Source organism: Strix uralensis, chromosome 3, assembly GCF_047716275.1.
Source record: "Strix uralensis isolate ZFMK-TIS-50842 chromosome 3, bStrUra1, whole genome shotgun sequence".
Lineage (NCBI taxonomy): Eukaryota > Metazoa > Chordata > Aves > Strigiformes > Strigidae > Strix > Strix uralensis.
In genome coordinates this window covers 55,011,438-55,083,526 of record NC_133974.1, presented here as the reverse complement: position 1 = coordinate 55,083,526, position 72,089 = coordinate 55,011,438, and the positions used below count along the sequence as shown (strand labels likewise).

Sequence of the window (72,089 nt, the reverse complement as noted above, 5' to 3'; positions counted from 1 at the left end):
CAGGCAATCATTTGCTCCAGCTCAGATATAACCAGAACGGAATTTCTGATGATGGCTTTATTTTTCCTTTTGTTTTCTCTTTTTAAAACTGCAAGTACAGTACTTACTTCAGAAGGCTGTTAGGGTTCAACTAGTGTCAACAAGGCGATTTGAGAATTTCAAATAAAGTTATAAAAAGTTACAGAAAAAACATTAATGTCAAATAGCTGTGAGTCAGACCAGCAAGAGCCTGCTCGTGCAGAAGCACAATAACCAGCCCTAAGGATTCAGGAGAAATATTGACATATGGTTTGAGAGAGCAACATCAAAGTGTCGGGGCTTTACATGGCCCAGCTGGGACATGGCGAGTCAGAAATTAAAGCCATTTTAGTCATCATAACTGTTATCAAATGCAATAATAATTCATAATCTCAGAAACCTTGCCATTATATGTTTTTTAGCCTGGCTCTTCAGGAAATTCAGGCTCACACAATCACACCTTTGATCAATAACTGTACTTATACAGATCTTTCTTTCCTCCCTTAACTCTGAGATATCTTGGCCAATATCAGGCAGGATTAGACATCTTTGAGGAAATTAAATGTTTCATGAAAAGAGCGAGCCAGGTAAAGGAGAGAAACCCTATACATATATGATGAAGAGGCTTCACAATTCACCAAACATGAGAAATTATCATGACCCTACTAAACTTACAGAACTAATCAGAGAAGCAGCAGGTTGTAAGCAATTCTCAAGAGTTTCACTCAAGATATGATGAGAGTCAGAAGTACACATGTTATTTGGCACCAGGTATTTCACACTGCAGCAATGAGTTACAAATGTTCCAGCTGCAGAAAAAAATTCTGTTGGGTATGCAGGAAAGCATACTCCACTTCATTATTTCTCCTTTTCATTTTAATACCAGAAAAATATCACCATGTTGGGTGTGAGATCTGAAAGAGATTCCATAGTGGCACCTACAGAATAAGACTCTTTCTTCCTAGACCATATTTTTGGTGTTCTGCCTGGCCATGTATTAAATCACTCTTCTGCTCCACTTTACAGATATGTGATAAGTCACTTTTCTGCTCTGCTTTACAAACTCACTGGTCTTTGCTGAAGAAGACCCACTGGGGATAGTACCTTCTCTCCACCTCTGAGGAGAGTGACTGATGTAGGTGTACTAGTATGTCTGTAGCAGTCTTCTCATGCAGGCCTCTTCATTCATGCATACCTGCAGGGCTACGATCTTATTGGCATCATTGAGATGTGGAGGGATGGCTCCTATGACTGGTGTGATGGAATAGAAAGATACAGGCTCTTTAAAAAGGACAGGCAGGGGTGACAAGGAGGAGGGTCACCCTCTATGTCACTGACCAGCTGGAGTGCATGGGGCTCTGCCTGGGGATGGATGAGGAGCCAACCAAGAGCTTATGGGTCAGGATTAAAGGGAGAGCAGAGACAGGACACATTATAGTGGGGGTCTGCTACAGGCCACCCAACCAGGAAGACGGAGCAGATGAGAGCCTCTATGGACAGATAGGAGCAGCCTCATGTTCACAAGCCCTGATCCTCATGGGGGACTTCAACCACCCCAATATCTGTTGGAGGGACACTGCAGTGCATAACACAGCAGTGCATAAGCAATCCATGAGGTTCCTGGAATGCATAGATGATAACTTCCTTCTCCAATTGATAGAAGAACCAATGACGAGAGGTGCTATACTGGACCTTGCTTCTCACCAATAAGGAGGGTCTAGTGGGGAGTGTGAAGTTCAAGGGCAGCCTTGGCTGCAGTGACCATGAAATGGAGTTCAATATCCTTAAAGGTGGCCAGGAGGACATGCAGCAAGCTCGTTACCCTGGACTTCAGGAGAGCAGACTTTGGCCTCTTCAGGGATCTGCTTGGCAGAATAGCATAGGATAAAACCCTAGAGGGAAGAGGGGTCCAAGAAACGTGGTTAATATTCAAGGGTCACCTCCTCCAAGCTCAGGAGTGATGCATCACGACAAAGAGGAAGTCAGGTAAGACCACCACATCTGTGTGGATGAACAAGTAGCTTCTGGACAAGCTCCAACACAAAAAGGAAACCTACAGAGGGTGGAAGTAAGGACAGGTAGCCTGGGAGGAATACAGAGAAATTTTCCAGGTAGACAGGGATCAGGTTAGGAAGGCCAAAGCCCTAATAGAATTAAATCTGGCCAGGGATGTCAAGGGCAACAAGAAAAGTTTTTACAGGTGTGTTGGTAAATAAAAGGAAGACTAGGGAAAATGTGGGCCCTCTCCAGAAGGAAATGGGACTCTTGGTTACCCAGGATATGGTTGAGAAGACTGAGGTACTCATTGACTGAAGGACTTTTTTGCCTCAGTCTTCACTAGCAAAGTTTTCTGCCACACCACCCAAGACGCAAACGGTAAAGGTGGGGATTGGGAGAATGAGGAACCACCCACTTTAGGGAGAGACCATCTAAGGAACCTGAAGGCACACAAGTCCATGGGACCTGATGAGGTGCATCCGTAGGTCCTGAGAGAACTAGTGGATGAAGTGGCTAAGCCACTATCTATCATATTTCAGAAGTCATGGCAGTCCGGCAAAGTTCCTGCTGACTGGAAAAGGGGAAACATAACCCTATTTTTAAAAGGGAAATAAAGAAGATCCAGGGAACTACAGGCCAGTCAGTCTCACCTCTGTGTCTGGCAAGATCATGGAGCAGATCCTCCTGGAAAATGTGCTAGGGCACATGTAAAATAACGAGGTGACTGATGACAGCTAACAGGGCTTCACTAAGGACAAATTGTGCCTGACGAATCTGGTCACCTACAATAGGGCCACAGCACTGGTGGACAAGGGAAGAGCAACTCACATCATCTACCTGGACTTGTGCAAAACATATGACAGTGTCCTACACAACCTCCTTGTCTCTAAATTGGAGACACATGGATTTGACAGATGGACCACTTGGTGGATAAGGAATTGGCTGGATGGTCACACTCAAAGAGTTGTGGTCAACGACTCAATGTCCAAGTGAAGAGTGGTGATGAGTGGCGTTCCTCAAGATTAGTGTTAGGACCAATGCTGTTTAACATCTTTGTTGGAGATGTGGACAGTGGGATTGAGTGCACCCTCAGCAAGTTTGCCAACTACACCAAGCTGTGTGGTACGTTCTACATGCTGGAGGGAAGGGAGATTCCACCCAGAGGGACCTTGACAGGCTGGAGAGGTGGGCCTGTGCCAACATCATGAAGTTCAACAAGGCCAAGATCCTGCCCATGGGTCAGGGCAATCCCAAGCACAAATACAGGCTGGGCAATGAGTGGCTTGACAATAGCTCTGCAGAGTAGGACTTGGGAGTATTACAGAATCACAGAATCATCTAGGTTGGAAAAGACCTTGAAGATCACCTAGCCCAACCACTAACCTAACATTGACAGTTCTCAACTACAGCATATCCCTAAGCGCTATGTCGACCTGACTCTTAAACACCTCCAGGGATAGGGACTCCACCACTGCCCTGGGCAGCCCATTCCAATGCCTAACAACCCGTTCTGTAAAGAAATGCTTCCTAATATCCAGTCTAAACCTTCCCTGGCACAACTTGAGGCCATTCCCTCTTGTCTTATCGCTTCTTACTTGGTTAAAGAGACTCATCCCCAGCTCTCTGCAACCTCCTTTCAGGTAGCTGTAGAGGGCGATGAGGTCTCCCTTCAGCCTCCTCTTCTCCAGACTAAACAACCCCAGTTCCCTCAGACGCTCCTCGTACGACATGTGCTCCAGACCCTTCACCAGCTTCGTGGCCCTTCTTTGGACACGCTCGAGTAATTCAATGTCCTTTTTGTAGTGAGGGGCCCAAAACTGAACACAGGAATTGAGGTGCGGCCTCACCAGTGCCAAGTACAGGGGTAAGATCACTACCCTGTCCCTGATGGCCATGTTATTTCTGATGCAAGCCAGGATGCCATTGGCCTTCTTGGCCACCTGAACACACTGCTGGCTCATGTTCAGCTGGCTGTCAATCAACACCCCCAGGTCTCTCTCTGACTGGCAGCTCTCCAACCACTCCTCCCCAAGCCTGTAGCGCTGCTGGGGGTTGTTGTGGCCCAAGTGCAGAACCCGGCATTTGCCTTATTGAAACTCATACAGTTGGCCTTAGCCCATCGCTCCAGCCTGTCGGGATCTCTCTGCAGAGCCTCCCTACCCTCGAGCAGATCAAAACTCCCACCCAACTTGGTGTCATCTGCAAACTTACTGAGGGTGCACTCGATCCCCTCATCCAGATCAATAAAGATGTTAAACAAGAGTGGCCCCAAAACCAAGCCCTGGGGGACACCACTCGTGACCGGCCGCCAATTGGATTTAACTCCATTCACCACAACTCTTTGGGCATGGCCATCAACCAGTTTTTTACCCTGCAAAGCGTGTGCCCATCCAAGCCACGAGGAGCCAGTTTTGCCAGGAGAATGCTGTGGGAAACGGTGTCAAAGGCCTTACTGAAGTCAAGGTAAACTACATCCACAGCCTTTCCCTCATTCAATAAGCAGGTCATCCTGTCGCAGAAGGAGATCAGGTTTGTCAAGCAGGACCTGCCTTTCATAAACCCATGCTGACTGGGCCTGATCATCTGGTTGTCTCACATGTGCTGTATCATGGTACTCAGGATGAGCTGCTCCATCAGCTTCCTGGGCACTGAAGTCAAGCTACAGGCCTGTAATTTTCCAGATCATCCTTCCGACCCTTCTTATAGATGGGTGTCACACTGGCCAGTTTCCAATCTGTCGGGACCTCCCTGGTCAGCCACAACTGCTGGTAAATGATGGAAAGTGGCTTGGTGAGCACCCCAGCCAGTTCCTTGAGCACCCTCGGGTGCATCCCATCAGGTCCCATAGACATGTGTATGTCTATATGATGCAGTAAATCACTGACTATCTCCTCCTGGATTGCGGGGGGGGGTGTCGTTCTCCCAGTCTCTGTCTTCTGGCTGAGGAGGCTGGATTCCCTCAGTACAACTAGTCTTGATATTAAAGACTGAGGCAAAGAAGGCATTAAGCACCTCAGCCTTTTTCTCGTCGCTTGTTACCATGTTTCCTCCTGTGTCTAGCAGGGGATGGAGGCTCTCCCTGGTCTTTCTTTTGCTTTTGACATACTTATAGAAACATTTCTTGTTGTCCTTGATTGCTGAAGCCAGATTAATTTCTAGCTGGGCTTTAGACCTCCTGATTTCTGCCCTGCACAGCCTCACAGCCTCTTTGTCATCATTGTGAGTTGCTAGTCTCTTCTTCCAAAAGCTTTAAACTCTCCTTTTCTCCCTATTAGTGGATGGAAAACTGAATATGAGCTAGCAATGTGTGCTCGCAGCACAGAAAGTCGGCTGTATCCTGGGCTGCATCAAGAGAATTGTGGCCAGCAGGTCAAGGGTGGTGACTCTCCCCCTCTACTCTGTTCTTGTGAGACCCCACCTGTAATCCTGTGTCCAGCTGTGGGACCACCAATATAAGAAGGACATGGACCTGCTCAAGCGGGTCCAGATGAGGCCACAAAGATGATCAGGGGGCTGAAGCACCTCCCTTATGAGGACAGGTTGAGAGAGCTGGGGTTCAGCCTGGAGAAGAGAAGGCTCCAGAGCTACTTTATAGTGGCCTTCCACTACTTAAAGGGGGCCTACAGAAAAGATGGGGAGGGAATCTTGGTCAGAGAGTGTAGTGATAGGATGAGGGTTAACAGTTTTAAACTGGAAGTGGATAGATTTAGATTAGATATAAGGAAGACATTCTTTACTGTGAGGGTGGTGAGGCACTGGAACAGGTTGCCCAGAGAAGCTGTGGCTGCCCCCTTCCTGGAAGTGTTCAAGACCAGGTTGGATGGGGCTTTGAGCAATGTGATGTAGTAGAAGGTGTATTTGCCCATGGCAGGGGGGTTGGAACTAGATGATCTTTAAGGTCCCTTCCAACCCAAACCTTTCTATGATTCTATGATTCTATTATTTCATCAGGCTTGATTGACTTCTGCAGACTAAATGAGTACCAGATAAATCAGAGCAGCAGCAACCTGTAATTTATCTGCAAGTTTTGAAGCAGCCAGTGGCATTGCTGGAAGTCAAGCCAATGCATGGAGAGAGCCAGCTGGACAGCTAGAGTTTTTCTTCCAGAAAACTTTCCTATGAATCTTTTCTTTCTGGGTTGGTTTTGTTGTGTTTTTTGTTTGTTTGGTTTGGTTTGGTTTGTTTCTTTTTGGGAGTGTGTTTGTGTGTTTCTGTTTTTGGATTTGTTTTTTTTTAAAGTAATTATTGTAACATTCTGCTGTATAAATGAAATATGAAAAGATACAAGCAATAGTACAGCTATCTTTAGGTGAGATTAGATCTCTAAGTATTAGTTTAGGAGACTGATGAGAGGGAAATGAACATTCTATCTTTAAATATTTTGTCTAGTTTCACTACTTTGCAGAATTTATTAATGAAAAGTAACAGCACGTATTTGCAAACAATTTTTTCTCTGTTTCATCAAACCATGATTTTTTGTTTCAGGAAACAATTGTAATGACTTTCCAAACAATTGAGACATATGTTATTAGATAGATGTCCAAAAAAGAAATTCCTCAGTAAATCTGCTTACCACTCTTCTCCTTTCAAACACAATGCTGAATCATATTTATACACCTTGATAGCACAAAGTGTTAACACAGGCTATTTTTATTAAGAAGTTGTGAAAAACTGTGTGGGATTTCTTTGGCAACATTGCTTAGTCCAAATGTGGATACCCTGATGGAAAGAGTGGTAACTCTATGGAAAATTGCAGGAACACTGACAAATGAAACTTGTCACACTGCCCAAGAATTAGCACTTGTTAACAGTGAAAGAACATGATGTCTATCACTGCATTCAACAACAAGGCTTACAAATGAATAGATTAATCATTGCTCATTTTAACGGATTATTAAGGGTTTAATGAAATTGTTGGAACAGTGGGATACCCAGACTAGCAAAGCCAATGATATTTCACACCCTGTATTGAAAGAACTATTATAAATGGTATTTAAAAGATTATTTTGGCTATAGACAATTATTGGCACAGTTGTTTTGGCATTTCTAATTGAAGATCACACCACGCAGCTTCTTGGTTTGGATGACTTTGTCTTAGGGCTATAGCTAGGAAGAGGGATGCCTCATGCTTTAGCATGCTGACTTATGGACATTAAATACATGAAATCTTTCTCAGTCAGGAACAAATGGTAAAAACACTGGCTCAGTGATCTGGAGTGAAATAAAGGCTCACACATTTTCAGCAGGACGCTGCAGCTGCCTGTGTTGCATCTGAGGGGGATCTAACCCCCCTGCTCAGGACCTCATCTCACTCTGGGCCCAAGGGAGAGCCCAGCACCACCATTTTCTTCCCCAACAGTTAATGTATTAAAGTGCAAGTTACCTTATGTTGGCTGTAGGTTAAGGATAGACTTAAGTTTGCAGCTTTAAAGAGGGATCCAACAAGAAGACAGGAATGTTTGAAATCCAGTCCCCTTCTAGTATTTTGGAGCTCTAAACAAAGACACTTTACCCCTTGGGATTTTGTGTTCAAAACCCACACCAAAAAAGAGATACAGTTTCTTTACTAAAACAAGCAGACCTGATTCTTGTTTTAAAATGTCCATGTAGAAGTGATGTCCCCTTTTATATAGCAGACACCTAGGAGATGAAAGTGCCCAAAGAGATTTAGTTCATATGCCCCACCCATTAGAAGCCAATCATGGTGCTAATTTTCATTGGGTGAGGTGCTCTTCTCCCTTCCTGTTGAATCTGGCAATAAAAACTTACAAGGAAGAGACAGGGAAAGAGAGAGAGTGAGCATTACTCTCACGTATTAGCGTGTTTGGTAATGTCTGGGAGTGGCAAAGGAAGGAAAAGATTCTGCTGCCATCTCATCCAGTGTTTTAAACAGAGGCAATGTAGTATAATGATAAAGCAGTGGTCTGTTGGTCTGAGAATGACCAAGAGATAGTCTGGGAGTAAGTCCATTTTTCAATAATATTTCAGGTTTCTGAATATGGATGAATATTGGATGTATATACAGTTGAATATCTTTTCCTTTCCCAATGCCATCTTTTTGTCCCTGGAGGGCATTTTTCAGTAGCTTCAGGAGGGGTTTCTAGACTGTTTCCTGATATCTTCATCACTGCACAAACTAATGTATGTTTTTCTTTCACTGCAGTGGATGAATTTACTCATCTGGAAAACATCCGTCTCTGTGTAAAATAACTCTTTTATCTGTTACACTGAATATCTTCCTCTGTACACCTGGTGGAGGAGCTTGAAAGAATCACTATGGGAAGGACAATTAATTTTAAATCTGCAAAACTACCTAAATTCAAGTCACCTGTATGTCTGACATTGTCCTGAAGGTAAATTTACTTTTTTCCATTAAGATTCTTGTTTTGTCTCATATGCATACAACCTGGTACATGTAAATAGTAAGATACTAAAATGATTAGTAAAATCCCAGTTTCATAAAAAATACAGCAGAAGGAGACAAAGAATAATTCAGACAAGATAAACTATGTTTAGGACAACAGCTGTCTATTTGCAGTGATCTTGCACAAAATGACAAGTGCTAACAGCAGTTCTTGCAAAAGGCAGATAAATACATTTAATGGTCTTTATTATGAAGTGTCATTTTCCTATGAACCTCCATCAAAATTACTCAGAAGCAGGTTCATGTGGAGATATTTCACTTTATACACACACTTCCCACTCTCACGCTAGACTAATAAGGTCTTAGAACACTTTAATGAAGCGTTTCTTTAACACAGAGGTAAAAGAAAAGGAAAAGAAAAGATGAATATTTCTGTACCTAAACAAGGACAATAATACTTGTCAGGTTAAGTTTGAGGACGATGGCTCTTAAACAACCAGTGGAACTAATTGTAGAGGAGTTCTGTGCTGAATTGCATTTATCAACTTGCTTGACACAGTTCTTTATTCCTTATAAGAATTATTCCCTATATAGGGATGCTTATATCACACCTGCTGTGTGGAATTTGTATTCAAAGATGAATGTATGCAGCTGTATGAGTGTTGGTGTGCTCACACAGAGGTCTATAAAGAAAACTGAAAGCAAATAGGTTCATTCAGTATTCAAGACTGAAAAAAAGTGGATAACCTATATAAAAGGAGTACAAAAATTATCATTAATGCTAAAAATATTGCAACAAATCTTATTTAGAATTATCCCCATTTTTGTTAAGAATTCAGGATGAGTACTGAAAGCCAGCAGAATGGTCTCATAAAATTACACAGCAAAAAAAGGAATTGAACAGATTTTCTTGCCCAATAGATACCTTTTGTGGACAGAATACTTGCATTTTATATACCTACATGGTGTCTGGCCATGTGTATACACCTCACTACAGAAGAAAAGTATTGTAGTGGTTAATGTTTATCAATACACAATTTTATACAAAATTTTACAAAACATGATATTTAGCATTCGTATACAAATTGCATTAACACTTTCCCACATGGTTTATTATTATTTAGAACATGTTGCAGTCAGACATAATAACTGTAGTGAAGAGACAGAGTCACTGACAGGTACAAGAAGAAAAATATTTTTGGCAGACTTTATCAAGCCTGTGTTACAGCTTCACAGCAGTGGATGAGATCATAATGTGCTAATGTCTGTACCAACTGATGATTTCCCATCTCACTTCCCTCCTCCTAGCACCTGACCTACTTTACATCACTTTACCCTGATGGGCTGTATAAAGCACCTGAAATCCTTCAAAGAGTGGAGATCTGGTAATGCTCCAGATAGAAATCCTTAGTTATTACTGTCCATCACTTATATGCTAGAAACATCCCAGTGGCCGTTCACAGGCATAAATTATCACTCTCTGTCAGGCAACAGTTTTAGTCCCAGAAGCACTGTACTGTTAAGGGAGTTCTTGCTGTCCTGTACTATTAGTTGCAGATGAGAGTTTGAGCAAAGACTTTAAGAAACTCTCTCCTCCTCTGTGGTTAGTATTCTCTGGGCTACTACTGCCCTCCAATAGAACTTAAGAGATATTATTATTGTACAGAGGAGAGCTATAGAATTCCTCACATAAACCAGCAGTATAAAAGACTTTTAAAAAAGAAATGTAGAAGTAAACCACATTGTTTTTAAAATGTCAGCTGTTCTGGCTAAAAGAATATGTACATAAACTTTGCCTCTTATTAGTACAAAATAAGTACCTCAAAATAGAAAACGTAAATTAATAGAAAAAAAAATTAAAAATGAGAAAAACTTTGGAAAATTATGTTTGCCTTTTAGGAAACTGAGTGGAGCAGATGATATAAATGTGTAATTATAAACAAATATCTTCACAAAAGTGTTGTGAAACAGTTAAAATATTACACACAATACACATTGAGAAAAAAAAGCAAATTAAAAAACAACCAAATGAATACTTATTAGCTGCATTATGTTCCCTCCACTCCTTTACCCACAGGCATTGTACCATTATTGCAGTTATCGTATATCACAAATTACAGACTAGCTCCAATATTTCCTACCATAGAATTACAGCCTAGGGGAGTGCCAGGTTTTCTGCCATCAGCATTCAGGACACTACCTTTGCGAGGATAAAAGAGAAACCAAAGCAGGCAATCAATGATGTGGAAAAAAATGCAGAGAATTATAGTATAAAATATGCTATAATTCCAAGCTATTATAAAATCCAAGCCTGTACTTACATATTATGTAGTTTCAGGTTCCTAAACGTACAGAGCCCACAGCAGAGAGGCACACTTAAGGGTCCACTTACAGGTGCACAGGGCAGGCATGCTTGAGCTCACTTTACACTCCAAAGCTGCATGACCAAGGAAGAAAACCATCAAGCTGGAGCTGATATACCCTGGTGGAAGTCTGCACTTCAGAGCCGTACCAACCCAGTCACATTCCTTTTTGCCTTGGGGTGAGTGGGGTGAAGTTATGAAGTGCTACCAACAGCTCTTGAAGGGCTCTTTGTCCTGGGGCCAGTGAGGAAGTGAAGTGGGTTTTCAAGAGACTGAAGTGAAACAGAGACTTAGTCTTTTGACTAAGGGGCCTTGGAAACCCAGGATAGCAGTTGGCCCTGGGTAAGACTGTTTTTTCAGTGCTGTTCTTAGGGCAAATTCTTCCCACATTTCTTTGAACGTACTAAATCTTGTGGAAGAGAGGTTAGACTTCCTAAAAATGTGTGGCTTTGGGCCAACAGCTGTGTAGAAAATAAAGTCCACAGTTCTATGGATCTCCAAACACATAAGTGGGTCCCAGTAGCAGAGAAGGGAAGGGAAGCTTTAGTTATTAAACAGAAATTATTTTGGTTTACCAGTAAAAAACCTGAGGAAGTGTGGAAAAAAAAGGGCTATTTTCCTCAAAGCCTTTATTTATCAAAATTTATTATTTCATCCAGTAGAGGTTATTCGAGAATGATGCAGAGATGGGGAGGTGGTACTAGAAACCTGTTCCAGAGCTAGGATTATCCTGTGGTTTTGCCTCTTTACCACTTAATATGTGGCAGATTTTATAAGAAATGTATATAGTACATTTTTATACTCCAAACCAATAAACAACCCTATATTTTTGTAGTGTGTTCAGTGTAAAACTTGTTGGAAGAGAGAGTGGATTTTTGACTTCCCTAGAACTGATGAGAATAATCTCTAATTTTTGCTACCACTGTCACAAGATACATTATTAAGAAATAGCTATTCTGGATAGTGGAATGAAAACAAGATATATTCCTTCTCTGAAGGTAATGGTTGCTATTAAACCTAAAACACCAGAGCAATGTGAAGGTCTAGGAAGATCATGTAATATGATCACTATATCTCTCCTAATGTCTAAGGAGTGATTTTCATGGGTTCAAACAAGCCCTGATTTTTTTCAATATCTGCCACATTACTGTTTTGGACAGCTGCATACCGTAATGAACAAGCCTCTGACTTGTAATTTATGAGTCCTTACTACCCGTGTGTGGGATTAAACTGCCTCAAGTTAAATACAGATGCCTATTTATAAGTGACTAAGTATTACATGGATCTATCTTGCCAGTCCACTCCTCCCCCATTCCCAAAGCTCACTTAATGTTTAAATCCATCTGTAGAATCAAGATGTAAAGTGTTATGTACTGCTTATGGTGAGGGCTTGGCTTCTAAAGTACAGCATGTTGGATATACAGAGGTACTGGTCACCTAGCTATTGATGAAAACTCTTCAAAAGGAATATGGTGATTTGAGTTTCTGCTGCTAAGTTTCACACTCTGCAAAGATGGTTTTAACATTAACAGACAACTGTATCTTTATGACATTTCTGCTGTTCAACAGTGGTTTGATTAATTTCTCAGGCTCCATATGGGGTGATTCATTTGCGCGACTTTGGCCTCTGTTTCCTCAAATTTCACAAAAAAAAAGACAAACTCATGTCTGATTAGGGTATAAAATGCAAATGAAAAAACTAAAATAGTAGTTTAATTCCCTACACACTCATTTGGAATTGGTAGGCTCAGATCCTTTTTTCACATGACACACAATTAACATTCATTAACAAAACACTAGAAATGCAGGAAGCACAAGTTTGGCTTCTGAAGCCAATGGAAGTTTTCCTATTAATTCTTAAGACACACAATTTTTGTTTCTACTCTAGTGAATTTTGAGTGGTTTCCTGAATATAGTGGCTCAATTCCATACTACACTACAGTGCGGGGTATTGGGCAAAGGCCCACTGGTATGGCCCCCTTTTTCCTACAAATCTGAATCAATCGACAGGAGGAAAGACTGAACTGTATTTGACTTAAAAATCATTATGTTTACCTCCAGGAGTACCTGAAGAGTACCTGGAATGATGACTATTCCAACTCATGTTCCCTGAGCTGAACTTCTCTTCATATTTCAATCTGTGATCAATAGCTTCTGTCCTATCTTTCAAGTCCTCCTTTCTGAAGGCAATTTTTGAGAATTCTTCTGGCATCTCCTTGCTGTACATCAAATTTGGTGAGGAATTTTCTCATCGAGAAGTAAAAGCTGAAGATGTTGGTGTTCCAAAATTATCTTTACGTCAAGTTGTAGGACACTCAAGCACAGTCATAAGCAAGGTGGAAAATCCTTCTGAAGCAGAGGAACAGGTTTTCTGAGATTCTTGATTCAAGTTCATGCTTACAGAGCTTCATAACCTTATGGAGAGCAAAAATCCAGACATGCATCAGCTATATACGTTTATACTAAACTTTGCTTTCTGTGGGGATGTAGTCCTGGCCTGGGAGTCTCAAAGGGAGCCTTCAACATTGAATTTTCATTGTTTGAATAGGAATAGTTCCAACTCCAGTTCTACAACCCTAACAGTTAAAGTAACAGGAAACTACTTGAACAGTGCAACCAGGCAACAGGCAGCCATGATGACTTTCTACTCTGGTAACAAGAGGAAGAATCAAGAAAGCAGGTCTTCTTCCTCTGGTGCCCATGCACTGCATAACAATGGTTGGAGTCCAAACCTAACTCCTCATTGTATGCTGCTTTTAACAGCTTAATGTTGAAAAATAAATTGGTCCATGACAGTTTCTTCTTTTTTTTGCATAAAAAGAAACAAAAACCCCCTTGGTCTCTGATTTTTTTTTTTTTTTTAAAAAGTCATTCTGTTTGGCTTTTGTCCTAATTTTTAACCATTTGAAACTTGGTAGGTAGCAAAATAGGGCTACTCTAAATGCCAAATGAATTTCTTATGTGTACCAAAAATCATGTCATGTCTGAAAGAGTCTAGTGTGCAAGTACAGACTATTTATGACATTCTGTTAGTTCTATGTAACAGTTTGGTAATAAACAGATATAGTAGCCATATTTACTTCAGTAAGTCAGCTGTTTTATCAACCAACTTTTAGAGAAAAACAAAAGGCAAACCAGAACCTTTAAATAAGAACAACAGTTTATTAGAAACAGAAAACATTTATTGTTACAAATAGGGTATCTAAAAGAAAATTAAGTACTGCTTTCTACAGCAATGCAGCACTCAGGTGTAATAAAATTGATGAGCCCATATAATAAAATTTATGGAACTAAGGTGAATTCAATTTATTTGAATATGCTCAGTTATGTTTTTGTTTATTCCCATAGCAGATGTTTAATTTACAAACCAGGCAATTACTACAGCTCTTCCAAACAAATAAGAACAGATTAGTCAAACGTTCACATCAGTTTTTATGTTTATCATTAGTTTTATGATGCATCATGAATATTCAGTGTTAAGAAAAAACTATCATTATGATACCTTGAAAACCTTAAAATGATGTTTTGCATCTCCAAATGGTGTTTCATCCTGTTTGCAAAATCTGCTAACGTGTGTTACTACGAGCTGGGCTTATATGTTAATGGAGATTGCTCAAATATCTTCCTGATGTTTCACACAGATTAGCTTTGTATTCACAATACTTCAGTATGGATGTGTCCAACTTTGTTATATTTTCCTTACATAAATAAAGGAATTTTGGTTTCCCTTTCAGCAAGAATTCCTGAGACTGAGTGGTTTTTTAACAAGACAAAGCAAACCTATCAAAAAGATACCACTTCCTTCCTCTCCCCAAGCAAATCACTACCTAGATATTTGTTTTGAAGTTTCATATAAAATCAGTGTCATTCATTTGGCCTTTGGCTTGCTTCGTGTTTCCTGGAATATATCCCATGTTAGAAGGAAAGCATTCTAACAGCAGAGATGGCATGTTGCATGCTACATACTCATTATAAATGCGTATTGGCTGATGGATAAGAAGCTATTACTCAGCAGTTTGGTGTTGTTTTATTTTTCTTACTGCTAAGCTGGCAGGAATATTATAAGAAAAAACATAGTGTCTGTCGGTCATATAAAGTGCATATATACTGGCACATGTGTGCATGAGCACAGACATGCCCTAGAAAGAAAAGGTATCCCCTGTCTCATTTTCTCTAAATGAATTACATTCTGCTGAGTTTTTATATTAGAAGAACAGAAAATAAGCCTGTTTCTTCTCCAAATTCCTATAATACATGATTCATTTCAACCATTTTGACAATGTGCCGTTTTCATTAATTGCCAAGCTAAGAGAAGGTCTTAGGGTTAGATCAATTTACCAAGATTAATTCTGTGGGAATATTCTCAGTAGGAATGTACTTTGCAGTACAAGGTGTTTGAAATGTTGTAAAGGAATTCAGTGGAAAACAAGCATCTATTGTTAAAGGTGACTGCTATTGTAAAAAATTAGTCTTTACCCACTTTGTTGACAACAACGCTCTTTGTTGACAACAACACTCGCTTGATAACAACAAAATAACATCTGTTTCCTCTTCATTAGTTGCAGTACAAATTCAATTAGAAACTTGAGCTTTAAAAAAAGTTTCAGAATAAACTTGTGTAGCGTTATATAGCCTTTGAATCTATAATATTACAGGATTCTTTGAATGTGAAAATGGTAATTTTTGGTCTTATCTCACAGGTTCTAAGTAGAATTTCTAAGACCTTTGACACTACAGAAGTACAAATAAAAGGGTGTTTTCTGCAACAGAAGCATTGGAACAGGCTGCCCAGGGAAGTGGTTGAGTAAACATCAGTGGAGGTATTTAAAAATTTCATAGATGTGGTGCTTAGGGACATGGTTTAGTGGTCGACTTGACAGGTTTATGGTTGGACTCAGTGATTTTAATGGTCTTCTCCAACCTAAATAATTCTATGATTCTATTCTGTAATATACCAAATACACCTTGAGCATAGCTGCATCACATAGGATTTGTACATTCTTCCTGAAGCAAATATAGTTGGTTGACGTGATTTTGTCACTTAGACCGAAACCTGAGGATTTCCAGGACAACAAGCTCCTGCCAATTCATACTGAAACCCTCCTCCTTCCTTCTCTGAAAGTTCCAATGAACATAATTTCTCAATTCCACATGGAATTTCACAGCAAGAAAGGCATTTTATTAATAATATATCATGATGTTGAGCTGCAGATCTGGAACATTAGGACCATATTATGCAAATAGCCATAACATCAAAAAGGAGGAACTGTGCTGATAAACAAGTGCACATAACTATTGGATTTTCTCTGGAGCAAAGCAAACCACTCTAATGAGAAACAGTTCATTGACAATTTAATTTTCAGTAAATAGTAGTGTGTGAGTACATTTACATCGCAGAACATGCTTTCTGAGAGTAAGTACATATCATACTACATGGAAAAAATGTATGTGTATGTACTGCCAGATGGGAACATGTTCAGGTTTACATAAGAATGCAGACAAAAATCACACCACAAATAATGTCAAGTCACAGTGTGAGACTGAACTGGGAGGGTTAAGCATTTATCAGCAACTTCGTTCCACAACTCACTGCTAATTATTCTAATACTACAACCACTCTCATAGTTTCAGTCTGTTTCCATGGTATCTGAGCCTCTGAACACTATAAAAATGATCAATTACTTAGAATGTCTTAATGAAGAAAATGCAAAGGTTGCAAAGCTAAGCACCCCAGTCAAGAAATTAACAGCCAAGGTTGCTTGCACAATCTTAACTTTTGCCCTTTATGAATATATATTATAGTCTTTACCTGAAGATTGTTCCTTAATGTATTTCACACTTTTCTCTAGGTTGTATATTTTAGTCTTCTTCAGTGATAATGTACTATCCATTGAACAAGCTATTTTTATTTTGTTATTTATGCAACCTAACTCTGACCGGAATGCATTATTTTAACATTTCAACAGTTGTTTCTGGAACAAATACCATTAGCAATGTAATTGTTAACACTTTTCTTTCAATGTAGCTAGCCTGTTTTTTTTTTCCCTGTGATTTGCCCTCAGTTTTCTTTCTCTTAAGACTTAATATATTTCCATTAAAGCACTGGACTGGGTTATATTCACTTTTTTTTTTTTTTTTAAATTATTTATTTGAAAAATCTTTCTTTAAAATGCAAGTAGCAGATTTAGTTGTGGAATTTCATCAATGTAATGGTCAGAGGTAGAAACACTTCTTTTTTCCTACATAATATCCATCTGCTTATAAGACTTATAGACTAGTCCCTGCAGCATGTCATTGACAGGGAGCAAAGAGGTTACTCTCCTGCAGCAAATACACTCTATAGAGAGTGATGTATCAACAATGAAAAGAAGAAGAAAGAATAAAAACACAAAACCACATTCCGATCAGTATAGAGGTTTTGTCTGTTCTCTCCAAAGAAATAACTCTGATTTAATTTCATGTATATCGAGCTTTATCCCAGATGACTCAAACTGGTGAAAGATTTTTTAATTGAATGTGTCAGCTGTATGGTTAACTCTTTGGGGAAAGACTGTAGTCTGTAAAACACATAGAAAAAATGTAATTTTCATTAAAAGAGCTTAATGAGCTGTGCAACCTCAAATCTTAAAATCTCTTCAATTTGCATGCTGCTTCCAGCTAGTCCCCTTCACAATGAGGGGTTCGATACTGCAAGAGTAGTACTTGTTTTTCTCTGGTTTCCATGTTCTGCAGGGCTCATCAGGGACAGGATGGACATACCAAGCCAGTTTCTAGATAATGCCAGTCAATGTAGTGTCTTAAAGTATGTGGAGCTGTAATGGATGCCGTCAGATGAGATTCCATAATCTCTATTTTTTCCTCTGGAGAGTAGGAAAGTGAGCTCCATTGCTGTGGTGCTCACTGGAGGGTGTTTGCAATGTTATTACTGCTGTGGCTAGTTTTACACTGGATACTATGTTAGTTTTCCTTGCCTGGAGTTCTAAATACAGACCATGGTACTTAAAAACAGAATTGTTTAATCACTGACCAATATGACAAAGGAAATTTCATTCCAATATTGCTCAAGAGATGCTGAAACTGAGACAGCTCTTTAACACTGATGACCATCATGTATGCTTTCTTCTAAAGATCTTGTTGAAAATGGCTGTAGGAAAATTTATTACATTATGACACAGGTTTCCCCTTCCCCACCAAAGGCACTTAGGAGAAGCTGAGTTTCATCTTTCCCATTAAACTATGTGAACAATCCCAAGGCAAAGGAGAAAAAGTGAATGGCTCTTTTCATGGTTCTGTGCAGGGAGCTCTCCTGTCAAGCTGCCCCCCGAGCAGCTGCCAGGTATCCAGCCTGGCTGCTGCCCTGTCCGGCTGCTCACCACTCCATGCTGGGCTCCTGCTGACTGGTTTACAAAGAGATGGCCAGGTGTTTGCTGCCTGCTGGCCTGGCCACATGTTGGCTGCCAGTTACCAGGCTCCTGCTGCCCTGTTCACCTGCTGGCATCGCGCTGCTTTCCTGATGCCCCGAGTCCCCTGCTGAGTGGCAGGTGGTATCCTTTCACCCTGCTCACCTTTTTATAAATTTCTTTTCTAAATGCATGAATCTGCATTTTTCTTTTGATTTTCTGAATGCAGACTATAGACACACACACACACACACACACACACACACACACACACAGAGAGTCACAGCTTCTCTGCCCCTCTGCCTGCTTTTTTCCTGCCCATGAATCTGCTTGAATAAGCTGGTATGGAGCAGTAGGTTCCATTTCAGATCCCAGCTGCACACTGACATTGTCACTGGTGTCAGTTTGTAAGCACATCTACAGTAATTGTTGCTGAGACAGCAGGTTTTGCTGTGAGATTCAGCAAGTCCTGTGATTCTTTCCACATGAGAGCTTCAGAAGCAACGCTTTGAGCTCTTGCAATTTTTTGATTCCCTGTAGAATCCAAAAAATACCTCTGGGATTGTTTCCACTCTGTGTACCTCAGGATGGAGGTTTCTCCTATGAACACAGCTATTTATAAAGGAAATTAAAACAAACTAGAACAGATCTCACTGAACAGTCATTGCCATTTTTTTTATTGCTGACAAAATGAAAAAACAAAACACACACACAACCTGTTGTGTTTCACACACCAATACAATTTATCAAGTTGAATGGTCTTTATCCAGAGAAGCTAATTTGACTGTGAAAATAGGAGTATATTTAAACTTCCCCATCTATAGACACAGTTGTATCTGAAGCAATGAAGAGAAAAGGAACAAGATAGTGTTAATATAAGGTATGCAGCTTGAACATGAGTATTAACATTAGATTGATTGTCCTTCCTTTGCATGAAATCTAAGTTAAAGTCATCTTTGCTGGATCAATAACATGTTGCACAGTCGTCTGTGGATACAATGAACAGCCCATATGGTTAATGCTCTAAAAATACTGTACTGCTTGTGTTGTGAGAGATACTATAGGGCCCAAAGACAGACTTGTTTCAGGTGATACACTACACCACATATTCTGTGAAAATCTGTGGGGCTTTTTGCAGAGTGAATTACTACTGAACATGACAGAGTGTGTCCTGGGAACCAAATTCAAAAGCTAGATATGGGAGGGTATTTAACACTAGACTGCAGTATGTATGATATTTCAAACTGCTTGCAAATATGATTGATTTCAGATACAAAGCTTAAGCCGCACATTGGGAGATTAGAGTTTTGGCTAGCCGGCCATTACTGTAATGTCTGATAAGAACCAGCTTAATTAACCTATAAGATTTCTAGTATATCTAGAGCCGCAGGAATGGTTAGAAAAGCTTTAAAAGGCACAACAAGCACAGAAAATATATAAATATTAAAGTATGAAGTATCTTTGATTCTATTTGTTGGAGTTTGGATGGGGGGTTTTTGTTTTGTTTTTTATTAGGTTTTTTATTTTATTTTCTATGACCAGTTAAGAGAAGAGGCTTCATAGGTATTAAATTTATTGGTCATCAAATAGAGTTGTTCACATACTGCAAATTCCTGCCAAACCTGGAGAAAATTCATCCACCCAGCCTTGTGGAATTTTATAGTATAGACACAGATGATGATCACAGCCTTGATTTGGTGGTTAAGCTGTAAGGGTCTGTTTGCTGATTAAGGATACCAATTAAACTCAGACACCAGAGTGAAAAGAGTAGGCGTATTTTACTGGTGATAACTAAATAATGTAATAGTGTAATACAGAAAACATGCAGTAAGAAAAGGCAGAATAGTGCACCTAAAGCAACAAACAGGAAAATACAGGGTAATGCATCAGGTCATTACTACACGAGAGAGAGAATAGTGATTAAGAAAGATACATCACCACTTGCATACTTTACCATCATCCAGATCCGCAGTCGCTGGGGAGCCCCGGTTACAGCAAGGATTTGGAGACTCTGTCCCAGCAAGTGGGAAATCCTATGCGATGTGTCCATCTGTAGGTGAGGCTTCCAAAGTCGCTGTGAGCGGGTCCAGCCTTATATACCAGAGATCGACAGAGATGCCTTATATACCAGAGATGCTTTGTTTTGAGCAGAAAATTTCTGGTTTCATTCTCCTGTTGGATTCCACCCAAAGCCTGGCCAGGGCTCAGGGGGGAAACCAAGGGAGTTTCTAACAAGGCCAAATACGTGGGTTCTCAGCCTTGAACAAGGCTAAACAAGGGAAGTTGGATGCATTCTCTCAGCATTTCATCTTCACTACTGATTATATTCTAAGATGCATCTTTCACTAGTGAGTATACATACTTTGTTAATGATTACATCCTAAGTTACCAGCTTCGGTTTGGGGCCTGTTGTTCAGGCTTCAGTATTTCAGTGCTTTAGCACTTTTTACATCAGCATAAGTGGGTTGTTATAACTTAGTACAATACCTACTAGCACAATGGTTATCAGTTATAAAATATACAGGATTCATCTACAGGTCAACTCTGGCTTGGATCTGTTGTCCAAGCCTTAGCACTTCAGGGTCAAATTTAGAATGATCTCAGAACCAATATCAAGTAGCTTTTGCATTGTGTGCAAATAGTCCTTGGAAGAGGGTCTTCCATGTTGGATCAGAAGAAGGAAGTGCGAAGTGCAAGGTTGCAAGGAATGTCACGGCCACGTGCTGAGTCATGCAGTCAAAGCTTGTCTAGGGCTGGGCTGCTCTCCATCTCTGCAAGTGCAATGACTTTATGGCTGTGCCCTTCAGATGCCCTGTTGTGGATGTAGACGGGACCATTTAAGCCCCTGTTAGATTAAAAATGGGAAGCTCTGTAACCTCTCTGAATTGGTGTCTGTGTCTGACAGATTTGTTTACAGGTGTTTTACAAGCCAAAAGTCACCTAGAGTGCAGAAGCAGCTGCTTTAATCAGGTAGAGACAGATGACTGCTTTAATGACTAGGGCAACAGAAAATGTGAGAAGCTTGTAGGACCTTTTATTTTATTATTCATTGCCTTATTCCACATCCAGAGAAGTTTTTTAAAAGTATCAGCAAGAGAATGAAGCTACTTCATACTGGATGTTGTGATGGGAATTAATGTTTTCTTAAACATGATCTCTGAAAATTACTTTCTACAAGACATCTCTGACTAAGCATTTTTTGACAGTTCAATTAACCTTTACAAATAAATATTAAATAGAATTTTGACAAACTGTAACATCACCTCTAAGTAAAACTGATATTTGTCTCATTTAAAAAAACAGGAGATAAGAATCTTGCCTGAATAATTTATAAATCTTTAAACAGCTATTATCATGTAAAATGCAAACAGTGCTGCTGTCTATGACGAAACCCCAAATCCCCACAAAACTGTGGGTTTTTTTCCAAAGCAATGAATCTTATGAATTTATAACTTTTCCTCACAGCAAATTTAGGGTTTTCTGAATTACACTGTTTCTTTTATAAAGCTGTGTTAGGACACTAGCACTTGTTCTTTCAGCCTCTTGAGGAAAAAATAAAATTAGAACAAGGAATCATAGAATCATAGAATGGTTTGTATTGGAAGGTACCTTAAAGATCAACTAGTTCCAACCCCCCTGCCATAGGCAGGGACACCTTCCACTAGACCAGGTTGCTCAAAGCCCCATCCAAAATGGCCTTGAACACTTCCAGGGAGGGGGCAGCCACAGCTTCTCTGGGCAACCTGTCACAATCTTAATTGTAAAAAATTTGTTCCTTATATCTAGTCTGATTCTACCCTCCTTTAGTTTAAAACCATTAACCCTTGTCCAATCACAACAGGCCCTACTGAAAAGTCTGTCCCCGTCTTTCTTAAAAGCCCCCTTTAAATACTGGAAGGCCGCTATAAGGTCTCCCTGAAGCCTTCTCTTCTCCAGGCTGAACAACCCCAACTCTCTCAGCTTTTCTTCGTAGGAGAGTTGCTCCAGCCCTCTGGTCATTATTATGACTTTCTTCTGGACACGCTCCAACAGGTTCCATGTCTTTCCTGTGCTGAGGACTCCAGAGCTGGATGCAGTAGTCCAGCTGGGGTCTCATGAGAGCAGAGGAGAGGGGCATTCTGATATGTGAGCACATATTGCCGGCTCATGTCCAGCTTTTCATCTACTAGTGCCCTCAAGTCCTTCTCAGCACCGCTGCTCCCAATCCCTTCATCTCCCAGACTGTATTGATATCGGGGGTTGCCCCAACCCAGGTGCAGGACCTTGTACTTGGCCTTGTTAACCTCATGAGGTGCACACAGGCCCACTTCTCAAGCTTGTCCAGGTCCCTTTGAATGGCAATCCTATCCTCAGGCAAAGGAAGTGACTATACACCTATGTCCTGCTGTCTGTACCAAGTGTGTATGGTTTATTAAGTGTTAGGGATAAATTAAATTTCCAAGCTGTGATTTAAAAAGGAAAAATAACCCCCAAACCTCTATTACTAGTAATATATGTAAAAAAGAACTCTTTTCAGAGTATTTGATTTCATTATTCAGCCTTCTGTCATTTGAATCTCAAATTTGTACAAGCAATGGCTACTTGCATATACTGGCCACCTCTCACTTATATTGGCTGGTAGCGAGGAAAGATTACTGCTGTTTAGAATGGATGTAATTAATGAGCGCATCATAATTTATGGCTGCAAAATTGAAGGGAAAAAACCTGAAACAAACCCTAAGCAAATGGCCTTTAAATGTGCATATGGCATGCATATAGTAAAAACCAGGTAGCCTGATTTCACTTCTGTTAAAGCCCCCTATTGCACATATGTTGGTGATTCTGTACACAACAGAAATGATGCAGTGAATTCTTAAATATTAATGAGAACTAGCTGTTATGGTGTCTGCTGCAGTACCTCCCACTGGCTCCACAGATAGAGAGAGGTATTAGATTTAAAAACAGACATGAGCTGATGAAAATGAAAACAAACTTTCTAAGCTGCCCTCACCTCTAACTACCAAAATATCTACTTGGAATATGTCATTCTATATTTTAAATTTCCCTAAGCTAAGCATGCAATTTCACTTGTTATTGATTGCCAATATCATCTGACATTTTTCTTTTTAACTGTGAAATAATAAAAAATATTTTAGAAAACAAATACAGTTTCATAGTGGTTCAGAATTCACATCTCTGTTCATGTTCATGTTCCCTGCTCATCCTTATGAACCTTACAATAGTCATAACTACCTTATACCTCCACTAGTTTTCCATCTCTAAAGGCTTTAAATGTTGACTGACACGCTGTCACTCCTAATCCTCTGGATTACCTGTATACCATTCCTCTTTCAGTGGATTTTTCTTTCTAATATATTGCAATAAGTTATTTCAGCAAACTTTCTTATGACAGATTTAGGTTTTTTACATGAAAAAGAATTTATTTTTTAACATAGGATACCTGAGAGACAGAAGTGTCTTCAGGAAAAGAGACAAAGGAAAAGATCAGCATTCAGTATCTTGGCAGCAGCACTGCAGGAGGAAACTTATGCTCCTAAGTTTATACTTAATTCTCAGTGGATCCTAATCAAATGTTGTAGATATGTTGTGCCTGGCTTCTGGGTTTGTAATGAAAATAACTTTGTGCACACAGAATTTAGATTAAAATCACCTTCTTTTTTTTTCCCTGATAATATTCGGAGTTGTCATTTCAGCAGAAAGTGAGCCTAAGCTCAAATTTGTAATAGAAACACAAAATATTGTATTCAATAACAAAGACTGTGATGTTATTGAAATGTAACTTCAGTAAAAGGGACCATTTTCTTTCCCCTCCCCGTCACACACAATGAAACATGTGCTTTCTGTTGAATGCCCCCCATTCTCTCACCCTCCTAGCCCTGGAGGATATGTTCTCCACTATCTGGAAATCTAGAATGGAAGGTCAAAACTTGCATTATTGGGAATATAAAAGGAGAATCTTTTATCTGCAGGTTAACATTCAAACTGCCTGCATTGTTTTTTGGCATTTTAAAATCGAAACCTCATCATATGCTGAGAGTCTTCTTAATGAATTTTTCTGGCACCAAGACCCTTCTATGCTTGAAGGCTTTTTCTTTTCTTGACTCCCAGGGTATAAAGATACTCACAAGGATTCAACGGGCTGTAGTGACATGATGTGATCAGCTCTTATTAAAGGACAAGTATTGTGCTGGCTGAGCAGGGCACCTGCTGAGGAAAGAAGTGTCAGTTCTTCCCTGACTTCCCTCTCTGCAGCAGCTCTATCACATGTTCTGGGCTCTACCATTCCACTCCCCAGATGTCTCTGTGAAGTACCTACCCTTGGGACGTTTACAGACAGACCTGGCCTGATCACACTCAGCCTCCATCCAGAAAGTGAATGGTTGTGGAGTGGTGCTGCAAGTGTGGAAATGCACCCTTTTACTGCGTGAGCAGCCCAAACTGTCACTTTGCTCCTCTGCAGGGCACTGATCACTGCCTCATGATGAACTTCAGGGAGTAAAAATAACAAGCTCTTGAAAAACAAAGGGAAGATGCTGTTTTCTGGAAACTGCTTTCTTAAACTAAAAGCTAGAAGAAGGGGAGAAAGCAAATTTTACATTGAAATTTGAGGGTTTAATTGCCTTATTCACTTGCACAGTTATGAGCATCAAGTTATAACATCTGTATTTACCTGACCTCTAATAAAAGATATTCTCACTATACCCTTAACTGTTCCTTTACTGCTGTTACTCTTTGTCTGTAAATGTACCTAGTCTTCTGGTTGCTACTGGAACATGAAGAAGATCATTCATTCTAAGGATAAAAACTCTCTTAAAGCTTTTAGCTTAAATCTATCTGGAATAGTGCATGTTCACTTGCTTTTGCACCACAATTATCTGTTTGCTTAAATATCACTCTTCCAGTATTTACCCTCTGTTTGTTTTAAACACAGCAGTTATATCTCATTTAGGTCCCTTCCCAGGCTAGATAAGCCAATATATTTTAATCTCCTCACAAGACAGACTCTCTTTCTCCCCAGGAATTTGCTAGTGTTTCCCTATTAGTTTTCCCATCAAAGATAGTTTTTCTTGATTCACAATGCTTTCTGTTCATGTCAGTTGACAAATTCATAGAACGATAGAACAGTCCAGGTTGGAAGGGATCTCAAAAGACCATCTGGTTCAACTTTTCATAAGAAAGGGAGCCCAGATGAGGTTATCTAACACCCTGTCCAGTTGTGCCTTGAAAACCTTTGGTGATGGGGGCACAACCACATCCCTGAGCTCGTTGTTCCAGTGAATGATTTTTCTTATCGTAAAAAATTTCTTTCTTATATCAAGATGATGCCTCTCCTGGTGTGACTTGTACTCATTGCTCCTTGTCTTCATGTGGCTTCTTGTGAAGAGAGAACCTCCATCCTCTTTGTAGCTACCTTTTAAGTACTGGAAAACTGTGATGAGGTCCCCCCCATGATCATTCCCTTCTCCAGGGAGAAAAGACCTAACTCCTTCAGCTGATAAATTTAATTTACAAAAGGATGATTAGAATGCGTTCAGCTACATATATTTCTTACTTTATGGCTAGTAAAACCCATCTATTGCTTTATTATTTCTCCTCATTCTTCAGAGGTTTTGTATCACAATCACCGGCTGCTAAGAGAGGCTATAACAAATGCAAAAATAAAAAAAGTTTAAAGAAAATCTATACTTCTTATTCTCAATGCTGAAAAGTCCTGAAAGAGTCCTAAGATAGACCTTGAATCTAGACTATAAAGACTTACACATATTCAAAGGACGTTCTAAGTTTTCCCCAAGAGGTTACAAGAAATCAGTTTTTAGGTCTAAGAAACCTGAGTTTCCCAGGCATATGGGGAGAAATGAGAAATGCTCAGATTGAGCTGTTTCTTAATGTTAATTTTCCTTTATCATATTAATTACCACTTTTTTTCCATCTAAGATTTTTACATCAAACAATTAATCCAAAGACATTATTTGAACATGCAGAGATGTACCTAGTGCTCTCTTAGTTACTTTCAACATACAGAATTTAATCAGTACATATTTCCAATGAATCTATATTTGCATTAATATACTGAACAATATTTGCCAGTTTTACTTTAGTTATAAAGACACCATTACAGGATTTGGAGGACATACTCTCTAATGTTAAATGGGAATAAAGAAACATTAATATAACATTTAGTCTAAGTAATCAAGCATAGACAAGTCAGGAGATTAAAAATATGAAGGCAGTGCTAACTCAATTTGAATTGCCCATCCTGTAATTTTATGTCATTCATTATTCAGATTCATACTTAATGGTGAAAACAACAATGTAAAACACAACTGTTCAAATAGGCTATGTAGAAAGAGTATTTTTGCTTCACAGTCTAGATGAGAGCTAGAAAGGCAGTGTTTAAATCCAAAAGGTTGAATTCAGATTAGGGAATGGGGTTTAGAATCACAGTAGGAATTAGAGTTTATGACACTGAGATGTCTGGATCATTTCTAGGAGATTTCTGCCCAAGTTGTCAGATAGCTTATATTTATAAAGCTCCTACACAAAATCTGAAAACAAAGGAAGTGTGGGTTTTTTTAGATAATCTGAGCTTTCTCAAATATCTCTGAATCTAATACGTAAAGTGAAATGTAGACTTTCACTACTTAGAAAACATTGTAATATCACCTTCTTACATGCCTTAGAAGTAATTACCAATAACATTATCTTGTCATAGGAATAAGCTCATTTCAGTAAAGCCAAACCTTCTTTGAACATGGCCATGTCTAAAATCAAATCAAAATTACCTCTGCTTAAAAATATCAAATGTCTAAAACTCACTTAACAGAGGTAGGGTTTTAATTGTCCATTAATAACAGTTTAGATGCCCTGGGATATTTTCCTTCCTTCTCAACTGATTCTTTACAGCAACATGAGTCTTCCAAAGGTCCCAGGTCACATCTGTCAGCCCTCTGGCATGTCTTTGATACCCTGGAGCATCTGAAGAAATTTCTTCACACTAGCACAGGATGAGTCCTTCTCTGGATGTTAACCTTATCTTAGGACAAATTCCTACAACCAGCCTTCATTCTTTCAGACATTCATAGTTTAGCTTAAGTCTTAGGATGAGATTCATATCACCTATTTTAGAAGTTCTCTGATGTGTATCTTAGAGCCTCAATTTCTCAGCCTGAAAATAAGACAATATGATTGAAAGAAGATTGAACATTTCCATACCACATTCTTTCTCTCACAGCAGCATGCATACAAAAAGTGTTGATAGTTTCCTAAACACATTTGGGTCTGTGTACTTGATAAAGGCAATGTAACCTTAACCACTCTTCAGGCTTATTTAAGGCTTAATACCATGCTTGTATTTTTCTTTTACATTCTCTTTCCCTGTACATAATCAGTAAGAGAACTCCGGAGCTGAAAGGACACTGAAAAAGGCCATGGTAGAGCTAAATTATTTGCCCTCAGAAATGGATTCAACCTGATTAATTCCAGGGAAATTGCTTTGCTGATTTGAACTGTTATTCTGGAATGATATTGGTATGTATGAGACCAGCATGTAATCCAGTATTTATTGTTTGTGCACATACTGCAGCAAATAGCATGGAGATGTTACTGCTCTGTATGAAGGTACCATAGAATATTAAGTCACCTAATAGTCCCGTAGCTTCATGATCTGTAGAATATTTAGATAAAACAGCAAAGATTTTTTTTTTTTTTTTTTAATATCAAAGTGGTAGTGCCTGCTTTTATGGTTGTCATCTACCCTTCTCACTCAAGGAAACATAATTTTCTCCTGTAAGGCAGCAGACTTTCTGCCTCAGGCTGAGTGTGAATCAACAACAAATGTTATAGCATATACTATAATTTTATAAACTATCATGTTGTGGAAAATTGAGTTTAAACTATAATCTATGATGAAGTTACTATTCCTGCAAGGAAAGACTCAGTAATGGGCAACTTCAGGAGCCTTTGTGTGGTTTCAGTATTCCTGGACATCTGAAGTAATAGAGGTGTCCAAGAAACTTCTGCTGGAGAAATGAACCAAATAAATATCATTTCCTCCTACAAAAGCAGTTTTTTTAGATAGGCTTAGGAAAGCCTGGAACGATATTTGTCATTCTAAATCATAAGAGTGAGGTTTAAATGTATCTCTAAAACAATTTAATAAAATAGATTGCTCAACTATGCTAGAAATATATTAATGTACTTTACAGGGCTGGTTTTACATTCATTGTTTTTTAGAATAATATTTTATCACAAGGGGAAACTTTAGACACATCTGTGTCATTAACAGTTTAGTAAGAGGAAAAGAAAAGTTATTTCAGCCTAGCCTAGTTTAAAGAGTGGAATATCGTAACTTCATCAAAACAATAAGATTTATATCTATTTATCAAAGACTGCATCTGTATTATAGGGATCTACTGAATACCCTTTTCTCACTGTCAGACATGTTATACCCTGGCATTATGATCTGTTATTATATATTCTCTTTCATTAAAATCAAATGCAAATATTACATAGTAATTATATTTGTCTGAAACACTTCAGCAATATTTCAGTTTTGACTGAAATAAGTCAGTGTTGAAACATTTCGCAGCTGAAAAAACATTTCACTAAACTAGTTAATAGCTAGTTAATGTTGAAACACTTCACAGAGGCTCTTCAAGTTTTATTAAAATGTCCCTCAAAAGGATTTGATCCTGGACTCTTTTTTTCACATATTCCATACCTGATGATATGAGTACTGACCTGAGGTACATCTATGTTTAAAGCTCTTAACTGTTGAATTAGGGGAATCTAACCTCAAAATGCCTTGAAGCATATTAACAACTTCAAGAGAGATGTGCCAAGGCACAAGCTGGTGCCTCCACTGATAAAAAAATATACTCCTGTATAAAGAAGCTGTGGTCTAAAATCTTTCTCCTATGAAGAGATGTAAATTTATTTCGGAAGTTACCCATTTCAGCATGATTCCTTTTTTAAAAAGTGGAAGAAAGGAAAAGTTCAAACGAAGGGCGCAGCAATAGCAAAAAATATTTTTCATTTTCATTCCAATACAAAATCAGATTCTGATACATTGATGACCAACATGGAATTCAGTAATTGCCCTCTGGCCATCTGTAATAACAATCACAACAAGTTAATAAAATGAATCAAGAACATAAAAATTGTTTTGGCTGCAAGTTAACCTTAGCTCTCAAAGACAAGAGGTTATTATGTCCAGTGACGCTTACAGAACTATGTGATTTTTAGATCAATGGACATTTCTTGCTCTCTGAAGCAGATCTGTTGGATCTTTCTTTAACTCTGTGGTGGATCTGCAACTTGAAGCTGGTGACCGATATTGCTACTATTGTTCACTGTATTTTGGTGACTTATATTACCTGAATTCTGTGAAGTAGCAATGTCAAAAGTATGCTAGGCATTCTCAGAGAGATGGACAGCTTCACAGCTTTTTAGATTACTTCTGCCTCTCTGATGTGTGGACCGACGCCCCAAGATATGCATAAGTATTACCACAGTTTGAAAGTTTTAAGTTTCAGAGATAAAGTGATACATTCTGCAGTTGTTGCCATAGTAAGGTAGTCTTTCTATCTGCTCCAAGATCTCAGAACAAGCCAACTAGTATTAATAAAAAGACTCTAATCATCAGTTAATTGTGTTTGGCTATTAGGTGTTAATTTTGAGGAGTGCTTAATGAAAACTGATTTCCAGTATTGAAAAGTATCCATTTCCATTAGCTCTAATCGTGGCTAATAATGGGTAACTTCTGATTTTTGCTGACCACCTTGTAATGTGTTCCCTGTCATCAGAATACACTGCAGTTCAAGTTCCTCTTTGAGGAATGCAGTTGAATGGAAACAAATGGCTCTTCTGAATCCAAGAAAAAGAGTAATTAATATCCAAATAGAATTAAAAAGCTGCATAAACAAATACTTTAAGTGACTTGTTTAATTAATTTGTCTAGTTTTCATGATCATAAAGGATTAATTTGATATTAATGCAGATGTCATATGTACTTCTGTTGGAAGTCCTCTGTAATTCAGTATTAGCTAAATGTACCATTAAAAGAACGTGTTACTCATAAAAAAGGTTGGGTTGTTGAATTTGAGTTTACTTTATATTCTTCTTTTGCCATTATAGAATATTTATAGCTGAAAAGGAAATGAAAGGTTTAAAGCTGTTAAGGAGGCATAAAATGTATCCATTTGCAAATTTAACATTTCTTAAATTGGTCAGCTTTTGCCCTTTCATGATTTAAATCTGAAAGAATTAGCTAAAATAGCTTGTATTTAGAACAATCAAAGCAATAAAAGAAGTGCATTAAGTTGCTGTAATATGTGATCAGCACTGAATTTTGTACCAAAACTGTGCTCTCTAGCCAGTCTTTTTCCTGCTATAATAGGCACATACTTTTGTCTCTTTTCTCTAAAAGTATTAAGAAAATTATACATCTGCTAAGAATAGATGTTTGGAATTGTCAATACCATGTTTTACAGTTGAATCAAATTTCCATTATGTATGGATTACAGTAACAATAATCTTTTTGAGCAATCTAGGCCAAAACCTGGAGTGATGTAACTCAACATCTTTCCAGTGCCTTCAGCAGAATTGTATTAATTTATAAATCACTTCTCTAGTGGTTTTAGTGTTTGAAGTGTTAAAACTCATGTTAGTTGAACATTAATTTATGCCTGCAAAGGCTCTACCTCATATCCTATTAGCATATACAAAGGGAATATATTCAAGACTACAAGAATTTGGGACATATTTACTAAAGTCAATGTTAGAACAATTCTTAAAAATCTGTTTTCTTTTTCATTACAGGAAGGATGACCTCCTATGAAATAAAAATGGCTATTAGGGTCTTTAAAACAAACTAAGGTTTGGTTTCTGTTTGTATTTGAAGGTTTTATCATACACTTTCCATTTAAGAGTCAGTGGACAGTACATATAAGTAAAAGGCATTAGACATGTAAGTGTCACAGTACCAAACACAAGGAATTGAACCTGCAGGAAGATGAGTGGCTGCATGGGAATACTTGCGTAGCTCTCCACCTCTCCAAAAGCCTCCACTGCGTGTTTCACATGTGATAGGTAGATCATAAAAGTGTAAACTACATCTGAGTTTCAAGTGTTTAGTTTAAAATAATTATTTGAAGCACCTGATTTATATTAGGTTCCTTTTATAATCTGCAATTAAAAGAGAGGTTAGCTGAGCTGATTTACTGTGGTAGGGGCTGGGGCTCAGAAAATAAAACCTTGCATTGGGATGAACTGCCTCTGTGAGGTGCCTTTCTCTTCCATTCTGCAACAGATGGAGACTAAGTCTCTCAGTGAAATGTTGATTTTGGGTCAGATGAATTATGACTTTGTATGTAAATATTTTACACATTAATATAAACTAAAACTTTCTGACAACAATAACTATTTTTTTTTAATGTTAAGGTGACTATTTCTGAGCTAATGAAGAGTATTTTCTATGTAGTAAATGGATATTATCAAAAGAAAACACATTCTCCAAATAGTCAATGACAGAGAAAATAAAGAAGATTCTGAACAGTTACTTAAACTTTAAATCATTTAACATTAACATTCTGAAAGTTAGCTGTCTGGTCCATGCTGTCACCTCTCCTCTAGCCCTCATCTAATGAGGAGAGGCAAGCATCTCCAGGGGGTGATTCATTCCACCTATCCAGGTTTCCATACTAGTGAGGATGATTCATTACTACAGTTCATTCAGCTTGCAGCCTCATTACAGCAAAAGCACTACAGAAACCCATTACAAAGACAGACATTGTCCCAAAGAACTTGTCTTGTCTACATACTCTCTAGTCTATTCTACATCCAAAAGGTAGAGAACTTCCAATACTTATAATTGTTCACATATGGAAAAGTAAAAACTCTTCAAAATAGGATATGACTGTGAGTAAGGAGTCTATCCAAGGAACACTGAAATACATTTCCAGAAAACCAATAACCAGAAAAATAAGGAGCAATTATAGAAGATGTTAATTTATAAATTCTTTCGACTGAATTCTTTGTCGGCTTCTAAGTATCTCTGCTAATTTCTCTCAAAGGAAGAGCTTTTACCGGTGTTCAATTCCTAAAAGTTTAAACATATATTTTTATGAAAAAAATACTAGTAATGTTCCTTATATTTGTGCAAGAAAGACACAAATGTATCAAATGATTTTCGTGTGGGGTTTTGCAAGACTACAATGAAATATGAGTGTGTTAAACATTCCTTTTTTTTTAGAAAGACTTTGATCTCAAGCAGTACAGCTACTAAACTTTTAGAAATACTTGTAGGTGTTTGCATCCATGAGCTGAAATTTCTCAAGAAAAAATCATTGTAAAACATTTTGGATAAATCCTTGTTGAGTAATTGGGTCCTTGAATTCCACAGCCTACCCTAAAATCTGCAGCACAAAGCTGAATACTGAATTTCAAGGTGATTGAACTGTAGACTATGGTTTGTCTTTATTGTACATAAAACGCACAACTTATTGTATTTCTCTTTGGGTGAACAGCTGTTCAATACTATCTGGGTTATGAAATTGTAAATATTATTTAGCATGACCATTTAAATTACTACTGCAAATGACATCCCTTGCACTATCATGCTAAGTGTCTTTAAATGAGGAAAACTATGAAATCTGTTTAGAAATGGCAAGCAAATATGATGAAATTAAAATATCTTCAACAGCTGCATATCACACACAGTTGAACACTTGCTGAAAAACTACCTTTTAAGAGCCTGATATATTCATATTTGGTAAGAAAGAGCTCAGAGCTCCATTGGTCAAAACCCCCCCAGGGAAGGAAATATTTCCCTATATTTGGTTTCATTTTTTTTTCAGCTGCCTTATCCATTTTCTTTAGATCTTAAATATTAATCAGATGATACAGTATTCAAAGGCCTGCCTGTATGTCTTGGGGCATCTCTATCATATAAGTAGAGCAACTCTGAATACATATTCTAGAATATATTGAAGGATCCTTAAAAATGAGATGAGCCTCCTTTTCTGGCAATGTACCTACAAGTGTGATTAATATTAATACATGTTAAGAATGCATATTGAACATGTGATATATTCCCTGAAGCAAAATATGCATTCAGTGCTGTTGGAATAACCATGTATCTCACAAACAAGTGTTCTGGCTACAGCAAGAGAGGCCATCTGCGTGCCTTTTTAACTGGTGCTGAGCAACTAATTCAGTGAACAAATTATATACTCAGGTCATTTAGGTTCTTTTCCAAAATCACAGGCTGTCCATGATTAACCTGAATATTTATTTAGGTTTTTTATTTAGCAATTTTTATATTCAGACTTCACTCTTTGTCTGATATTTGAATCATGTTCATTGTTTGTCTTTGGGTACTGACAATTGTAAGGTACTGTTTCAGCATCCTACTGGGTTTATTGAAACAAAAAATAACTTAAGAGGAAACTTGAGAATGTAGCTGAATCTTTAAGTACTTTGGAGAGGGATAGTGAACGTAAGTAAATAGATTGGAGGAAATGAAACAGCAAGAGGGAGGCACTGAAAGGGCAATAAATGATTTCTTTCTCTCATACAGAGCCCTTGCACAAATATCTTGCCCAAAAAAAACTCCTAAAACTTAATTCACTTTATATACACTTTAATATTATTTTTTTTCCAAAGTCACAGAAAGAAATATCATGTGTTTACCAATTTCCACAGTGCTTGAAAACAGAGATTGCAATCAGATTTCTGCCTGGTTTAATACCTTCTTTGTTAGGGTAGAAACACAGGGAGGGGGGAAAAATCTATTGCTTGGATCTTCCAGGCAGTGGTCTATCTTATAATAAATAAATATTTTTAAAAGGCCATTGTTGAAATTGTTACAAGAAAATACAGGAAGCACACAACAAAGGAAAAGGGGTTTACTGAATACTTGCAAGTGGTTTGAATATTGTCTTGCAGCTCAGGAAATCAAAAAATGAAACAGAAAATGGTACAGCATACATGTAGATAGACACAGAGCCTCAGTTTGTATAAACTTAGTAAAACTCTGCTGATGATAATGAAGTCTATTCAATTTATACTGGATGATGGAACAATAAAATCATAGAATGGTTTGGGTTGGAAGAGACCTTAAAGATCACCTAGTTCCAACCTCCCTGCCATGGGCAGGGACTCTTTCTACTAGATCAGGTTGCTCAAAGCCCCGTCCAACCTGGTCTTGAACACTTCCAGGGAGGAGGCAGCCACAACTTCTCTGGGCAGCCTGTTCCAGTGTCTCACCACCCTCACAGTAGAGAATTTCTTCCTTACATTTAATCTATACTCTTCCAATTTAAGTGTTACTCCTCAACCTATCACTACATTCCTCGATAAAGAGTCCCTCCCCATCTTTCCTGTAGTCCCTGTTTAAGTACTGGAAGGCCACTATAAGGTCTCCCCAGAGCCTTCTCTAGGCTGAAAACCCCAAATTCTCTCAGCCTGTCCCCATAAAGAAGGTGGTCCTGCTGCCTGATCATCCTTGTAACCCTTCTCTGGATTCACTCCAACAGGGCCATGTCCTTCTTATGTTCGGGTGGTAATCTTCACTGAAATACTTTATAAATAAATTTAATTAACAAAACATAAAATGGAGTCAGAATATTTTGTTACAGAGACTTTTGTAGAGGATTGGAGTGTGTCTGGAGAATACTTAACCAAGACAGGGCAATTAAGCACTTGTAGACTGCAGTCAATAACTTACCAGTGGTTTCCCCTAACTGAAGATGTAGACTAGTGGGTTTAATTCCTGCTGCACTTCAATGTCTCTCCATATATCAAAAAAAGATTTTGTTTTCTAAACCCTTTGCCTTTAAGTCATTTCATGGCAAAGCTGTGAAAACTTACTAGTTAACAAATGCATTAAAGGCATTTAGGGTAGATGTAGGTATTTTCATGATTCCATTATACACCCAACTACTGCTCCATGAATAAGTGTCTGTATTGTGTAGTATCAACTTGAATGGAAGCATTAAATTTGTAGTCACCCTTAAGCTTATGGAACTGTCTCCTTAAGACCCGTATGAAATGCAACAGTAGAATTTGATTTTGTCAGGAAGGCTGTTTCTCAGGGAGAATCTGTTTACTAAAAAAAAAATTAAGTTTGCCATTTTCTTGTGCAATTGCCAAGTGATATTTTTTGGGGAAAAGATATCACTAGTTTTTGTATGACTACAGGAAGGGTGACTTTTAGTATAACGGAGTAGCCGTCAAACAAATGGCCTGCTATTTCATTTTCAAATAGTATTGCTCCTTCCAAAAAGGGAGGAATCAAATTTCATTTCAAATTACATTACCAACTTTATTAGGGCAGAGATGATTACTCACCTGTGCAAAGCTGTAGGTTTACAACAGATGAAATAGTCCTAGATACAGGATTTTGAAGATTTATAGATGTAGTCCTGTGGCCTGGGAGCTGTTTTCCTTTGAGATTGTGAAGAGCCTTAAGGAATGAGAAAATCAGATCAGAGGATTTGAACGACGAAACCCAAAATGAGAAATGTTTCAAATTAAATTTGAAATCCTTCTGTTGATTTCTTTGACTTGTGTGAAGTCAAGAGAGGACAGCTTTACAATGCAGGGGGGAAAAAAAGATCAAAAGACCAGACACACAGCAACAGCAAAGCTTAAAGTAATACTGTATTTTCAAAGGGGTATAGTTCTGTGTGTAGATTAATTTAGTGGGCATTTCAACTTCATTTACTTGCAGAAAATGAAGCTGCAGTATTGTGCCCAATTAGACAGGCACTAACCCAGAATTAGTCTTCAGCTTCCATTTCCTGTGTCCCAAATTCATGCTTTTGTTGCAGCCAACTTCGTCATCTGGCAACAACAGTAACATCCTTTTCCTACCAGTTCCTTTTCTACCACTCCCTTTTCCTTCCTCTGGAAGGAAAGTAGAGCATGGAGAGCAAAGTGGGGTAATACTACTTCCTAGGAACTCTCTAGGAAGCCAAGAAGGTTTGAGAGGGACCAGATGGGGGTGAAACACTGGTGAGGGCAGGAGAGGCCTCCTGGAAACTCTAGTTTGTGTTACCCAAATACCTGAGAGCTTCCCTTGACAGAGGTAGCATTTTTGCTGCTAAACCACTCTGCCTGGCCCACTCCTGCCTTTAAAACACCAGAAACAGCAAAACTACCTCCTTTGCATGTGCTGAAGGCACGTTTCTGACAGGTTGTTTCTATCAGTCTTCATCAGCATGCAAAGGATGTGTTAAAACACAAGATTTGCATCAGATGGGAGAGTATGTTCCCAGGTTCTTCAGTACCAGACATTACAATGACTCCCATTCATCTGTTTTACCCACATGAAACACATATTCCATTGTCAACAGAAAGGTAACTGTATGAAATGAGATGTTACCACTTTGTGAATAAGTATTGCTGTCATCTCATACCTGTTTGATGCAAACACCCATGCTATCTTTTATATTTAATCCTAGGTATTCTTTATAAAAGACAATTTGCTTCAGTTACATTGCAATCAACTATTTGCAGATGTTATCGTACAGAGGAATACTTCAATAGGCAGCAGACTGGATAAACTGTGCATTATGATGCCAACTATGTAAATAGATAAAAATTAAAATACTGAGTTATCTTATAGTGCCTGATTTAAAACAAGAATAATGAGTAATTACATACATCTCAGTGAAAGGAATTTAGGGTTATCAAAGAACAGCAACATATATCCCTAACCAGTTCACAAAATCTTCCTAACACATTGATTTTTAATCCATACTTTCCTTTGTTTACACTCTATGAACAGTCAGATGACCATTTTCTCTCTTAAATATTGCATAATATGTATTATTTATACAAATCCCTGCCTATATGCATAACAAACACCAGCAATTATACCTTAGTCCTAATTAATTTCTCTGCTTTTTAAAAGATTCAAGCACCGGTCAAGGAAAAGAAACACACTGATTTGGAAGACAATTCACAAATAGGGAATACTTGGAAAAATCTTAAAATTCTTCATGTTAAAGTAAGGAATGTACCTTTAAAATAAGAAATTCAGAATCAGCACATATTTAGAAGGTGATTATGTAGGAATATGAAAAAAATAACGTGGCAGTTTACACTGAATTTCAATTTTCTCTACTAAATTAAATTAGAACTATTACTCATTTCTTAAGGAATGGATTTCAATTAATATGATATATTATAGAATAGTTGTCTTAAAATCAAGAACTGTAAATCTTTACATGAGATGTTCACCAAAGATTTTGAGATGCAAAAGCAGAATTTGTAGCAAGAACTATGACTTTACAACAGAAATTGACACCAAGGAAAAAAACCAACCTGTAGATAAAATTAATGTGGAATAATAATGTATTAGCAAGTCCAAAACAACAGACATGCACAAACTCTGTCAAAGCCATGTTGCCTAGAAAGTTGATTTAATTCTCTCCAGTTTGCAACATGTAATATAGAATTGAACAACAGCCGAATTACTGTGCATGTCTATGCTTGCATTGTGTATATCATCTAATTTATCAGTTATTTTTGTGCCTAGGGATGGGAGAACTATCAGTAGCAAACAATTGGTTCACTGGCTTTAATTCTTTTCACTATTAATGATTTGTCAGTAAGTTGATCAAGAATTTGCACATAGTTCAGAAGCATCCAAAACCACTAAATGCAAATGTTTCTCAGGCTGGAAGTGCTTGAGAATTTTTATTTTCTTTTATACATATGTATTCTTTGAATGCATAAGTCTTACTGAAGATACTTACCATTCCCTGATAAAATTCAAATATCTATTAAAAGTGCCTGAAAGGAAAAAAAAGGGAAAAGAGGGCACAAAGAGTCATGGAGAAGTGTAGAAAAAAGAGAGAAAGAAGATTATGACTATTACCTGAAACCAAATTTTAACCCCCTTTCGGATAATTGCCATCTTTAAAGTACTCTCCAAAATCATGAAATGAAAATTATTTGAAATTTTGTAAGTGTCCTTTAGAAGTCTGGCATTTCTCTTACAACAAGTTCTAATGTAAATGTTACATACATTTATGTTTCTTAGTGATTCACATGACTTCTGATGTACAAATACAGGAACCCCCATTCATTCCTTCCCCAATGTAACATATTGTTGACTACAAAACTGCTGACATGGCTGCAGCCCATGGCAAAAATAGATGAAAATGTTTTGCTTGCCAGGATTTCATGGCCAGAAGCAGCAGAGGATTTTGGATTAACGTCTGTTGGTCTTGAAACTTTCATTCTCTCTCACCTGCAGCTCACTATACATGCAGAGTACTCTCCAGAGAGCTGAGAAGCCCATTTTGTGCAATACCTTCAATATGTGGATTACATCAAATTCTATTAATGTGTCTTGTCAGACGTAACTAGTGCAACTGAATGGTTTATTCAGAGTTTTTTGCAAGTAGAATTTGACAGAGGGGAAACTGCTTGTGACTAAGTCTAGGCAAGAAAATGTCACTTGTTAGAATGTAGAAGGAAAATGGAAAAAAATGTGGTAACTATATGAGTCATTCTATAGCACTTTTATTTAGTGGTGTCCCTAGGACAAAACAATGTTTGGTTTATACTTTTACATGTCAGTAGGAAAAAAGGAATGACTCTGTAAGAAGAAAAGATCACAAAACTATAGTAGAGAGATGATCTAGAAATGTCTGTTTAACAGACTCATAAATTTGCTGTTTCGGTAAAGATTTCATATGAAATTCATGTTTGAATAAAAGGACTTGTATCTGATTTTTGTTTTTGAAAAACTGTATACACACATGCACAAAACCACACACCTGTGTTGTCAAGTCATACAAACCTATTGATATCGGAGCCTTTGATTCAAGTACCTGATATGAAACCCTTCAGTAGGTCAAGAATGTTATAGTCTGGGATACTCAGATGAAAACTAATACTCAAGTCATAACATCTGCACCATCTGAAGGCATTAAATATGTCACCATGATAATCAGTGCAGTGTCTTCTCTGAGTGCTAGGGTTTGGGAGACATGTATGTTGAACACTGTTTCCATCCTTTTGTAGCTTTACATCACAAGTCGACTACAATGGCATGTCATGTGCTTTGTATGAATATGTGAATCTGTCGTGGTTTAGGTCCAGCCGGCAGTGAAAGCACCACCCACACTCCTCTCCCCCTCACCCCTCCCTGGTGGGATGGGGAGGAGAATCAGAAGGAAAAGAAAGAAAAGTAAAACCTCGTAGACTGAGATAAGGACAGTTTAATAGAACATGACAAGAAGATAAGAAAAGATAAGAAATACGATACAACAATACTAATAAAACAAATATATAAAGCGAGTGATGCACAATGCAATTGCCCACCACCCAGTACCCCATGTTCACCCCTTTCCTGAGTCATGATCACTGTCCTCCACTCCTCTATTTATATACTGAGCATGAGGTCAGCATGGTGTTGAATATCCCCTGGCTGGTTTTGTCCTGGCTGTGCCCCCTTCCAGCTTCTTGTGAAAATTAACGCTATCCTAGCCCAACCCAGAACAGACTCTAAAGCAGAAATGTGTAGGAGCTGAGTGTATCTCCCAGGATCTCTTTGTGCTCTGTAACTTAGCCTGATGAACTTCTGGTTCCACTGGAGATATCTGTTTGCATTTAAATATATATTTGATGGAAAAAGAAATATACTTTTCCAAGGCGAGAAACAGTTTATGCATCTTTCCCTCTTAATATTTAGCCCTGCTCTGCTAACAGCTGTGTACATGCACAGAATACAGAAGTTGGTCTTCTGAATCTCTGACTGATAAGATGAAACAAATGAAGTTGGATGGTTCCTGTGAAGACAAAGAAAATGATAGATAGTCTGCATGACTGAAAGACTGACACAAAGCCACATATTGACTGCAAGATATGAACAGTTCTATGTCATATTCTCCAAGTAGATGCAGGTGAGCTTTACTTGAGCTGAGAACTTGCCATGTGTGGGCAAGTTACAAACTGGAATCTGTGTGGCTTCAGTAAGCCAGCAGTTGTGCCTGAGACTTGCTGAAAGCCAGGTTAGTCACTCCTGAACATCAAAGAGTGTTTCAATACACACTGCATTCCCATTTGAAAGCCTCTAACTCACTGATAAATGGAGTTCTGCATAGATTTAGAACTAGCCAAAATTCAAGTTCCAGGCAATAACAATTAATTATATTGGGTTCATAATGAATCTGTCAGTCCCAGATGATATAGTTAAAGTAAATGAAAGTATTTACATCAGCTTTAGCTCTGCAAGTGAACAAAATAAAAGAAAAAAAAATCAAGGATTATTAAGTATTTCAATAAATTACTTTCAATCAAAATCCCCACTTCAGGAATCATTAAAGAGTATATTAGAGAAGCAGCACCACAAATATGCTTTGTTCTTAAGCTCTTTCCTCTGTCCCTATTGTCTATTGTCCACTTATGAAAGCAAGAATGTGGGCTGGACAAATCTTCCACCTGAATCAGCAGAGTCATTATTATTTTCTTTGAGCTGTATAGTAATACAATGTCCATCACTTCATCAGTACTTATCTTTTCCAATATCAGAAGAACTTTGTTCAGTTGCTTCTGTAGTACAAATTTGGTTTTGGTACATTAGAAAGAGGTATTCCGGATGTAAAATTAAAATACCAATGAAATCAAAAGCAAATTGGAGTGCCAAGGAAGGAAGACCAAATAACAGACACAGAGAACACAGCAAAGCATAACCATTTCCTGAGGAAAACACCCACAACTCTTTCACAAAAGAAGCCAGTAGGAAACAAAAATACCACTATCAAATTGACTGACTGTCGGTGAGTCTTTTCCATCATCAATAAATGCAGTAAGCAACAATGACTGTAGCCATAATCTGCAGCAATTTACTATTCAACTCCTTCCTTGCTTAATTTAACAGTGTACTATCCCTACTATTGGCTTCTTTTTCCGTCTCTCACTTACCCAGTTTTAGACTATACTAGCATTTACCTTTCACCCCACGTCTGTCAAGTTTTCTTCACAGTCTCCTGTGAGGTCTTATCAAAGCTGTTTAAGTAAATTAAATACTTACTGAAAATGCACAATTTAAAGGGCACCTAACTATAGCTGCAATATTTTTCATCTGATACTCAAAAAATATCTAAAAATGCTTTAAGCAAGTTATCTGCTTTGCAAATTATGTGTATTTGGCATTAAAAGAAGGATTACTTCATTTATCCCAAGGCTCTGGAAAATGATATACAACATTGTCCTAATCTATTTCTGGTTCATTTTCTCTTCCATCCATGATTTCTTCACGTCTTTGGGAATATTTCTTTTTCTGTTGGCTGCTTGATAGTAATCACATTTCTTCATGTAGTCATCTGCCTGCCTACAGTTAGTGCCCTCTTCTCCTCCTAAAGCTGGTCCTTTCATTGTGACTTTGGCTTTTCGCTGAAAGCCAGCTGCCCAGACATGTCCAAACACAGCAATATAATGTTGAAGTAGTGACTTTAGGCAACATGAAATCGGTGCACCAAGAAATTGTGGTTTGTTTTTTCACACTTACTACAGTCTGTCATATTATATTCAGTAAAATCTATTTTCATGAGGTTTTTTCCCTCAGTCAGAGTGCCAGGACAGATAATAGATCAATTTAAATATACATGGAATGTGGCATAGTAAATGTCTGAAAGTCTATGCTGTACACATCAAACCATTTTCATGAGAAGATTCTGACATTTTTATTCTGTAGTATGAGGTTAATCACAAGATATGTTGATTGATGCCTTATGGCAACAAATCTCCTCTAGGAAGCCTTTCAGAATATAATGTGGAGTTTCAGAGATGCATGAAATAGTGGGATAATGAGGCAGAAGGAGCTAATTTTTAGCTGGAATTGCCTCCAGCTAAGCATGCATTCTTTATACATAAAAGCTTAAAAAAAAAAGTAATTAAAAAAAAAGACAGAAAATTATAAAGTATCATGAAAATATCAATGCATTGAAAAAGCCCATTACAGTTCTAGTGTCTTGTCCACAGACAATATAGCAAGAAGAAAGAATCCAAGGAAATCAAATAGGTTGATCCTGCTCCCTGGACCACGGTTCTGAGAAACACAGACTATATAATCACATAAAGCAGCATTGTTTTCTGACATTCTCCCAGAAATCCAACAATATTGTTTTCAGAAATTTCTTTCCACTCTCCTCCATGTAGGGATGCTTATTAAGGCCGCCTTTTCTGAATCTGGTGCTGAGTGTGATATTCCCCAGTGAACTCAGGCAGTCTCTGAAATTTATAAATTCTCTTCATAATGATGAAGAGAAGCTTCCTATCAAAAGTCTATGTTAATAGTAGGAATTAGTAACATTGGTGCATTATAGTTTTCCTCAGATTAATTTATAAGCACATATAAATTACCAAGGTGTGTTCTCTCTCACAGTGTTGGATAACTACAACACAGACAGGTACAAAAAAGTCAGATGAAGAGTGCTAATTTTAGCTATTGACATGTACTAGTTTTAAAACATAAAGCACGAGTGAAAGTGAATGGTGGAAAATAAATCAAGTCAGTAGTGCAAAAAATTAATTGCAGCTAAAAGAAAACTGAGGCTTACGAATGCTGTCTTAGATGAGCTACCTTCATTGCCATGAAGGGGAAAAGTGTTAAATTTTAGCACTGAAAATGCACACCTGCCATATCCCCTTCTGGCAGCTTTTCTATCTATTGATCTAGTATTAGCTGCTGGAAATATTGTTCTAGTCCGATTTTGCTTTACTATTCTATACTTAGTTCTACATACAGGATTCTGCTGTGTTAGAAAAAGAGATCATACAATGAACACAAAGCTTTCTAGGCATAACTGTCATATGCTCTTTGGAGAGATTTTTAAATCTCTTAAAACACCGAATTTCATACCTAAGGGAAGTTCAATGTTTCCTCATGTTCCCTGTCTAACAGGGACTTTATGTATAACCTTAAACTGGAGCAGCCTGTATATAATTTGTGTTTTATCAATTTGCAGACATATTGCACAGCGGTTTTGCATGCTGTACTTCAGAAGTTGTTCCTTTACTGTTTTCTGATTTTAGACTCTCTGTGGAATTCTTCCTTTTCATGATCAGATTTCTGTCATGTACCATTGTCACAGTCCACTCGGTGGACTCGTGATGGTTCATTTGCTATGATCTCGAAAGTGCAAAATTAAGGTGACCAACACCAAAGCAGATAGCAGTAATCAAACAGTGAAACTTTATTGTGTTGCCTGTGAAGTGGCACACGATAGTTAGAGATGGGTGAGAGAAAGGAGAAAAGTAAAGTTAAGTTTAGAGAGAGGGGGGAGAGAGATTATAGCTACCACCGCTGATCTCACGACGTCCTAACGGTCCCGGGTCCAGCTGATGCTGCGTCGTCGATCGTCGTGGTCCTTGGTGGGGAAGCTTCCAATTTTCATTGTGCAGAAGTGTTTTGCTGATCAGGGATATCAATTAAACTCAGACACCAGAGTGAAAAGAGCAGGCATATTTTACTAGAAATAGCTAAATAATATAACAGAATAATACAGAAAACATACAGTAAGAAAAGACAGAACAGTGCACTTAAATAGAAAAATACAGGGTAATGCATCAAATCATTACTACTTGAGAGAGAGAGAGAATAGTGATTAAGAAAGATACATCACCACTTGCATACGTTACCATCATCCAGATCCGCAGTCGCTGGGGAGCCCCGGTTACAGCGAGGATTTGGAGAGCCTGTCCCGGCAAGTGGGAAATCCTACGCGGTGCGTCCACCCGTAGGTGAGGCTTCCAAAGTCGCTGTGAGCGGGCCCAGCCTTATATACTAGAGATCAGCAAGCCAGAATAGCTGACACCTTTGTTTTAAGCGGAAATATCTGGTTTTCATCTCACGTTAGGTTCCCCCCCCAGAGCCTGGCCAGGGCTTAAGGGAGAAGCTAAGGGAGTTTCCCTGCTTATCTAGTTAATTTATGAGCAAGGTCACAAGGCCAGACAACTGTTTCCGTGGCCTTGTTATCTTGCTCACACATAAAGAAATATAAGGATACATTCAGGATAGACATGTTTTATGCTGTTTAAACTACATCTTCTATGCATATTTCACTAATGACTACATACAGAGTTAGCAGTTTCAGTTCAAGGCCTGTTGCTCAGGCTTCAGTATTCCCACCTTTTACATCAAAATAGGTGGTTTACTATAACTTAGTATAATACCTATTAGTACAATGATTATTAGTTATAAAATGTACAGGATTCATCTATAGGTCAACTCTGGCTTGGGCTTATTGTCCAAGCCTTAGCACTTCATTCGGTCCTTTGACCTATAGGTGAATCATGGTTCTCAAATCATTTCTATGGTTAGTGACATTAGTTCTCGTTCATCAGTTGATGATGTTTTGTCAGGCATGTCCCGATCCAATATCAGGGAGGGTTCTTAAATGATCTTAGTAGTGATCTTAAGACACAAACGAGGTTAGATACCATGCAACCTTGTAAACTCTATTTCCTGTAACAAGCAATAATAGCGATAGGACAGAGGAAAGAAGAAAGAAAGTCAGAATACCTAAGCAAGCAAACAGAAGAGATGCAGCAAAATCAGTTACCACCACGAATCCAGTGATGTCCTGTTGGTTCAGTCTCTCCTGAAATCTCAGCTCTGAGTCCTGAGAGAGGAGTACGCAGTCTTTTTATTGTCCAAGTCCCCACAATTTCTCCAAAGAGTCCGCCCATTTCCACGGAGCTCATTGTCATACGTGCCGCTCCGTGTTCCTCCAGGTGCGCATGTCCAGGTGTTCACAGTGGTCGTGCTGGAGGGGGGGTGTCGGCCTGTGGTGTCTTCAGCTTCCGCACGCCTTCCTCACCCTGATTTCTTCTCCACCTGGCTTGTGCGCAAGCGCAGCTTGGCAGACACTGCCAAGGATGATGTTGTTCTGGCTTCAGGCAGATATAGTGGTTTCTTCGGGGACAATTCATCTCCTTCAGAGCGTACTCCTTCACGGGACAGGATGTTGAGGCCAGGTAGTGGTAGTGGTGCAGCAGCAATGTCGAGGCAATACAGTCTGTCACACTGCCCCATGGCTTGACATTGCTGTCCTCGTGGTGGCACAAAGGATAGAGATATGAAGAGAGAGAGAAAGAAAGGACAGAAATAGCGTGCAACATGACAACTAACGATATTTCTGACTAACATATAACTAATAACATCTTTAACAGATATATAAATTTTCTGTTAATAAACATGTAACTAACAATATCTTTAACAAATACAAATATCTTCAGTTAACAAGCATATAGCTAACAACATCTCTAACAAACATGTCATGCTCAAAATTAACTAACTCTACAAAACCAAAACATTCTACAAACCGATTTTAAGGTTGCAAGGAATCAATAGAAGAACACAACGGCAGTTTACATGATTGACGTTCACAGGGACAAAAAAAAATGTATTATAAGAACAAATAAGAAAATGATTATCAAGGCTAAGGCTATAAAGTGAATTGAAATTATTACTAACATATTATCCATTATTTTTCCGTGATTCTGGTAATATATCACTGAGTGTTTGTGGCTCTGGTAGCCCACGCAGTCTGTTGCCCTGCTCTGCCGAAGTTGGGGTCAGCATACGCAGCAGGAAAATCTCTTTCCACGCCCCTTTATCCTAAAGCGCATGTGTCATCTGGGCCTAGAAACTTCTATCCCAGATTTAAACAAAGGTAAATGAGCAATAACACTACAAATAACAAATAAAACAATATTAACACTGACAATGGTTAACAACATCCTAACCAAACATATAATAAAGGTAACAGTGACAATAACAATGTCAATTAACAATATTTTAACCAAACATATTTAACTAAAATGTGTCCCACGCTGGGCCTAATGGATGTACTCCCGGTCCTTGGGGACTGGGGGAAGAAGGTGGTTGTCTGCATGAACAAGTACAATTACAGGATGTTTTACATGGACACTTATAAGACTAACACATACATATCACAAGGGAAAATATTCTGGTTGTTGCTGTCAATTGTGGAGCTGAAGATGGTCTGGCTCGCTGGAGCTGGGGTCTGCCTTTGCAGCAGGAAAATGGATTTCCATGCCCCCAGCCCAGAGTGCATGTGTGGTTTAGGTCTTGGTATTTCCATCTTGCCTTCATGGGCCCAGTAATGACTTTTTAAAGCCCAGGCCCCATTAGCAAAGGGACCTTCCCCTGATTTGGTGTCTGTTGTTTGCTCATAATACTGGTAACTGACTTAAATCCACAAATTCGTTTTCCTCCCATTCTTGGTTAATACTTAGGAAGCCGGTGCTTCCCCCAGAACCAAGGGAGAGGGGAACAGTCACCCAAAGCAATTTTTGCAATGACAGACAATACATCTTAGAAATATTAATAAGACAATGAACATCAACACTATACAAAAATTTAAATTCACATAAGGATCCCCCGTTGTGACTCAGGATATCTTTCTCCGGGGGGTTTACCTGCAAGAAAAAGGAAAGAAAAGCTTCTCGGTTCATTTTGAGAACCGGAAGTGGGTTATAATTAGAAAGATGGGATAATCCACCTTGTATTAATTTTGTGCTCCTTTCCATGAGCATCTTTGGCTTTCCAGGTGTACTTGTTTATTGGGGTATCCAATACCAATAGTACTGCTCCCACCATGGGGAGTTTGACTAAGACAGGTTGTCCTGGAAAATAAGATGGATTTCTGGTGTGGTCAGGGCCATGTGGGGCTGGCTTGATGCCCGCAATGCCACTGAATTCCCAGAAACTTCACTGTCTCAGACGGTCCTTGGATTTTTGCAGAGTTAATTTCCCAACCCTTCTGTTTCATATGATCTACCACTAATTCAAGAACTTGTTGTATTTCCTCCTCATCATTTCCTTGAATCAAAATATCATCTATATAGTGGCTTAATTGTGTGTGAGGAGGCAGCTGTATTTTATCTAAGTGTTCAGCTACAATTCTATAACAGATAGTGGGGTTGTGCAACCATCCTTGTGAAAGCAAATGCTTTTCTGCAATTGGGATAGTAAAAAAAAAAAAAATAAAATAAAAAATGCACTAGTTAAATTTATTACAGCGTACCAAGTTCCTGGATGTTTCTGAACTTCTATTAAAGTGACAGTGTCTGCCACAGCTGCTGCAAGCAGTGCAGTATGTTTGTTTACTTCTCTAAAATCCACTGTCATTCTCTAGGATCCATCACTTTTCTTGACAGGCCACACCGGACTGCCACCTCAAAACTTCTACATCTAATAAATTTCTAATTGTCTGTGATATCTCTTCATGTCCTCCCAGAATTCTATATTGCCTCATTGTAACTAACTTAGTTGCAGCCAGGATCTGCTCAGGAGGCATTTTTTTTTTTTTTTACTTTGCTGACCATAACAGGTCTGGTACTAATACAGGGTTTAACTCCAAATTGATACTGACTATCAGAAAGATTTAAAGTTAGTCTTCTTAGAATGTCTATATTGATTTTATATTCAGGAATGGGGACAATCATGACTGAATATAATAATTTTGGGAGGTTTCCTGTTTTCATTTCCATTTGTGTTTGTACAGTTTTAATTTATTTTTCTCCCAAACCTGTAATAATTACAGGTTGTCTTTTAGATTTCCTGGGATTCCCATATATTAAGGAGGCCTCTGCTCCAGCCTCAATTAGGGTATTTACAGTTTGTGGGAACTGGTTGTTCTAGATAAAAAACAAACAAACAACAACAAAAGAAAGAAAAAAAAAACAAAACAAAACAAACAAAAAAAACAAACCAAAACTTTAAGTTCTACATGGGGCCATCGGTCCTTCTGCACCCACTGCCCTGGAACTTGGCCATTAATTCATATGTGCTGATTATAATATTGATTCACCTCACTTGCCTCCTGCAAAGGGTACAAGTCAGAAAATGCTGCCCAATCCTCTTTCACCCCCGGAACCAGTGATCCACTCACGGGGGGCCTTCCGTGGGCAGATGGAGGGTCCCGTTGAGGTTCGAGAAGGGGTGCCACCATAGGCTGAGTTGTCCCTGGATCCTTAGTTTTAGCACTCTGCACTCTCTTGCTAGGTTTATTCAGCCCTCTCTGTGTATATATTCGCCATGGCTCGTTAGTTGGAACACCATAAATTTTTTCATGAGACATGCTGTCTTTTAACAAAGCCGTAAACATTTCCTTACGAGAAATCCTGTTTTCACTGCCTTTAGGGCTGTCTCGAGTATCTCGATTCCCTGCACTCCCTCGGGGGCTCCACTCTTCAAGGTCACGTAACTGTTGCACTTTTTCTATTACTTCATCGAGGGGATCCCCCATTTCATTAATGCAAAGGGGCATAATTACATTTTTATATGTCAGTGGAACGGTTTGAATCACTCTGTTTCTCATAGTGACCGACAAAGGATGCCACATCATAAAGTCAGCGTCTCCTACAAAAATAGCTGCTTTCATCCCTTCCTCTTTCATTCGCTGTATACAATCTCGCAAAGTATACCACTGACAGTCAGATACCAGCCAATCATTCTCTGGAGGATATTTGGTATTACATCCCAGAGCAGCCAGTGTTAACAAATTAATATCCTGAGTGTTGTTTTGAAATGCATCCTGCACAAAAGAATTTGAACTTAAAATCAAAAACCTTTTAGAATCTCCTGCGTCTAGGGTTAACCCTGCCACTCCCTGATCCTGCAAATGCACCATCCAAGAGAGCAAGGATTCCCCCGGTCTCTGCTTAAATCTTTCAATTATATCATTTACTTCATACTGTGTATGATCCTCTATCATATCCTTCCTCACAGCTTGCCCAATATTAGGATCTCTACCAGGATCCCACTGCACACCCGCTTCTGCAATCACTGCATGAACTTTCTTACACTTTCTCCTTTTCCTATACTTATATTGTGCTACTCGCACCGCAGCTTTCTCTGCCACTGTCTGATAAGTGTCCAGCTTATCAGCAAGCAACTTATTCTGGCATTGCAACATCACTATTTGACTCTTCAAATCACATATCTGTCGCTCCATCTGGGAGCGCTCTAACAACAGCCTCTCTTTACTCTGGTGTTGTTTTCTACATGCAGTTAACAAAATCCACCCTCGTTTACTTGAATTTGTAGTTTCTTTTCCTTTTTCAATAGGTACTTTTTCATAGAATTTAAAACATCCAATGGTCACTTTAAATAATGGCATTTTTGTCGTATCCCACTTCTGACACCAATTTATGTTTTGCTGATCAGGGATATCAATTAAACTCAGACACCAGAGTGAAAAGAGCAGGCATATTTTACTAGAAATAGCTAAATAATATAACAGAATAATACAGAAAACATACAGTAAGAAAAGACAGAACAGTGCACTTAAATAGAAAAATACAGGGTAATGCATCAAATCATTACTACTTGAGAGAGAGAGAGAATAGTGATTAAGAAAGATACATCACCACTTGCATACGTTACCATCATCCAGATCCGCAGTCGCTGGGGAGCCCCGGTTACAGCGAGGATTTGGAGAGCCTGTCCCGGCAAGTGGGAAATCCTACGCGGTGCGTCCACCCGTAGGTGAGGCTTCCAAAGTCGCTGTGAGCGGGCCCAGCCTTATATACTAGAGATCAGCAAGCCAGAATAGCTGACACCTTTGTTTTAAGCGGAAATATCTGGTTTTCATCTCACGTTAGGTTCCCCCCCCAGAGCCTGGCCAGGGCTTAAGGGAGAAGCTAAGGGAGTTTCCCTGCTTATCTAGTTAATTTATGAGCAAGGTCACAAGGCCAGACAACTGTTTCCGTGGCCTTGTTATCTTGCTCACACATAAAGAAATATAAGGATACATTCAGGATAGACATGTTTTATGCTGTTTAAACTACATCTTCTATGCATATTTCACTAATGACTACATACAGAGTTAGCAGTTTCAGTTCAAGGCCTGTTGCTCAGGCTTCAGTATTCCCACCTTTTACATCAAAATAGGTGGTTTACTATAACTTAGTATAATACCTATTAGTACAATGATTATTAGTTATAAAATGTACAGGATTCATCTATAGGTCAACTCTGGCTTGGGCTTATTGTCCAAGCCTTAGCACTTCAAGAAGTCATCTTTTATGCTTAGTAACATGCCTTTCTCCACCTCTGCCTCAGGGATCTCTGCCCTTCTCGAGCAAGGCCATCGCGTGTGCGCAGGTGGGAGTGTCCGAGGTGTGGTCAGTCTTGGAGGCAGGTAACCTTCAACCAGGAGGTGTGTTTTGGTATTATAATGAAGCAAAGTTCATCTAAGGTTCATGATTTCTTCGTCGATGTTATGGCAACAGTTGCGATCCATCTTTTTTGACAGTGGCTAGGCAATTATCTCTAACAGCTCCGGCTAGGCCCAGGTACTGAACAACAGCACAGCACTCTTTGTACTGCACGGCTCAGGCACCGAAGAACAGCCCTGCACTGCCTGCACCACACGGGTCAGTACTCAGGAGAACAGCACAGCACTGGCTGTGCCACACAGTTCTGCATTCAGGAGCCTTTGCACCACATTCCACTCCAGGGATCAGCAACTGCTCTCCAAACAGGCCGTTGTTGGGTACCTCGCTGTCCATGTCCCCGATGACAATGTTGAGACAATGCTGATCTTCTGATCGACTCTTACAACCATTAAACTGTGTCAGGGCAAATAAACAGCTAATTAAGTATTATATCTTTTCAAGATTCTTTCTAAGAATGAAACCACAGTGATTCCTGTCCTTGATGGGCACCCTCACTGGATGACAGGCAGCACAGTCCCAATTCCCTTTACTCTTTCCATGGCTTATTTGTCTGCATTCTTTTGGTACAATGAAACAGCTTTAAGATGAAGGACAGAAAGTGACCCATTTTGACCTTCTTCCTGTCCCTTTGTGTACTTTCCTCTAGCTTTGCTTTTAAAGGAAACTATTGACAGTTAGGAATCACAGAACCACAGACTCAGAGAGTAGTTGAGGTGGGAAGGCCCTTCTGGGAATCGTCTAGTCCAAGTGTCCTGCCCAAACAGGGTCAGCTACAGCAGGTTGCTCAGGGACTTGTCTAGCTGGGTTTTGAATATCTCCAAGGATAAAGACTCCACAACCACTCTGGACAACCTATTCCCAGGGAAGAGTCACCTTCCTTGACCTGCTGGCAATGGTCCTCCTAATGCAGCCCAGGAGGCTGTTGGCTTTCTTTTCTAGAGGAGAACATTGCTGGCTTATGTTCAACTTGGTGTCCACCAGGACCCTCAGGCCCATTTCTCTAACCTGTTGAGGTCCCTGTGAACACAACCAAAACATACTGGCCATGGTATCAACCCCTGGTGTACAGCAGTTACCCTTTTTTACTGTGAGGGTGACCAAACACTGGAATGTATCACCCAGAGAGGTTGTGGAGTCTCCATCCCTGGAGATATTTAAAAGTTACCTGGATATCTGGTGTACCAACAACTCTTCCTAGTTTTGTATAATCTGAAACATGCTGAGAGTGTCCTCTGACCCATTATCCAGGTCATTAATGAAGATATTAAACAGTATTGGCCCCAGTAGAGACCTCAGTAGAGACCATGAGTATTCATTGGTTAATGACAGACTTCTGAGCCCAACAGCTGAGCCACCTTTGGTCTACCTCCGTTTCCACTTATCTATCCTGTACTTACTCAGTTTGTCTATGAGGATGCTATAGGAGAAATGTCAAGGGTCTTAGTCAAGATAAACAGCATTTACTGCACTCACCTCATTCACCAAGCTAGTCATCATAATGTCTGTCAATCAGGTTGGTAAAGCATGATATCCCCTTTGCTGACTACTCCAAATCACCTTGTCCTTCATGTGTTTGAAAATGGTTTCTGGGGTTGTTTGCTCCACCACCTTCCCTGTGACCAAGGTGATGCTGAAAGGCTTGTAGTTTCTTGAATCTTCTTCTTGTCCTTCTTGATGATTGGAGTGATATGTGCTTGTCTCCAGTCTTCAGGAACCTCTCCCATTCACCAAGACATTTCAAAGGTAGTTGGGAGTTGCCTTGCAATGACATCTGCCAGCTTCCTCAGCATTTGTGGGTGCATCTGATCAGAAAAGATGTAAGGTTTGAACTCGCTGGAGATACCTCTGAGCTACTTCTTCCTTAATGAATCATACAACCATGAAACTAAATAGGTGTAACCTCTTCCACCTACATTTCTTTTTATCAAAAGCTATGTGAAGCCCGGACATACTTATTGTTTTCAGAGCATAGCAACACCTAAAATTTGTTTCCAAACCTTTAGTAGAAATATTACTAAGATAGTCAGATTAGTTCGGGATCATACAAAGAGAATAAAGATACCGGCTAATTAGTTTACTGAAGTACTGCATGAATTTATTTAAACTATTTTTGGATGGGAAGTGCTAGGTTTGTGTGATACCACACCATGTGTATTTACTATATCCACTTGTGTAGAGACTCTGCTATTCACCACTGCTTGATGAGCACCTCAGTTTAAACAAAATTTAATTTCTTGGAACACATAGAAAAAGAAATTCAGAATCATGATGTTGTTAGAATCCTAACTTCAATGTTTTAGAATTTTTAGACATGTGGCAGAAATGCCAGGGATTTTAGAGCTAATAGTTATGCGCAGCAAAACTGTGGAGAATCTTACAATTTAACTTTCAGATCTACACCAAAAAAAAGGAAACTGAGTCAAGAGACACTATCTTTTAGCTTTAGTAGATGAACAACTGTTACTGTATAACCTATATACATGTAGCCTCAATCACACATCTATAATCTGCATAGCTGTCCAACTACATAAAATTTTCACTTTTGATTTCAACATGATTTTTCATATTTACTCATGTACACCAGGACATTTAAATCCACGATTTTTAGTCATGAAAGATCTTCAGTAGATTTAGCTTACAGATACTTGAAAGCATTTATTTGGTTTTTGTATGCTTTTGTAAGTTACGTTATTTTGTATATTTTATTTTCCATTTTCTTCCTGCAATAAGTCATGACTCAGAGAAAGTATTACAAATCCTTTCTGTTCCTGCTTTACATTTCCATTTACTATACTAATAAGCTTATCCCAGATACCAAAACCTTTCAATTGTCTTGTGTGTTATTTTCAAATGGAATTAAGCAATTGAGACTTCAGAGTCCTACAGCTTTTACACAGACTAACTAATTACCAAGTCTATGATCGGAAAACTGTCACTTGTAAGTTAAAGAACTCTTTAGTGTGTGGTCAGCTACTTTTATTGTAAAAATATCTTGTAATCGGTAAATCAGCACAATGAAGGACTTTTTAATAACTTTTTTTTTTCTTGCATGTATTGAAATTATTTGATCCAATTAATCTTCAACATAGTTTTTGTCATCATGCTAAATATTTGCCTTACTTTCTAAAGCTGAGGAGAATGTTTGTTCCCATCCCCATTTTCAACATACTAAAAAGGCATATTTCAGCCCTAAGGAGAAAAAAATAAAGTATTCTAAAGAACTTTGAACTAAAATATTCTAATAAGTATTTAGCTTTGGAGTTCAGATACTTAAAACAGAATCTCCAGTACTGATATTCCTAAGCATATTTTTTGCATTATTTAATTTAAATATTATATTTAAATATTTTCTTATAACATTTTTAAAATATTTCACCAGTAGTCATTGAAATGCTATTTTTCTAAAATAAAATTAAAAAGAAAAATACAATTACCTTAGAAACTAGATTGAATCTCAGATGAAACACAGAAGTTTTATATTACATTATTGAATGGATTTATGAAAAGAAACATGAGCTGGACAATGCATCCTTAGGTACACTTGCAAAAACACCCCACAGCAAAGAGTTTTAACAATATCATTTGTCCAAATCTAACAATTTCAAAATTAAAATGGTGGTCTTATAATAAAATGTTATCAAGGAAAGAATATCTGTAAGAGTATTAACAACTAGTATAGGATCAGTGAAGGTCACCTACAGAATTAAAGAGATTGTTGAGAGTTCTACAGAGAAAGCAGGGTTTTTTGTATAGGTTGAAAGTAAAAGTATTGGTTGTTTTAATCAGGCACTTGGTGAGGGAATAAAGATTCATTCAAGAGTCCCAAAGATGATTTCTCACTCTTTCAGATTTTTTCAAGTAAAGGCATTAAGAACAAATTTTCTTGTCATATTAGAGTGATTTGGCTCCATGTCTTAGTTTGAGGTCCAGGAAGAATAAAAGTAAATAAAAAAAGAAAAACCATAATAAAGGCTGTTGTTTTCTAAATACCAGAGGATTCTGGCTACACATCCAGGGAAGGGTCAGATTGTTCCTTCCTTCCAACAAAATCACTGTTTGTAAGGGTAGGTCACAGGTCCCCTGCAAATACATTTACTATGAAAATAGGTTTTCACATTTCATTCCAAATGGGTGAGTGTTTCTGCTTGCTAAGCATTTTAGAACAAAATACACACTCCCTAAAAAAGGTACCTTAAGAAAAGATAAATGCATTCTCAGTTGTTCTAGACACAGTTACAACTCTTTCATAAACCATTGCAGATAACAGAATCATGCAGATAACAGAACTCTGTAATTATTTAACAAACTTCAAAATGAAATTAACCCCCTTTAAAGTAAATGAAACAATTCTTGATAAAATATTTTATTTTATATTTTAAAAAATAAAATACTTTTCTGTAAATTCACCATAAATTGTTTTTAATATATTTATGTACTACTCTACACTGTCTCTGGTATGTTTTATATTAATTTGGTAATTTCCTGGAAAGTGGCTTTTTAGAAGGAGGAATGGCTAGGGCCAGAAAAAGAGACACGAAGCATTGAGTCAGCCTAAAGCACTAGAACTGATGAGCAATTAAACATTTCTATGGAAGAAATAAGGGGTTAATCAAAGAGGTCCAGTTTCTTTTGTGTTGGAATACCTGCTTCTGAGGGACTGAGACTATATACACTATACAGTAAGACATCATGCAGGAAAGTAATCTGGAATTGAATACTCCTTTCCTGATGTTGCGCTTGCCTCCTCTCTGCTACCTCTGACATGGGAGTACTAGGCCAGAAAGAGGCACTATTTATCCACATTGCATCTCAATTTGAAGACTGTTCTTCTCTCCTTTCCCACAAAGACACTTCAAAGAGACCAGACCTACCCAGGGACACTGAATAGTACATGCACCAAAGCCTTTTATGAGGCTCATTGACATGCTGTTCTAACACTGCTTCTTCTGAAAAATGCGGTGTTGGAAAATCAACTAAATAGGAAAAGCCATGCAAAACAGCTGTGGTTGGAAGTACTTGATCTTTGTCCAGTTTGACCTTCAGTGCCTTCTGGGGACTTTACCCCAGACCAGGACTCAAACTGAAACCTGTGGATCTAGCATGAAATTTTTCCTTCTCTAGCACAGTGGGACAATCAATGGCAACTGACGGGCTGGTTCTGGTGCCTGGGTGCACAGTGTGTATTAGAAACAATGAAGAGAATTATTTCTCTCCCTCTGACTGACTGCCCTGAATACAAGGAAGCCATTTAGAGAGAACTGTAGAAATGGATGAAAAAAGTAGTGGAAGAATGAAGTTAAGTGGTCATTCTTAAAATGATAACCATTCCATAATGCACAGGCATGTAAACATACTCATATGCTTCAATATTTCCTTGTATTTTTTTTTCTTATTTAATGACACTATGTACACTTGACATTAACTGCTTATAGAAAATGTGCAACAATTCAGATTAAAGTCAATGTGAGTGAAATGAACAATACTGTTAGAAGGCACAGTCTTTCTTCCCAGTAAGGAGCGATATTCACTACTAAATAGAAAGGATCTAGGGCAATGAAGTGTTAATAGTTCATGTATGAATTGAAGATTCATACCTTTTTACCTGTCAGGCTGCTTACACATTCTATCCATTTCTATCTTGAAAAACTAGCTTTTATTTGTCAGGTAGTTTGTGGTATCTTGTACTTGCCTCATTTGGGTCATAGGGCAGAAACTGTGTCCTCTCTGTGTCCTCCACCCTCAGGCATATTATCAAAACTAAAGAAAAGATGGAAATATTTTCTTATGCTCCATAGATCCTTAAACATTCTTTGTCCATTTAACATGCATTTGAAAGCCGATCTTTAATTCCTATGCAGACAACAAGAAATCTTCCCAGTTTAAGTTAACTATTCCACATGATAAAATAAGATATTGTTACTTTACTATTGAATGTAGGCACCATCATTTTTCATGTAATATAAGAGAAGTCTCTTACCACTTAGGGAGTACGCAGCAGCTTCATCTACTTTTTCGATGTTGTATTAGCTTTCTAAAGATCTTTCTTTGCACATATTAAGTAACCATTTACAAGACTGAAACAATAGGCTGTTGTCGTGGATGGAGCAATGTACTTAACTTGTAAGATGGAAGCAGCAATATGTTTATTGATATAAAACAGCGATTTAACGAACTTTGATTATAAATGTGACAGTGGTTTAACAAGATTTGATGGCAAGGTACACTTGATTACTTACTGCATAGAAGACAGGGCAAGTCAGATGCATCAGGGAGATCCTCCCGTTGAGTCACAAAGTTCAGAAAAGACCCCCTTGCTTTTTAAACTACTCAGAGGAGTCTAGGTGCAGTTAGATCCAGTCCTAGTCCCAGATTTGGTCAATGGTTTATGTCTAAAGGATTGTATTTGTATGTTCAATCTAAGATATAATCTTAGTGAAGTTTACAAAATTTAGCAAGCTATTAGTCACTTACTGAGGATTTGTTACATCAAGGAATCTCTCAGTATCAAGGAATAAGGGATCTCTGTGGCAGGTGTAAACTTGAGAGGCGTCCCTACTCAAGGGGAGATCCTGGAGTGCAGTCCGCTGCCATGCAGGAGAGCTCAACAGGCTCTTGGGCTGCTCATTATTTATGGGGTAAGATGATTGATGCATAGTCATATTTGCATGCCAACTACAGATGTTAGTTTCTTCCAAATCTGGCTTGAGTCAGACATTGACCAGCACTCCAGTTAGGAGGGCACTTTGTTCAAATTAGCTCTTGGCTACTGTGGTGTTATCTTTCTCCCCTGAATCCACTTTGCAGCCATCATAACCAGACGTATCCATTATGGCCACCACTGGTGGTTATTGCTTGAGCAGGGTTATGGAGAAATAAAGGTCAGGTTGAGGAGTGCAGGGAAGTGCACCATGACAGCTGTCCCTAGCAGCAGAGGAAAGGAAAAGGTGAAATGACAGAAGAAAATGTAGGGAAAACAATTAACTTTTTTACTGTTGGGATTTAGGGAAAATATCACATGTACAAAAAAAATAATGAATATGGACTTAAATCATTAGAAATTATAAAAAAGTCAAGGGTAAATTTTATGTTCTCAATGAGATATTGCAGTATAAGGTGGGGGGGGGGGGGGGGGAGAAGAGAAGGGAGATCTAAAGAGAGGATAATGAGCTTATTCTGAATGCTTTTCTTCTTCTGCAGATCTCTTCATTTCTCCTGAGAGAGAGTAATCAGTGAGTTAAAAAATTAAAATGATGGTTCATACATCTGTTTGCCATTTCCACTCTTCTCTGACCTTAAAACCATCCATTCTGCTCCTTGAGGACTGCAATATTCATTGTTAAGAATGATCTTTTTTTTCCCCTTTTTTGAATGAACCTCATCCTATGTTTTGAATTTGCTGAGCATTAGTTAAGCACTGTTTTTCCCCCCTGAAATGAATGAATTGTAGAGACAAATATTAGTAAACATCGACTTGTAATTTAAAGAGTCAAATGAGTATTTATAGGTTGAAATATCAAGATCTGTACACACAGGTAGGAACTTTATGTCCAAAGCAGTCTTATGGAAAAACATGGGAGAAATGATAAAGCTGCAAAATAAGTTAAATACTTAAGGCTCATTGTCAGGTAATACTTAGGCACTTGACATTTATCTCCTATTGATTTCTTTATAGAACTCATGCTAATTATCTAGGCTATTTCTGAAAATGACACCTGGCCTTGAAGTCACTTTCAATTTCATTTAAATGATTTTGAAAATTTTAGCTTGCAACTCAAGCCTCATACCCTCATGATCACCTCAAATCATCACAATCTAGGTTAATGGGTTAGCTTTTCCTATAATTTTCCCTTATATAAAGCCACAGATGTCAGGATAAAATTAGAAAGAAAGGGGTTTTTATCAGTAAGATACAGTGATCATGTTCAATAGCAAGTGCAAACTAGTATTATGTATCTTTCTTATGTGTTGCCAACACTAAAATCATTGCCATAATTCCAAATGAGATAAATCTTCTGAAACCTTATTGGAATCTAGTGTCGAAGAATATTTCATTCTACTTGAGCATAAATGTTTGTCTTCATCACTTTAGTGTCTGATCCACAAAGGCACTGTAATTACTCTGTCAGATATCTGCTATTTTGGTTTTAAACCTGAACATTAAATTTCTATATCTCCTAATGTGTGTGTTAAAAAAGAAAAAGAAAGAAAGAAGGGGAAAGACACATATTTTTTTTCCTTATTTGGTATATTATGGGTATTTTTATGGCCCTTCATTTCATCTGGTCTTTCTCTACAATTATTAGATTTCCCCTTAAGCTCCTTCCTTCCTGTACAGTTTTGTAGATGTGATGTCAGTGTAGCGTCAGTGGGGTCAAATGTTATTGTAATTACTGGTACTTGCACTTCACATAAAGATCCCTCCATCCAGAGTGCAAGATTGAGTCGACCCTTCACCAGTGCAGCAACTTGGATAAACTCAGAAAACCTTACTTTGCATAAAGTTTGTGTTTACCTTGTACATGAACCTACAGTTTGATGCTGTTGCTTAGAAGTCATTGACTACTACTAAATATTCTACTAAATATATTGGTAGTAGTATACTTTTTTACTTCCACTTAAGCAGGTAAAAGAGATTAAATTTCCTCCCTGAGAAACAGCATTTGTTCTACTCTTAGTCACAGACAGGGCCAAGCAATTGCTTCACAAGCTCATCCCACCTAGTATACACTTTCGATTTATATCTTTTTTTGCTTTTTCCCCAGGGTCGCCAGGTTATCTAATTTGACAAGTGATGTTATTTTTTGGCCCATGCAGAAATAACAGCTTTTTTGTTGGTGCTGTTTCTCAAATGTCCAGGTTGGGACAGCTAATTTTAACTAAGGTCATCTGAGTCTTCATTAATTAGAGTTAGCGAACAGCTTATTAAGCATACAAAGTTTTTCTCCTCCCTACAGCAGTGGCCTCTAAGTATTACTGCTGTAGGTGTTAAAGACGACATTTATAAGTGCGTTCATCTTTTGAAAAATGAATGCAATTGTGTCCCCTGCTGATCTGCGGAAGCTGAAGATGATTTCCAGTGCAGGCAAAACTTGTCTGCCAGAGTCGGTCTAGGTGGAGCTTTCACTGTATGAAGGACAGCAGCTGCCAGACCCTGGCCCTTTATTGGTGACATGTCACAGCACAACCCATCTCACATGCTGTAAAACATCCTGCATGATGTAGCTGGATGTACTGCACCACGGCACGAGACTACACAGTCAGGTATGGCCTATCTCTGCCTAGGAAACTGCATGTGAGGTCAATAAAATATAAGTGAAAAAATGTGTAATCGTGGATCTTAAATGAACTTACTGTGGTTCCTGAAGGCTATTCTGGCCCGGGTCATATGAGGAAGATGTGTCAGTTCAGGATGGAATGCACAGATTTCAGCCCACACAAGATGAGGAAAAGTATTTGTCCACCTTTCTCATCTGAGAGGCAAAAACTGATCAGCCTGAAAAAGTAAATTTATTCCTCCCTCACAGAGCGAACCCTTCCATTGGAGCACTGAGGTCAACGGACATCGTGGAAAGAGAGCAGTGCTGAGCTCTGCTATGCGACAAAGTAAAGACTACCCAGGATTTCAGAAAATAATACATTCATCAAAAGGAAAAAATGTTTACCAGCTGCTAAGGAAAAATAATATATGCTTTAGTAGAAATATTATTAATAAGAACAAGGGTTTACAGTATAAACAAGCTATCACTTGGATGATAAAAGAACCTTATTGCATACAATGACTAATTTGTCACCTGTGGTTTTTAAATATTCCTTACAGGAAAAAAAAATATCAATTCCTTTGCCATCTAGCTTTAGTAAAATTTCGGCCATGTAATTTAAATGGGGTTTGATAATAACAGTATTTCTTCATGAGTATTAAGTGCTGTTACTTTCTATGTGTGATTACAAAACATATAAAAACTTGCAGACTCTGTGGACATTGTATTTGAATAAATTTCTTCCAGAAGCAAATGGAGCTTATAACATAGGGAGAAAAGAAGCAGTAGCTTCCTATTGTAAACTCCATTATTTTTTTGTGATGTAATATAGTGTAGTTATTAGAAACTCAATGTTAGAAAATATTGTCTCCATCCAAGTACCACTTAATCTCTATTACCTGGAGGTTAAAAGTCAAAGAACAATCATCCATGTCAGTGATTCCTGCTGCAGATTGTTACTGAACCATGTAAGGTTGTTTAGTGGGGAGAATTAGCTCCCAGCAGCTTCACATGTCAGAGATATTATAGTACTATTCTGCCCCAGCTTTTCTCCCTGGAAAATTATGATGATTCTATGGGCTTTCTCAGGAAAGGTGTCCTGTACAAAGAAAAGAAAGGCTTATCTCTGACAGACATTTCTGCAAAGAGTGACAATGAAAAGAAAAATTTTGCTGACTTTACCAGTCAGCTGTAGATGAAAGGCACACAAGCACAACCAATTGCCCTCAATTTATCAAATATATTGGTAAAACATATCCTGTGTTTTTGTAGTTAATACACCTTCTAAACCATTACCAGTTTACACATAAAAAATGAAACCTTTCTCAGCTGACCATCTGAGAGACCAGAAAATCCTAGGAAATGGGCCATTGACCATAGACAGATTGGAAACTTCTGTGTTAGTTTAATTGGAAAGTTGTCAATAGTGATGTGGGCATATGGAATCAGTTTCCCTCTGGAAATGCTATAATTCATCAAGGAAGTGAGGGTTCTGGCAGTGTTGTTCAGAACAGGTCAGCAGAAAAAAGTCAGGCTGAAAAAGAACAAGATGCCCAAGCCTGTGGAGTTGCTGTGGCCATGACATAGAAAGGTGGCTGAAGTTGTGTAGGGAAACTGAGTGAAAGGAGCCAAGAAGGGCCAAAGCACTTCACGTTTGAAAGGAGCGTGAGGAAAGGGGGAAAGACCTGCTGCATATGCAAAACCTTTTACTATGGTCCTCACTATAACAGCAGAATAGGTCTCATCATCGTCAGAATAGTTTGCATCTCCTCTTTCCCCATATCACACCTATATCAAATCAAATGAAATAACATGAGAACATAATTATTCTTGCAGTTTTATTTTTGATGTGAGGCTGATTTCATTTACGTATCTATTATAATGTTTTACAAAGGAAATTTCACTTTCACCTCTCCACCCCCAGTGGACAATGAGTGCTAATTCCAGCTGCTTGCCTTTGTTTGGAAAACAATATTGAAGAAATCAAAGCAGGATTTTAAAATCATTAAAGTACTTGGTTTGCTTTTTGTGTTTCCCAGATCCATTTCCATAGAAACAGAATGGAAACAGAAACTGAAGTAGTAGCAGAGAGCTCATGCTGTCACTTTTCTGTTTTGGTTGCTTACTTCAAGCTGGGACCATAAAGGATATTTTGTCCAAGAAAGCCATGGGACAGGGAAAGCAGTGGAACTATTTGCTGAAGGGGCCAAATTCTTTTGTTTTTTGATCTGCATATAGTTATTGTGCAGAGCAAAGGGTGAAAAGGTGTTCTTAGATGCACAGGTAGAAAAGAGATTTAATAAAAACATTTGAAGTATAATATTTATCTTAAATGAAGGAAGTATGCTTTGTATCATATCTCTCCCTACCATTTAAAATACATAAATATTTAAAATAGCACAATTTTTTGCTTAATGCTGTCAGAAGCTTCATTATCCTTAGATATATCCAAAAAGTGTGAATATTTTTAAAATAATAATTACTAGAATGGGCTAATTTAGAATTAGTTTCATCAGTATTAACTGACACTTCTTTAGTGGACAGCAGTCAGCCTTCCTTATGATGTGCAATTCTTCAAGTCATCCAAAAGCTTAGTTGTCCAAAATAGACATGCAATTATTTGTCAGATAAAATCATTGAATACCTACCATTTCTTCACTGTCATCATAGCAATAATAAGGGTAAGCGGATAATTTCTATCCAAACTAGTATCCTCTCCCAGAAATTTTTTTAAGTGCAAGTACATGTCAAAATTATTTAATGTAATGTTATTGAAGGCTCAAATTTTGGAGGCCATAGAAGAACATGAGATGATCCAGCTTGCTTTAAGTTCTAACTCTAAATTTCAAGCAGATATATTTACATTGAACAGAATTTACTGAGTCCAAAGTATAACTTTTAGAAAGTTTGTGTTGAAAGTCTCTAAAATATTTTTAAGCTCAAAACACTTGTTTCAATAGACAGCCTGCTTCAATAGTTAATTATCTTGGTAATTAGAAAGCTGTGATGGGTAGAATTTTCAAGCCCAAACAGATTCAATACTCTAGGCTGTACTATTACAAATCAGAGTTTGCGATAGACCTGAAAATTTCTTGGTTTTCATACTTCACATTATTTTACTTTAAATCCATATTTCTTCACTTGATGGATTACTTTCAGTGCTTTACATGAAGTGCAGCCTCAACTGACATTACCAGAATGTGAGCACCTATATCATGATATGTACTGCCATTTAGCCCCTAATAATGACATATACTACATAGCAAAACAATACACAATGTGTTAAGCACTACAAACAGAGGAAATGGAGAAAGTGATGGTATGAAACAGAGGGGCCGGTTGTTCAAAGATAGAAAAAGATGAAGATGACATTTTTTTAAACGCCTCTACATCCTTTATTAATCTGATTCTCTGGGAACTGAGAAGTGTGTAGAGCCAGATCACAATGGTAGAGGCATTTATTATACATATGAGTTGTATAATATATTAATTCCAAAAAGCTTTCATCTTTCAATGGGCCACTGTTTCACAGAATGATTCATAACCTTAATAATTTTTTATTCTGTCTCTTAAATAAGTGGATTATTTTATCCATATATTTACTCAGAGTTTTTAGAGATGTGTTGGGCTGGGTTGGACTTTTTTCCACACTCTCTTTTTTTTTCTTTTTAAAAGCTAACTTCCAACAAATAGAATAAATAATTAAAAAAACAATATGCCTGAGGTAGTCTTTATTAAAAAGAATTCAATGATCTTCCACGTTCTCAACAGTTCTTCAAGGTGCAGCTAGTACAAAGTGTTCCTGCTATCAGAGCATCAGAGTAGCTTTCCACCACTGATCAATACATCATCTCAAAGATGTACAGTATGACAAACAGTATAAGACATCACTTGCATTTTACCTGGCATTCCCACTCCCCTTCCTCCACACTTGTCAAAATACTTTTATTTCAAACACTCTTTCTCAGTTACTTTCTGAAGAAAGTGTAGGAATGTCTCATTTCCTTCCACCCCTTTCCTGATAAACATTTTATCTCCTCTTCCCCCAGTCTTACACCTTGTACCTCCAGTTGTAACTCAAAAAGCAGTGCAAAACAAGCCTAACCTCAATTTCCTGTGTTGAATGTGCAGCTGCTTGATTGATGGCTTTATGAATTATTAATGAAAAGACCTCATGTGCATATTCATCGAAGTGTCTCTTTATTAATTCATAATGCAGCTGCCTGCAAAGGCAGAGAGTGGAGGGCTCAGTCTCCTCCCACATAAAGATATAAACAATGTCTCTTCCTCAGCTTCTCTTTGATTCCTGCCCCTTTATTAGCTTGCCCTCAGTTATGAAACACCACCAACAGTTTCCATTTCTGTTGTGTTCTGCTTTGATGTCTTGTGCCAGCCCACAAGAGGAATGACATCAAATTCCCCAGTAATGTTTCTTATGAAAAATAAAATTTAATGGGAGTAATGAGAGTTTACAGCTCATTTCGATTATTTTCAGTTGCTCTCAGGTGCTGTAACACATGCTTCATTTAATTCTACAATGAATACTACACACAGCGTGGTAGTGTTTGTCACTGGAGACTAAAAAGATACAGAAATATCCCAGAGGAAATGATGAAAAATAATAAAGTAGTTAGTTACCTGTGCAACTATGTTTTCCAGGAATAAGCAGCAGAAAACACTAGAGAATTGAAGTAAACAAGTTCTTAGTGAGACAATTTTCTATGAAAAATAAAAAAGAGTAAAAGCTCTGTAAACTTTTTGAGCATTACCAGGATAAGCTTGCACACAGGGTATGATTCTATGTGAGTAGTTCCATTTTTCTTTCCAAAACAGTGCTGGATATTTCATGATATGATCTGTCCTTCAGTAGAGTTTGCCTTGATATAGTTGGCAATTAGAATGATTTTTAAAAAAAAAAAAAAAAACAGAAAACACTTTGCATTGGATAACTCCAGCTGTCTGAATTCAGCATTCTGAATGGGGATAGGTGATAAAGAAGTAGTTTACAATTAACTGAAAAAAGAAGACATTTCTTCAGAGCTTCATGTGGGTCCTGTCATCATGGAAACAGGAAACCCCTGACCACAGTGGTTCTCAAATAAACTGCTCAGACTGACAATGGCTGCTATTTCACAGCTGAAGGTAGAGTAGAACTGAGTGATGAGAAGATGTTTGCATGGGAGGGGTGGGGAAAAATGAAGGTATGAAAACCCATCAAGGCCACACGTAAGAATCACTTCTTGGGGGGATGAAGGGGGTGTTGTTGGTGTGAAGAATGCAGAGTTTCTGAACCCTTGTGGGCCCAGAACCTGTTAATATTTTGCACACTGAATTTATACACACACAGAGAAATAGTTACATTGCAGTCTAGTTTAGATTCCAATACCAAGATTTTAAATCCAGAAGGGACTATTAGATCATCTCTTCTGACCTTCTGTGTAGCACAGATCATAAAATATCATGCAGAGACTGTTGTCCTGAGCCCAGTATCCAGTATGGAGTCATAAGTCACAGGAGTTTCACTGTCAAGTTTTGTCTTCAATATTTGATCTTAAAAGCAAGGTGATTTGGCTTTAGATAAATAGAAAACCTTATCTCATTCTCTGTATCATTATCCCTACTCCAGCAAAGGTTAAGGAACATGATGAAGTAATGCAATTCAGTGGAGGGCTCTGTGTTAAATTATCTAGTGGAGCTTCTGTTTGCTGGCGCTAACACAACTATTAATGCGTGGTAGTATATTAAATAAGCAACACCCAAGATACAACTTGAAACTGTAACAGAGTTCTGACCAAATATTTAAGTGGAACTAAGAGCTATCACAGATGCTTCAGCATTGAATGTGTCTGTCAGTCCCAGCTTCTTATCTGGACATCCTAGCACTGGGATTTTTATGTTTGTTTGTTTGACCTCAAATAATCAGCATACTTCTTTGCAAGTGCATATGCAAGTTTTATCCACTTCAGTGCTCATCATTAAGACAGGTGTCAACTTAATCTTATGACTGCACCACAGCAGGTTCAGTGTTGGTATCTTTAAACCACAGAGAGCTCTTTCCTCACAGAAATCTTGTTTTTTCCTTAGGCCCAGCAGAAATCTGCTAAAGCTAGGAACTAGTGGTGTGATTTATTGTCTCATCTCTCCCCACAGGGCATGCAAACACTTCTTCAGAGTTGGAAGGAACTGTTCTGAATGGGAAACCTCTGCAGACTGAAAGTGAATGTGCATATCTGGTTTTATCACCTGCATCTGCTTATGACAGAGGAAGAGAAATATAGGTCAGTGGCAATTCATTCCATGACATAAAGGAGGGAGGATTCAGCTGTATGGTGGAAATGAGAAAAAAGATCTGAATTTTAATCTGTGCTTCAGGTGACTATCTTTGCTTTCCCCTGAAGTAGCCATGTAAGTGAATGTTCTTGATAAAATTTCCATCTTCACAACACACTTACCAATAGCTTTCATGCAGTGCTGTTGTAACCTGATAGCCTCCAGGATGTTAACAGCAGCTAACAAGGTCAGGTGTCCTGCTATCACAGAAAAGGTAAAACTCCATTTGGAGAAACATTTTATTTGTAGATTAAGGACCCTAACTAGATCACATATCAGGGAGAGGTTGATCCATGTTTTCACATGTTGAGATAACATCTTTTAAATATAATGATGGATCTGGATCCATTAGAGAATGCTGGATCTGAATTCATTAAAGTAGCAGCGATGTGCACATAGGATTCTCAAACACTGTGGAACTACATATTGGGTAAAACTAAATTTTCTTTTTCATGTAATTACTAATAGGAAAGTAAGTTACCTATAGGTCAATAAACTCATACAAAATAAGGACCAATTCAGTCCTTCATTGAAACTTGTCTGGAATTCAAATTTTACCTTTGGAAAGTCTGAAAGTGGTCAGAAGTGTACATTTCCTGTTTATCGATCCTTTTCAGGCATGGAAGTGGCAATTTACCACAGAAAACTGTTAGAACTGAGTCTGCATATGTATTTTGTGGTTAGAAGACCCTCAGACTGACAGGACAGACCTAGGTATACAAGCACACACTGAATTCTCCCTCTCAAGGTGCTGAAGTTCACCTTCTTTTTTTTTTTTTTTTTTCTGCCTCATGGCCTAAACATTTATGAAAGGTTAACTCTTTTTTTATTGTTTAGAATGGTATTTCATTGTGTGATATTTGATCTTGCTCAGATATAATCTCTAATTTTATTCTCATAAAAAAAAATAGTATTTGTTGTCACTCACTTATTCTGTTTCCAGTATTTTGTTACACAATTTTTATACATTTAATGCCATCCAGCTCCCCAAAGGCAAGACTACAATACTTGTCTCCTAGACAGTTCCAGACCAGTGGTTCTGCAGAACACATCTTGAGTAGACATATCTGTGTTTTCCTCTCTTTAATTTCTTTGTTCACAAAAATAATAAATAACATGTATGTGTTCATCATACAGGTTTTTCAATTATTTAGAGGGTAAAGAAGGTGAACTTGCCATATGCAGTCTGATGATGGCTAAATAATTTATCCTAAATAAGGGTAATAGAATGAAAAGGTTATACAAATGGGAGACAGTGAGGGACAGAAATAACATGTTTAAAATAACATAGTTAAAATTTCTACAGAATATCCAAATTGTTATTGTCATACAGACATTGGAAGACAGATTAAGAAGTATATTCTTCTTTTGGATGTACCTTCTGTTTTGCTGATTAGGATACCAATTAAACTCAGACACCAGAGTGAAAAGAGTAGGCGTATTTTACTGGAAATAACTAAATAATGTAACAGAATAATACAGAAAACACAGCAAGAAAAGACAGAATAGTGCACTTAAACAAATAGGAAAGTACAGGGTAATGCATCAAATCATTACTACACGAGAGAGAGAAAATAGTGATTAAGAAAGATACATCACCACTTGCATACTTTACCATCATCCAGATCCGCAGTCGCTGGGGAGCCCCGGTTACAGCGAGGATTTGGAGAGCCTGTCCCGGCAAGTGGGAAATCCTACGTGATGTGTCCATCTGTAGGTGAGGCATCCAAAGTCGCTGCAAGCGTGTCCAGCCTTATATACCAAAAATCAACAAGCAAGAATAGCTGGCACCTTTGTTTTGAGTGGAACATTGGGTTTCAATCTCACATTAGATTCCCTCCCAGAGGCTCAAGGGAAAGGCTAAGAGAGTTTCCCTGCTTATCTAATTTGTTTCTGTCCTTTTTAGAACAAGGCCACACGTCTGGTCCCAGGGCCGGACAGCTGGCTCCATGGCCTTGTTAACTTGCCCCTACGCAAACAAGAAGAAAGATACATTGAGGATAGACATGTTTACATTACATTCATCATCAGTAATGAGGATATGATATCTAAGCTACATCTTTCATTAATGAGCATACATATTTCGTTAATGACTACATACTAAGTTAGCAGCTTCGGCCTGGGGCCTGTTGTTCAGGCTTCAATACTTCAACACTTTAGCACTTTTTACATCAGTACAGGTGGTTTATTATAACCTAGTACAATACCTACTAGCACAATGGTTATCAGTTATAAAATATACAGGATTCATCTATAGGTCAACTCTGGCTTGGACCTGTTGTCCAAGCCTTAGCACTTCACCTTCACACATCATGAGTGATTTCAATCAAGTCAACAGAATCCTGAATTGTGATGCTGTAAACAAGAAGAGAATTTGCTTGAGAACTTTACAATTTTACGAAACCGCTTCCTGTCATAAAGTGAAGTAAATTGTAGCTGAGTCATTACCCATAGTAACAATTTCAGAAAGAAAAATAATAGTCTGAGTGTAATGTTTCACATTTTTCCTTTTCATTGTTTAACAGTTAGTGGGTGAGAGGGATAACTACTTTTGCAGTTTTTAAATTGACATTCTTATTTGGTATGAAGCAAAAAATCCAGGAATAACAAGGTTAGAATTATCTTTCTTAATTTAAATAATAAATATTCCTACTGGGAACAAGTGGCCTTTTTTTGGTAAATATAGGCATAATGATAGAATGAGTGATACTTATGGATCATTGAGAATGAATACAATTCTAAGTGAATAAGAGTGAGAAAAATGTCATTTACAGCATTCCTCAGGGAAGCAGGAGTAAAAGAATTGTATCTTAAAAAAAATTAAAGATCTAGCTAGTGTTCAGCTTGCTTTGTAAGCCATTTTGTTATTCCACACAGCTTATAGAAATTTCTTTGATTTTACCTTATTTATAGCCCATAGTTTTGGGATACTGCAGAACAGTTGGTATTTAAGCCTGATAGAGCAGAAAGTATTCACATGGTTACAAAATGAGAAAGCTTGAGGTTTGCTGATTTGACTTATTTTCTACCTGCCATATTTATTTCTGTGGTCTTTGGGAAGAGGTGACTTCTGCACTGTAAAGAAAGTGTTCCCAAACTGGTAAATCCACTGACAAAACAGTGGGCTTTGTTAGCTCACAAGAGAGACTTGAAACCCCATGATCTGTAACTAGCATTTTTTGTGGATGGGGCAGCAAGACCCAGTGAACGGAAGTGGGAATGGCAAAGAGGAGCCACGCACAAAGGACTGCAACAATTCACGTCTGAAAACTCAAGACCCCTATTATTAATAAGCCCCATAAATAGTTATTAACTAAATCAAAACTAAATGTTAAAAATCAGTGCCAATTTAAAGCATAATCCTTAGAAAAGATGACAGGCTTAATGCTTATTAAAATGTGAATGACTAGGTAATAGTTAAAGTAAACAGGTAGTCTATCTGCAACACTTACTGCATTACCAGTTATTTCCCCATCCTCTGTGCCATCATCTATCCCACCTATTCTAAGCTTTCTCCTGCTCCTGCACAGCAGCTGGTGGATGCTATTGCCCTCTCCTGGCTAGAAACTGTGCAGTGCAGCTGTGCAATAAATGCACGCTCTCAGCAGGGAAAGCAAAATCAACCAGGAAGATCACGGTTCAGGGCACATAAATATCTGCTGTGGTTGAACTCTGAGGTTGCAGGAAGCCTCGGCATGGTGCAGAATACCAGCTAAAAGCTGGACAATACTGTTTCAGAGAGAAAACTAATAAAATTAAATAATACTGAAAGTGAGGTTAAAACCATCATCTATCTAGGGAAGAATGGATCACGCAAATTCGTTTAAAGATGTATCTCTTGGTCCTCTTGGCACTGCATCAATCCATGTGGGAGGGAGTTTTGACCAGATGCAGTTCATCTGCCCAGCTGCTCTCCCGAATGTCCTCCTTAGTCATCTCCACTTAAAGCAGACCAAGACGCGGCTGACGGTGGAATTGCATTCGCAGCAAGTCCAAGTTTCTTCCTTACTCTGCGTCCTGCAGTGGGACCCTCCTGATCTCTCTGCTGTGACAGCAGCTTTAAGGGTTTAACAACACAGTGCCTTTTGATTTCATTTCAGCAGCTGTGATTAAATGGACACACATCACTTGCTGTGCCACTACGTGAGCAACCCATGGTTCACCTTCACTGAATTAGTACCCGCTGAGCACTGCAAATATTTGAAATGTCAATCCATTTGATAATGTCAAAGAGGGCTGCAAATACCACAGAATGGCACCAAGGAAACATTCAACACACGCAGTGGCATATATAATATCTCTTTTCTTCAGGACAAAAATCATAGTTAAATAGAAACAGGAAACCATCATAAGAAGATGTTAAGGTCAACAGATATAATAACCTGAAGTGGGACATGCTCCTGCAATTCATCACCTTAAAATTTTAAGCAAATCCATCCCTCTTCAAAGAATTTAATTATTCCACATTCACCCATTCTAGCAAATTACTTTTTATTAGTAAAAATTGGGATGTTCACGGCATAATGACCCATGTGTTTTACATGTAGGTTCTGTGGCTTCAAATCATGGCAGAAAGTAGAGCCTTGTTATGACATCTTTATTATGTTTTCCCACTCAACAGTCCTAAACCAGAGGGAAATATTTTAACTGAAAACAATACAATAATGAGGACATATTTGCAGTCACAGAAGCTTGGATCAGCAAAGAAGCAGGTGAAAGTAGAAGAGATTAAGCTGACTAGTAGGTTGCACTTTGCCCTGTAGAAAGATTTACCTTTACAAAAGACAGCAGGAAATAAGACATTAAACTTGTTGCTGGGGGTTGAATGGGAAATTTACTAACCTAAAGGATGTGCAACAAAGGACTGAAATCTGGCAGTTACACAGAGGAGGGAACAGTCTTCCAATGAGTTACAGTTTTTTTACTTTCATAGTTTGTGTTAGATTTTCCTTGCTAAATTGCAGATTTTTAAATATTTCCCAAAATTGTACCAGTGAATATATGAGAAATTAAATATTAGTGATGCAGGCCAAGTTTCCTTTTTCATTGAAAAGTCATTCACTCACCTAAAGCTTTTTTTTTAAAAAAAAAAAAAAGAAAAAAGTAAAGTTCATGTACTGACTGACACAGCAGGCAAATACCATGTACCTTATTTGTGGCAGCTGAGAGCCAAGAGATGATTTTTCCCTTTGTATGCTGAGGAAGACTAACGATTCACTGAGCACAAACACATCTGCATGTAATTAGGTGAGTGGTACCTTAGCAATAGGAAGTTACAGTGAGACTTATTGTTTGTTTTATACCAATATCAAATTATCTTGACATTTCAAAAGGCAGCTACTTTTCAGTAGCTCAAAGGCAGATGTCCGGTTAATCTAAAGAGCTATTTTAAAATAAGATGAGAAAAATGACAAACTGCAGTATATTTAGCAAGAACAATGTTAATTAGCATAGGGCACCCCACTAAAGCCCCTTCTGAATGCTTGGCTATAAGTTCCTCTTGGTTTTATCAGTCACTTCCACAGCTACATTTTCAGGTTTTTTTGCTTGCCTCACTGTCAAATTTGAGTGAGGCTCCACCTACAATTCATCATTTCCAAGCTCTGTATCAATACATGAGAGATTGCTTTATGTTACCAGCATACCTGTATTTTTTTCTTACTAATATATTTATAAAAAGATTTAAGAAAAAAAAAAAGTTACAGCAGGTTTTAGTCTATTTAGCTAACATAATTAAAATACAGACAGTAAGATTTATTAATGGCACATATGATTAATAGTCTAAAAATCAATCTGAATGCAGACAAGCAAATTCCAGTACATCTTTCAGAGATACTAACTTCTAAAACAAGTTTGGGAATTTAACGTGCTGCTGTGCTCATTGTCCTTGTTAATAACAAACAGCATGTCACTGCAAACAACCCAAGCAACAAAAGTTATTACTCATTCTCCTACCTCCTGTTCTGAAGAATTTTAAGAAAAAGTTCCCCCTCTTTTCTTAAAAATTAAGCAACTTCTATTGTAGTTTTACTTCCATTACTTTATTGGATTTTATCTTTAATGTCAAAATATGCAGACACACATAAACAAACCCTATTATGCTCACCTCAGTGGCATTTGGTAAAAAGTA

The 72,089-nt window shown here is 38.2% G+C and overlaps 1 protein-coding gene across 1 annotated transcript; it reads right to left on the bottom strand.

The window, feature by feature from the left end:
• Nucleotides 1-44,196: 44,196 nt before the first annotated feature.
• LOC141940801 (uncharacterized) lies at nt 44,197-49,395 on the bottom strand. Its single transcript, XM_074862329.1, has 2 exons — nt 45,636-49,395; nt 44,197-45,210 (listed from the first exon to the last, which is right to left on the bottom strand). The coding sequence occupies exon 1, from the start codon at nt 49,310-49,312 to the stop codon at nt 47,972-47,974; it is 1,341 nt and encodes a 446-aa protein (XP_074718430.1). The 5' UTR covers nt 49,313-49,395; the 3' UTR covers nt 44,197-45,210; nt 45,636-47,971.
• Between the last annotated feature and the right edge of the window lie 22,694 nt (nt 49,396-72,089).

Bases quoted from the DNA above. Each gene is read 5' to 3' on its own strand.
- LOC141940801 (XM_074862329.1), bottom strand. From the start codon at position 49,312: ATGCCATTATTTAAAGTGACCATTGGATGTTTTAAATTCTATGAAAAA.